The sequence below is a fragment of the Dryas octopetala genome, chromosome 3 (assembly GCF_963921425.1).
Source record: "Dryas octopetala chromosome 3, drDryOcto1.1, whole genome shotgun sequence".
In the NCBI taxonomy this organism is placed as follows: domain Eukaryota; kingdom Viridiplantae; phylum Streptophyta; class Magnoliopsida; order Rosales; family Rosaceae; genus Dryas; species Dryas octopetala.
In genome coordinates, this window is record NC_141368.1 from 10,017,265 (window position 1) to 10,075,656 (window position 58,392).

At 35.5% G+C, this 58,392-nt stretch overlaps 10 protein-coding genes and 1 pseudogene across 16 annotated transcripts; 7 read left to right on the top strand and 4 right to left on the bottom strand.

The window, feature by feature from the left end:
- The first annotated feature begins 314 nt into the window (after nucleotides 1-314).
- Nucleotides 315-7,727, top strand: LOC147290687 (receptor-like protein 7). Its single transcript, XM_086235012.1, has 2 exons — nucleotides 315-1,160; nucleotides 5,299-7,727. Exons 1-2 carry the CDS (start codon nucleotides 341-343, stop codon nucleotides 7,617-7,619), a joined length of 3,141 nt encoding a protein of 1,046 aa, XP_086091138.1. The 5' UTR covers nucleotides 315-340; the 3' UTR covers nucleotides 7,620-7,727.
- Nucleotides 1,247-3,041, top strand: LOC147290688 (glyoxylate/hydroxypyruvate reductase HPR3 pseudogene; annotated as a pseudogene).
- A 1,596-nt stretch (nucleotides 7,728-9,323) lies between the features above and the next one.
- LOC147290689 (serine/arginine-rich splicing factor RS40-like) lies at nucleotides 9,324-13,501 on the bottom strand. Of its 3 annotated transcripts, none has more exons than XM_086235011.1 (6): nucleotides 13,343-13,501; nucleotides 12,863-12,995; nucleotides 11,231-11,343; nucleotides 10,545-10,780; nucleotides 9,830-10,096; nucleotides 9,324-9,595 (listed from the first exon to the last, which is right to left on the bottom strand). In XM_086235011.1, the coding sequence occupies exons 2-6, from the start codon at nucleotides 12,966-12,968 to the stop codon at nucleotides 9,523-9,525; spliced, it is 795 nt and encodes a 264-aa protein (XP_086091137.1). In that variant the 5' UTR covers nucleotides 12,969-12,995; nucleotides 13,343-13,501; the 3' UTR covers nucleotides 9,324-9,522. The 3 variants fall into 3 exon arrangements, with proteins under 3 accessions (XP_086091137.1, XP_086091135.1, XP_086091136.1); XM_086235009.1 differs by having other exon boundaries at nucleotides 12,863-13,041; nucleotides 13,343-13,461; XM_086235010.1 differs by lacking the exons at nucleotides 12,863-12,995; nucleotides 13,343-13,501 and adding an exon at nucleotides 11,546-12,616.
- A 2,058-nt stretch (nucleotides 13,502-15,559) lies between these two features.
- LOC147290690 (putative xyloglucan endotransglucosylase/hydrolase protein 28) lies at nucleotides 15,560-16,663 on the top strand. Its single transcript, XM_086238422.1, has one exon. It carries the CDS (start codon nucleotides 15,611-15,613, stop codon nucleotides 16,256-16,258), a length of 648 nt encoding a protein of 215 aa, XP_086094548.1. The 5' UTR covers nucleotides 15,560-15,610; the 3' UTR covers nucleotides 16,259-16,663.
- Nucleotides 16,664-20,558: 3,895 nt separating this feature from the next.
- On the top strand, nucleotides 20,559-22,603 carry LOC147290691 (E3 ubiquitin-protein ligase ATL59-like). Its single transcript, XM_086237467.1, has 3 exons — nucleotides 20,559-21,010; nucleotides 21,645-21,742; nucleotides 21,907-22,603. Exons 1-3 carry the CDS (start codon nucleotides 20,852-20,854, stop codon nucleotides 22,262-22,264), a joined length of 615 nt encoding a protein of 204 aa, XP_086093593.1. The 5' UTR covers nucleotides 20,559-20,851; the 3' UTR covers nucleotides 22,265-22,603.
- An 855-nt stretch (nucleotides 22,604-23,458) lies between these two features.
- On the top strand, nucleotides 23,459-27,279 carry LOC147290692 (Protein kinase superfamily protein). 3 transcript variants are annotated; one of them, XM_086236975.1, is made up of 9 exons: nucleotides 23,459-23,612; nucleotides 24,222-24,375; nucleotides 24,545-24,635; nucleotides 24,741-24,815; nucleotides 24,898-24,986; nucleotides 25,107-25,225; nucleotides 25,841-25,981; nucleotides 26,426-26,502; nucleotides 26,912-27,279. In XM_086236975.1, exons 1-9 carry the CDS (start codon nucleotides 23,516-23,518, stop codon nucleotides 27,056-27,058), a joined length of 990 nt encoding a protein of 329 aa, XP_086093101.1. In that variant the 5' UTR covers nucleotides 23,459-23,515; the 3' UTR covers nucleotides 27,059-27,279. The 3 variants fall into 3 exon arrangements, with proteins under 3 accessions (XP_086093101.1, XP_086093100.1, XP_086093103.1); XM_086236974.1 differs by having other exon boundaries at nucleotides 23,501-23,616; nucleotides 24,205-24,375; XM_086236977.1 differs by having other exon boundaries at nucleotides 23,610-23,715.
- A 634-nt stretch (nucleotides 27,280-27,913) lies between these two features.
- LOC147290693 (AP2-like ethylene-responsive transcription factor SNZ) lies at nucleotides 27,914-28,871 on the top strand. Its single transcript, XM_086238366.1, has one exon. The coding sequence runs from the start codon at nucleotides 28,154-28,156 to the stop codon at nucleotides 28,709-28,711; it is 558 nt and encodes a 185-aa protein (XP_086094492.1). The 5' UTR covers nucleotides 27,914-28,153; the 3' UTR covers nucleotides 28,712-28,871.
- Nucleotides 28,872-29,091: 220 nt separating this feature from the next.
- PFC1 (Ribosomal RNA adenine dimethylase family protein) lies at nucleotides 29,092-32,674 on the bottom strand. Its single transcript, XM_086236969.1, has 10 exons — nucleotides 32,376-32,674; nucleotides 32,016-32,165; nucleotides 31,748-31,804; nucleotides 31,428-31,526; nucleotides 31,200-31,295; nucleotides 30,821-30,905; nucleotides 30,397-30,449; nucleotides 30,143-30,226; nucleotides 29,665-29,775; nucleotides 29,092-29,544 (listed from the first exon to the last, which is right to left on the bottom strand). Exons 1-10 carry the CDS (start codon nucleotides 32,637-32,639, stop codon nucleotides 29,479-29,481), a joined length of 1,065 nt encoding a protein of 354 aa, XP_086093095.1. The 5' UTR covers nucleotides 32,640-32,674; the 3' UTR covers nucleotides 29,092-29,478.
- A 4,762-nt stretch (nucleotides 32,675-37,436) lies between these two features.
- On the bottom strand, nucleotides 37,437-39,880 carry LOC147290695 (two-component response regulator ORR26-like). The gene is made up of 5 exons (XM_086235823.1): nucleotides 39,739-39,880; nucleotides 39,143-39,295; nucleotides 38,653-39,051; nucleotides 38,486-38,562; nucleotides 37,437-38,306 (listed from the first exon to the last, which is right to left on the bottom strand). The coding sequence occupies exons 1-5, from the start codon at nucleotides 39,878-39,880 to the stop codon at nucleotides 37,437-37,439; spliced, it is 1,641 nt and encodes a 546-aa protein (XP_086091949.1).
- Nucleotides 39,881-40,806: 926 nt separating this feature from the next.
- LOC147290696 (5'-3' exonuclease family protein) lies at nucleotides 40,807-45,609 on the bottom strand. Of its 3 annotated transcripts, none has more exons than XM_086237219.1 (8): nucleotides 45,336-45,609; nucleotides 44,594-44,770; nucleotides 43,746-43,916; nucleotides 43,402-43,583; nucleotides 43,073-43,319; nucleotides 42,757-42,892; nucleotides 41,758-42,233; nucleotides 40,807-41,536 (listed from the first exon to the last, which is right to left on the bottom strand). In XM_086237219.1, the coding sequence occupies exons 1-8, from the start codon at nucleotides 45,528-45,530 to the stop codon at nucleotides 41,291-41,293; spliced, it is 1,830 nt and encodes a 609-aa protein (XP_086093345.1). In that variant the 5' UTR covers nucleotides 45,531-45,609; the 3' UTR covers nucleotides 40,807-41,290. The 3 variants fall into 3 exon arrangements, with proteins under 3 accessions (XP_086093345.1, XP_086093347.1, XP_086093346.1); XM_086237221.1 differs by having other exon boundaries at nucleotides 44,594-44,781; nucleotides 45,336-45,473; XM_086237220.1 differs by lacking the exon at nucleotides 43,746-43,916.
- A 3,354-nt stretch (nucleotides 45,610-48,963) lies between these two features.
- LOC147290697 (DUF4378 domain protein) lies at nucleotides 48,964-52,596 on the top strand. The gene is made up of 3 exons (XM_086238139.1): nucleotides 48,964-50,149; nucleotides 51,085-51,214; nucleotides 51,857-52,596. Exons 1-3 carry the CDS (start codon nucleotides 49,457-49,459, stop codon nucleotides 52,360-52,362), a joined length of 1,329 nt encoding a protein of 442 aa, XP_086094265.1. The 5' UTR covers nucleotides 48,964-49,456; the 3' UTR covers nucleotides 52,363-52,596.
- Nucleotides 52,597-58,392: the final 5,796 nt, after the last annotated feature.

Genomic DNA, 58,392 nt, shown 5'->3' on the forward strand with positions numbered 1-58,392 from the left:
CTTTAGTCTTTCTTTTTTATATCTTCTGGGGAGCATGAAACTCTCATTGGCAAAATATTTTCTATTTCACTTGATTCTTGAATATTGGCATAACAGAATAGAAGAGTGAGGAAAAGAAGATGGAACTGTGCGAAATGGTAGGCCAGTAGGGTTAAAGATTTACAAGTGGGAAGGTATACCAGAAGCTGATAGCAACTTGAATTGAATGTACAATTGGCCCTTTATTGCATGCACATGGAATTTGAGTCCATGCCAGTCTATAAATAGCCCTCTAACTTTCACTTCCATTCTCATCCAAGACTCGTGGAGCAGAATCAGAAGTTTCAAAACACATATTATTATGGGGATCTCCCTGTACTGCGTCTTTAGTGTGTCCATGATTCCAAAACTAGTTCTGTTGTTGTTTCATCTTATGGTTGCCAACTCTTTATACACTCTGCAGCAGCATCAGCAGCCATCTTGCCATGATGAGGAGAGCTCTGCCTTGCTGCAATTCAAGCAAAGCTTTATCATCAAGGCATCTGCTTCGCGCTATGATGGTGCTTATCCAAAGCTTTCATCATGGAAATTACCAGCTGAAGGAGAAGTTAATAACACCTGCTGCTCATGGGATGGCATTGAGTGTGATGAAAAGTCGGGTCATGTGATCAACCTTGATCTTAGTAGCAGTTGGCTCTATGGCTCTATCAACTCCAATAGTAGCCTCTTCCGTCTTGTTCATCTTCAAAGTCTGAACCTCGCTGACAATCACTTCAATTACTCTCAAATTCCTACTGCCATTAGGAATTTTCCGAGGCTCACATATCTCAACCTCTCTGCCTCTGTCTTTTCTGGTCAAATCCCATCCCAAGTTTCACACTTGTCCAAGTTGTCATACCTTGATCTAGCTCTCAATGTTGATCGATTATATGAGGATCAAGGTTTGCTGAAACTTGATGCACCCACTAAGAGAAGCCTTGTTCAAAACTTAACTAGCCTAAAAAAGCTTCATCTCAGTTTCATTGACATATCTTCGACAGTACCCGATTCCATGGCAAATTTATCATCTTTGACATCCCTTGCCCTCAGGAATTGTGGGTTGTTTGGTGAATTTCCGGTAAGAATTTTCAAACTACAAAATTTAGAAATTCTTAGTGTGAGATTCAATAAGGGTCTCACTGGTTATTTGCCTGAATTTAATCGAACTAGTCCACTCACAGTACTGAAAATTGCTGAGACTAGTTTTTACGGAGACCTGCCTTCTTCGATGGAAAATCTCCATTCATTGAAAAAGTTGGATGTGGGAGTTTGCAATTTCTCACAGGGGCCGGTTCCATCTGTACTTGGTAAACTTAGACAGCTCACTTATTTGGACATTTCAGTAAACAAATTTGAAGGTCCGATCCCTAGTTCGTTTGCAAACCTTACCCAACTGGTTGTGCTTAGGATGTTGGCGACCGGATTAATTGGTCCAATCCCATCTTGGCTAGGTAACTTTAGCAGCCTAGTTCACCTAGATCTTGCTTATAGGATTGAATGGTTCAGTTCCTGCATCATTTTCCAATCTCTTGAATCTGGAGATCCTTTATCTGCAAGTTAATTCCTTGAGTGGTATAGTGGAGTTTCACATGTTTCAAAACCTACAAAAGCTCTATCAACTCCAACTATCTATTAACAACTTGGAAGTGCTGTTCGAACCCACAACGACGAATGCAACTCATGTTCAGCAGTTCACGATTCTAGCGTTGGGTTCATGCACCCTAAGAGAGTTCCCATATATCCTAAGATATCAAAATATTCTGGAGCGGCTGGACCTTTCCTATTGCAAAATCCATGGCCCTGTACCCAAATGGATATGGAACATAAGCACACAAACTTTGAAGAGCATCGACTTTACTGGCAACTTCCTTTTTCTCATTGAGGGTGTATTAGTGTACTTTTTCTCATAACCAATTGTTGACCAAATGATATCTTAGTAAATGTTAGTATTTTACTTATTATAAACAAATTTAGTGAGTGCCACAATAGTAATAAAAAGCTAAGGGCCTGTTTGGTATCCTACTCATATTTTTTTTTTTCAGAAATTAAGATTTTTTTTTCTAAATTTGAGTTTTCAAAATCAATTTTTAAAATTTGAAAACTTGTTTGATATGAAATTTGAAAACGATTTGAAAATTTTAAAAATGATGGCAGCTAAGGGAGAAAGAAGTGTTAAAAAAAAAAAAAAAAAAAAAACGATGTTTTATCATTTTTTAAAAAAGGCTTGTTTTTGAATTTTTTTCTAAAAATTGTTTTTGAAAATGGTTTACCAAACATATTTTTTTAACTAAAACATGTTTTTTTGTTTTTGAAAAAAAAAAAAAAAAAAAAAAATTGGTTTTTGAATAAGATACCAAACAGGCCCTAAATGGTTATTTACATTAAGAGATGTCCTAGTACTCTATACTAACTATCTAAAACACTCATTTCCTCACAGAAAATTCCAATTAGTAGTAAATTCAAATGATTGCTTACTTTCTATTGTTATGCAACACTGTGAACTTGGTGATTTCAGTTAGGTGGCAAGCGAGTTGGGATTGTTGGATTAGGAAGCATTGGCTCTGAAGTTGCTAAAAGACTCGAGGCTTTTGGCCGCAGGGTCTCCTACAACTCAAGGACCAAAAAGCCTTCTTTCTCATACCCCTTTTACTCCAATGTGTGTGAACTTGCAGCTAATAGTGATGCCCTCATCATCTGTTGTGCATTGACAGACCAAACCCACCACATGATTAATAAGGAAGTCTTATATATCTGCACGGGGAACAGAGGGAGTGATTGTGAATGTAGGACGTGGGGCTATCATTGATGAGAATGAATTGGTGAGGTGTTTAGTACATAGAGAGATAAGAGGTGCTGGTTTGGATGTGTTTGAGAATGAGCCCCATGTTCCCAAACAGCTCCTTGCATTGGACAATGTTGTTCTATCACCACATAGGGCTGTTTTTACTCCGGAATCTTTCAAGAGTTCGAGTGAAATAATCTTTCAGATTCCAAATGTTGAGAGAGCTCATTCCCCATATTGATCAAAAGAGAGATAAAGCGTCATTTTTGGTTCCCAGGTTATCGAATATATTCAGTTTTTGGAATGAGGGTCCACACCAAGGATGGAACCATGTATAAGCATTTTAATTGTGCTTTTTTTGTCCCTTTTTATACGTTTTCATTTTGTATATGTTTTTTACAATATTGTGCAGGAAAATATTAAAACTTACTTGAAAATGGCTATTCCTGACCCCTCCAACTAAGAGCTAGGTTTTTAAAATATAAACCTTTCCTTTTTTTTTTTTTTGTTTATGTAGTTCTTAAATAGTTCTGGCTGAAGATATCTTCACCAGCCGGCAGAAGTGAATGTGCTTACTTGTTGATTTATGCAATTGAGTGTGGTTGTTGGTTTATGTAGTTTTGTACATCTTTCTGCCTTCCAGCAGGTAACTTGTTTGATGTATTGCTCTTCCTATATACTCATTTTTTTTCCTTCCAGATTGATCTATTATAAAATTAAGTATATTATGATTAAGTGAATTCAATGTTTCCATCCATGTTTGTTTTGGTTGAAATTGCAGGATGTGTTCAATCTAATTCCAAATCTCAATGTGGCTGAGTTAATCTAGGCATTTGCAGGTATACAAGTGAAGCTTGAGTTATATGCATGTTGAGTGGTGTAAATGAATTCTCTGTGCAATATTGATAGTAATTTTCTTGTATGTTTTCATTGGAGTAATGCAAAGAACAAACGAAGCGGTTACACTCAAGCACAAATTGGTGAGGTGCAGGTTGAATGGGGAGAGTTTGTGACCTTGACTTATCTGTAGCCCTGTTGGGAGGTATTAGGCACTTAAGGTTTGTCATTTTTTTTATATTTAGATAAAGTTATGCTGCCATGCCATATTTTTGGTAAAGAAGGCAAGTGCTAGTACACTGGTTCTGATTTTTGTAAATCTGGGCAGATTATTGAACAAGGGTGTAGATGTTCAAATTGTAGGTAAATTGCTGCCATGACAATAATTTGTAAGTCTAGGCAGTCAGGTTTTGGTACACATGCAATTGATTGTTATCTTGAACAAATATTGATTGCTTTAATGAATAGATTTTGAATGAATGGATTTATAGTTGAATGGACTTATATGGTTGAATGGATTTATGATTGAAAATATAAAATTAAAAAAGAAAAAGAAAAAAAGGTATATGGTATTTTTAATTGCAAAATATCAAAAAAAAAATGCAGACTATATTTTTAATTGCAAAATACCATAAAAGCAACGCCCTTTTCCTTGCATATTGTAAAAAGAGGCAAGGAAATGGTTGTTGCTTATGCAAAGGCAACAAGGATTTCCTTGCCTATTGTGAGAATAGGCAAGGAAATGGTTGTTGCCTATGAAAAGGCAATGAGGATTTCCTTGCCCAAATTTCTTGTAGTGATATTAAGCAACAATAGAGTTGTTGTTTATAAATAGAATAGGCAATGACGACACTGCATAATGTAATAGGCAACGAGGCCATTGTTACTCAATCCTTCGAAAAATTATATTTTCAAGTCACAATAGACAACGATAAAGTCATTGCCAATTTCGCAACGACTGCCGAAATCGTTGCCTATAATTATAGGTAAGGGTCCTAGGGCAATGACCCTGGCAACAGTAAAAAATCGTTGCCTATTTGTTTAGGCAAGGAATTTTTAGTTTTAGACAACGACTTTCAATCATTGTCAAATCCCTGTTTTCTTGTAGTGCGTGTCCATGATTCCAAAACTAGTTCTGTTGTTGTTTCATCTTATGGTTGCTAACTCTTTATACACTTTGCAGCAGCATCAGCAGCCATCTTGCCATGATGAGGAGAGCTCTGCCTTGCTGCAATTCAAGCAAAGCTTTATCATCAAGGCATCTGCTTCGGTCTACGATGGTGCTTATCCAAAGACTTCATCATGGAAATTACCAGCTGAAGGAGAAGTTAATTACACCTGCTGCTCATGGGATGGCGTTGAGTGTGATGAAAAGTCCGGTCATGTGATCAACCTTGATCTTAGTAGCAGTTGGCTCTATGGCTCTATCAACTCCAATAGTAGCCTCTTCCGTCTTGTTCATCTTCAAAGTCTGAACCTCGCTGACAATCACTTCAATTACTCTCAAATTCCTACTGCCATTAGGAATTTTCCGAGGCTCACATATCTCAACCTCTCTGCCTCTGTCTTTTCTGGTCAAATCCCATCCCAAGTTTCACACTTGTCCAAGTTGTCATCCCTTGATCTATCTCGCAATTTTGATCGATTATCTGGGGATCAAGGTTTGCTGAAACTTGGTGCATCCAATATGAGAAACCTTGTTCAAAACTTAACTAGCCTCAAAAAGCTTTATCTCAGTTTCATCGACATATCTTCGACAGTACCCGATTCCATGGCAAATTTATCATTTTTAACATCCCTTGTCCTCAGGAATTGTGGGTTGTTTGGTGAATTTCCGGTAAGAATTTTCAAATTACAAAATTTAGAAATTCTTAGTGTGAGATTCAACAAGGGTCTCACTGGTTATTTGCCTGAATTTAATCGAACTAGTCCACTCACAGTACTGAAAATTGCAGAGACTAGTTTTTACGGAGACCTGCCTTCTTCGATGGAAAATCTCAATTCATTGAAAGAGTTGGATGTGGGAGTTTGCAATTTCTCACAGGGGCCGGTTCCATCTGTACTTGGTAAACTTAGACAGCTCACTTATTTGGACATTTCAGATAACAAATTTGAAGGTCCGATCCCTAATTCGTTTGCAAACCTTACCCAACTGGTTGTGCTTAGGATGTTGGGGACCGCATTAATTGGTCCAATCCCATCTTGGCTAGGTAACTTTAGCAGTCTAGTTTACCTAGATCTTGCTTATAATGGATTGAATGGTTCAGTTCCTGCATCATTTTCCAATCTCTTGAATCTCGAGATCCTTTATCTGCATAATAATTCCTTGAGTGGTATTGTGGAGTTTCACATGTTTCAAAACCTACAAAAGCTCTATCAACTCCAACTATCTGCTAACAACTTGGAAGTGCTGTTCGAACCCACAACGACGAATGCAACTCATGTTCAACAGTTCGAGATTTTAACGTTGCGTTCGTGCAATCTAAGAGAGTTCCCATATATCCTAAGATACCAAAATAGTCTGGAGCAGTTGGACCTTGCCTTTTGCAAAATCCATGGCCTTGTACCCAAATGGATGTGGAACATAAGCACACAAACTTTGAACAGCATCGACTTTTCTGGCAACTTCCTTTCAGGCTTTGACCAACCTCCGGTTGTGCTTCCTTGGGTCAACCTCCGACTCTTGAGGCTTGCGTCCAATAGGTTGCATGGGCCACTACCGATACCTCCACCATCCACCATAATTTATGAAATTCAAAACAACAAATTGATCGGAGAAATTTCACCTCTGATTTGCAATATGAGTCGCCTCATGGTCCTTGATTTGTCAAACAACACCTTGAGTGGCATGCTTCCGCAGTGTTTGGGAAACTTCAGTAACGATCTGCTTCTTCTACTTCTTGGAAATAACTTTTTTCATGGCATTCTTCCGCAAACATACACCAACAAAAGCAATTTGAGGGTGATTGATGTTAGTCATAACGAATTGCAGGGGCAATTACCGAGGTCATTGGTAAATTGTGTAACGCTTGAGCTTCTTCTCCTGTCAAACAATAAATTCAGTGATGTTTTCCCTCTTTGGTTAGGGACTCTTCCACAGTTGAAGATTCTGGCAATGCGTTTCAATGGGTTCCACGGTGTGATAGCCAAACCTCAACACAATATTCACAGTTTTACCCAGTTGCGCATTCTTGATCTGTCTCACAATAATTTCACAGGTGAGTTTCTAATTGACTATGTCTTCTCTGAGATTGCCATCATCATGAGATCAAATATCACTGTAAACCAGTCAACATATATGACGACAAACATATTGTATATCGCTGGTGGCATTGTTGTTATATATGATTTTGGTTACGCGATTACAATCGCAAATAAAGGTGTGGATAGATACTATGCAAAGATTCAAGAAGCTTTTGCAGCCATTGATCTCTCAAACAACAAATTTGAGGGGAAGATTGATCACTTTGTTGGGAAACTACAAGGGCTTCGCTCCTTCAATATTTCCAATAATCTTTTCACTGGTTCCATCCCATCATCTTTGGGAAGCTTATCCCTGCTTGAATCATTGGACCTTTCACAAAACAAGCTGTCAGGAAAGATCCCGCAACAACTGGCACAGCTGACATTCCTTTCAGAATTCAATGCTTCTTACAACAATCTCTCAGGTCTTATACCGCAAGGAGCCCAACTCACCACATTCAATAGCACTTTATATGAGGGAAACCCAGGACTGTGTGGATCTCCATTGCAAAAGAAATGTGGAGATCCCGAGGCCCCTCAACCGCCGCCTTCAACTGTAGAAGATCGAAATGGGGACAATGATTCAACTGGGTTTGAACTTGATTGGATATTTGTTTTGGCAGGGTTGGGGAGTGGGTTGGTAGTGGGAGTGGTACTTTCGGATGTTGTGATCGCAAGGAAGCGTGAGTGGTTTATCAAGATTGTTGGAATGATCAGACAAATGGTAGGAAGAGATTGAGTTAGGTTATATCCATTCGTTTGGTTTGGTCTTGCTGCTTGTTTTATCTTATGTTGTTTCTTTCCTTCTCTTCTACGGCTCTGCTCTTTTTCTTCCCTTTGTACTTTGGGTTAGGTTAATAATGGATGCATATTGTGAAGCAACCAGAGTGATTGTATCAGTTATGATGAAGAAGTAATATTAATGCAAGTAAAATTTCAGAATGTTTCATGTAATTAATTCCTTAATTCTGTGAATGTGTGATACCATATGGTAGGACACTTGGTATGTCAGGTCATTGAATTAAACAGTTTTGTATAAAAATTGGGTAGGTACATATGAAATTCACATTTAAGCACACAGGGTTTTAGTCAAATGAAATTGAAACTTTCTATATCTCAAATAAGAATAATATTCCTAGAATAGTTGCTATGGATTTGCAGAACATTTCTTGGGACTCATGGGAGTGAATGAGGACTTTGTTGACCTGCAGGAAGCGTGCTAATGCAAGAAACTTCATAAAGGACCCATTTTAAGGAGGTCTCTATAGTTTTGACTTTGAATACTCCTTGTATTTTTTTAAACTGAATGACCCCTTGTACAAATGTTAGAAATACATCTGCCAGAAGCTTAGAAGGACTGAACGCTCGCGATTTCCAGAAAGCAGCGCTGCATCTCTCTCTCTCTCTCTCTCTCTGGCAGCGGATCTCGGCCATCTTCTCTCATCAGTGACAAGATCGCTGCTTTTTTCTCTCTCACCTGTTTCTCAGTGTAACACCGAAACCGAACCATACCGAACCGAAAACATCGATTAACTGAACTTGTCGGTTGAAGGCATCTCCGATTCAATTTTGGTTGCCGTTCTTCTGTTTGCCGTTCTTCCAATACCGACATCGTCGGTTTCAACCTTTTGATTCGGTTTTCGAACCATGCCCACCTCTACAATTGGGAAGTTTTAAAGTTTAGGGACCCATATTCAAAACCAGTTAAAAGTTGAAGAACATGAGTATATTTAACCTCAAACTTTACTATATTTTACCATCTTAAACGGTGTTGTGAACTTTTGATGGTAAAGCCCTTTGTGCTAATTCAAGGTGTTTGTATATCGATTATACCGAATAATTTTTGGGATCAAGATTGAATCTCTTCCAATGTATTAAAAGAGCGTTCAGTCTCAATGGGTAAACACCCTCTCACAAGCATGTGCCATAAATCTAACAGAAGAATCGCATAAAATACCAAAATATGCAAAACCCAAGAGTGTTGGTTTCATGCTGGATCTAGGAAGCTTAAAAAATGTTGACACTTGCTTGGCATTTGATACCCCAAATCATAGTACAAGTATAAACAACTAGCAAGAGTAAAATAATTAAACAGAAAGATGGTACAAGTTCAAACTTCAAAGACTTTAAACCCATCCAATTCCAGTATAAACTTTATATTTTATCATTAAGCAAAACCCAAGAATGGGGTTGCAACGTGCCAAAAAAGACGGTTCTATCTCACATCTAAAAAGAGAGCCTTCTTTCCAAGAAAGAAAAACAGATACATATTTTTAAACTCATGTGCAACCTCCAACATTCACGCCAAACAAGGTTCGCAAAATTACAGTGGTGCAAATTAACCTACCCTCTGCTAGTGCTATCTGTGGAGGGCCGTACAACTGAGAATTTAAACGTATAGAAAATGAGTTAAGAAAACAATTCAGAAATCAAGCAAAGAAGCTCCATAAACCATGATTGGCTATTTAATAAACTTCGAATTTACCACTTTGAAAGCACATTGAAGTTCAAACTTCAAACTCACCACATATCTGAGTACTAATAACAAGCAAATAATACCCAACTTAGGTATGTCAACTACAAAGTACAGATGAAGGAGAAAACCAGCTAACCACTACAAAGATGCTATATCCTGCTGGTTATCAGGAGCGAGATCTTTCCCTCAGTGGGGGTGAACCGCGCAGTGGGAGTGAACCGCGCAGTGGTGGTGAACGGCTGCAAAACCAGCAATAAAAATGTACTCAAAATGCTAGCATATGAAATGTATTCACATCTAAAAAGTAGAATCTTGACAAATCAGAAGGAAATACAAATGGAAATAAACCATATAAATAGAGATGAATTGCATTGGTGGCCTCTAGCACACTGTTATGCTTTAAGTAAGGCATTGGACAAAGGAAAAAAAAAAAAAAAGGCTTCAGAATATAAAAGTTGATGTCTTTCTCAAACCTGCGGTATCTATCATTGACTGGGCTTGCAGGTCTGTCATAATTGGGACTTCTCCTTGTTTCAGGTCTAGAACTTAGACGGGAACCATGGCCATAATCAGGGCTAGCCCTATCTCTGCGGTATGGACTTGGAGATCGCCCACGGTCATTGCTTCTCCTCCTCTCAGGAGACAAATCACGACCCCTTCTATCAGGACTGTGCCCATTTCTTCTATCATCATCATCACGAACAGCATATTCCACTGAAATAACCCGGTCCATGAACTTGCTGCACCTCAAAAAGAGATTAACTACAGTTAATATAAAAGCAAGTTTCAAACAATCGACAAAGTAGTGTCTTGCAAAATAAAGCCATTGAGAATATATCTAATAGTTGTCTCTTCTTTTAAAGGTTAATTCAGAAAGGGCAAAACATAAAGCTCGAGAACAAAGCTTGATAAGACTTTTTTGGTGACATAATCCAAAACAGGGTATTTAATTTTCCTAATAAGAAAGTATTACCAGCTCTATTTAGTAAAAACTTCGAAAAGAATTTTTAAACTAAGCTGTTGCAATGAAATTTTTTAACAAACTGAATTTCCTACATAAGTTAGAGGCCATTCTCCCTTTGAATTCAATTCCAAACAATCAGGCTGAAATAGTTATCTGAAGGTAAAAATCTCTGAATTTGTAAATCAAGTAAATGGCAGTATAGAATTTGTCAAGGAAAATAGAACCTCATATTTGTTGCATCCAATGCTTTTGTGGCATCCTCCTGTGATTCATATTGAATAAATGCAAAATTCCTTCTAATCCTTATGTTCGCTATTTTCCCATATTGATCAAAGTGCCTCTCCAGATCCCTTGTCCTGGTATGAATTGGATCAAAATTGATGACAAACAACGTTTTTGAGGGCTTCGTGTTGGCTGAAGGTCTTTTGGAATCAACAGGTCTCCTAATCCCTCTTTCCTGCTGCAACACAGAATGAGTGCCAAATTCAGACAAAATAATCAAGTAGATCCTCTGCCTCTACGTTTATCCATTTGATCATATTTAATACAAAAATTATATAATTGAGAGAAGGATAAGTAACAGGAAGCAGGTGCAAACATCATATGTTCAGAAAAGGTAAGGAGGAGGGGATGGTTTCAACTTTCAACCAACACAATCACAATATTAAAATTATATAAATAAACAGATTAAATAAAAGTCGCATGCCAGAACAGAAAGTTCATGAGGTGTGTGGCCAACATATCGCATGCCAGAACAGAAAGTTCATGGGATGTTGCATATCACACTTATACTTGTAGGTATTACAGATCGTGCTCTGTGTGTGGCCAACATACTCATTAAGTGTGATATGCAACATCCCATAAAGTGATAAATAATATTGTCAAAACCCAACCATGTCACCAACTTTACCTTGGTCCACTCAATACGAAGTCGGCGCCCCTTTCTACCAAATTCAGTTCTGTCAAGCCTCCGAATTGCATACTCAGCATCTCGCTCATCGTCCATATAGACAAAAGCAAATCCTATTTAAACCAATATAGATGGAAGAAATCCTATTAAAACCACATTTAAGTAACCAAAGCAAGTACATCAAAAGTCACCAAAACAACTTTTTCCATGGAAATTTATTAGGCATACATTCTAGAATACAAGGAAATGTTGACTTCTCAAACACTAAAAAAATTATTTACATGCATAAACATCTGTTAGGAAGTAACACAAAACCTGCCAGTGGCTGCGATATCATCATGGAATCTATGTTCGAACATGTCGGAAATTGAACACGGAGCAAAAGTCATGAGGAATGAAAAAGCAATGGTGTCTGAGGGAAAGTAGGATGGCAGGACTAGGGCAGATCAGATTAATTCTTCAGGAAAAATACAACAAGTGAGGGCTTGGGCACATGCTACAAAAGAAATGCAGACAAGCAGATCCATCCAAGAAGAGCATGGACATTCCAAGTAATCCTGCGCCAAAGAAATTGTTGAGTGGGGTTTACACTTCCATAAAAAAGTAACCTGCTTCTCTGAAAGGGAAAATAGTGTGTACACCCATTCAAATAAGAATTTAAGGAATAACATATTGACCCTTCTGAATAATCGCAGAAATCTTTTCTTAGAAAATATGCTCTCTTTTGAGTTTACTCCAATCCAACAGCCCACAGAAAGAGCTCAAGTTTCTTAGCATGAAAGAGATATCCTGTGCACGAGCACACTGCATTCCCATCCCAATAATTTTCCTTAAACACACATCTCTCATAGTTTTCAATTGATAGCAGAAAAATGCCAAGGAACATAACCAGACCTCATATTTGCTGTACGTGTTTGCTGATATACAAAAGGGTCAATGAGGCTATATCTTAAAATAATCATTTTTCAATGGTTGTATACTACATCTTTCCTTTCTTCAACATATCCAGAAATCCCACTATGACTCAACATAATAGGAAACTCTCGCCATTCAGACATAAAGTCTGAATAGTTTTTCAGCCACACAGAAGAAAATCATGAATGTAGCAGCTGTCACCTCTGTATGAGGGCAAAAGTCCCCTGTTAAATTACTCTGTTTCTGTAGGACTTGCTGCTAAACCTTACACTACATATGCTATTTATCTACTAGTATCCATATCATGTAATAAGGATAAACAGAAAGTGCTCGAACTTCAATGTGCACCAACTCATACAGAACATATCCCAGCAGGATGATTCAGCCATGATCCACTTCGAATTTCAACACATTAAACATAAATTCACATTTCAACATAATCTTGGAACAAAAAGTAGACATCAAGTAATATAGCTCTAACATATTCACAACAGCTTGACAGAGCTTCAAGGCTCGGCCGCCAAATGCATATCCAACAAACACAAAGAGAAAAACCAAATTAAACTAAACGACTGAGTACTAGAAGTATTCAACCAAACGGCAACGGTCAATGAAACTGGTAGTTTATGTATATATAGATATAAACTATAAAGTACTAAAATAGAGCATGATTAATAATATTAAAAATTGAGTTATTTAATCAGAAAACTTATTTACCAGACTTGACATCCACCCTCTCAACCTTCCCATATCTCTTGAAAAGCCGCTCGACATCAGATTGCCGCGCATCAAAATCCAAGTTGCCGCAAAATATTGGCCTCATTTCTTCAAGCTCCAGTCTTCTTAAGCCCTTTCCAGATGTAACAATACAACAATCAGGTAAATACTTTGTGGCACTGGAATTCATACAAACACTTAGTGAGTTCTTTAACTCTGAAGTTATAGCTAATCACTAGCAAATGCACCCATATGGAAAAATTCAAAAAAGAATACATCTTTACTCTAGCAAGGAGTTCATTGTATGACTATGAAGCTTAATTACACAAACAAGTTAATAAATTTAGTTAAAGTGAGGATCACAATTGTTAAATCCTAAAGCAAACTAGCAAAGACTAAGAAAATTGAAATACGGTTCTCAAATGGAAACAAGCTACATCTGTTTAACATGTACTACGGAGAAGATCTGAGCTTTCGTACCTTCGAATCTTTGCGAGGGAGAACTGAGAGAAACCCTAGAGGAGTAATTGGACAAACAGCTGTGGAAACGCTTTGTAGCTCCAAGCCTCCAAGACAATCCGGACAGCATATGCCTAAAAGAGGAAAAGTAGGTGAAACGGCGGCGTATGATTGTGATGCTAACCCTATTTTTGTTTAGCAAAGGAGAAAAACAACACTAATATCAATTTTTTTTTTTTAAATATAAGGATAGAATAAATTGTTGGTTCGAGACTCGAGTAATGCTAGGAGTAGACCTGTAAACGGATCAAATTTACTTGAATTTAAATATGAATTCATTAATAATTGGATTATTAAATTAAGATTATTTTTAATTATCGGATTCAACATGTCAATCGATATCCCCATCAGCATGGAATTCGCATGAGCTCCTAATTATATTTATTTAGAGATATTTTTGTTTTGGTCGAAAGATTTAATTAAAGCTTTTGAAATGATTAAAATTTTGTCTTTCTAATGGATTAATTTTGTTATTATTAGGTTTAGACTGTTTAGTGTCCTTCTTTTCTTGTATTTTTAATGTATAAAAAACCTCAAATTATTTTTATGCCCATACAATTTTTATTAAAAAATCAAATATTATATTGATTTGGATCGGATTTGAATTGAATTGGATTAAGGCCCAGTTTGGGATTGTTGTGAAGGACCCAAAAGCTGCTGTGGATGACAATTCTCAATCACCCACAGCAGTTTTGGTGTTTGGTAAAAAATAAAAAAGTGCTTTGCCCCACAATTCTTCACTCCCCACAGCAAAAATAGAAAGCAAGTTTGTAGGTGCTTTTGAAAGCTGCAGTGAATCACAGCAACAATGAAAACTTTATTTTACCCATAATACCCTCATTTTAGTAATTATAAATAGCCACAGCAGTTTTACATTACAATTTACCAAACACCTTCATATTGCTTTTTGTACTCACAATACTTTTGAAAATATAATTTACCAAACACTCAACTGCTTTACTTCACAGCTGATTTTACTTCACAGCTGCTGTACTTCACAGCAATCTCAAACTAAGCCTAATTCTAATCCGTATTTGATTTTTTAAGTTAACGAATTATCAAATTCAAATCGTAATCGAACTATTTGATTAAAATCACAAATTCATATTCCAATAATTATATTAGATTTAGATCGAATTCAGATTTAAATTCGATCTATTTACAAGTCTAGCTAGGGGTACCACATTTTTTGTACATGTGCACCACCTCTCCAATAGGAGAGAAACTTCCCTACAAGAGCATCTCGAAGGACTATGGCAAATAGATATGTAAAATTGTGCTTTGTTAATCCATGTGAAAATTTAACATAGTAATTTGCTACTTTAAAAGTTTGTCACTCCAAACTCCAAAGGATATAACAAATTGTTAGAGTAAATATTATTTTATTTATTTTTATCTTTTTTATTAGTTTTGGTCCTTTTTGTAACTTTTTCCGATTATATTAATTAAATATTAAGTGAGTCCCAATTTACTCTAATTTGTTTTTGGATCAAATTTGTCTTGATTTAGTGTTGGATCAAATTTGTCTTGATTTGGTGTTGGGTCAAATTTTGACATAACTATCTATACTTCATCCATTGGAGGCCATAAATCCTACATCCTTAAAGGCTTAAAGCTACACTACTGAGAAATTATATAAATTTTCATGAATCAGTCATGAAGGCGTTATGACATGTCATAAGAATGTAATCGATTGCCATATCATGTCATGGTTAGTCATGAGAACGTCATTGGTAGGTTAAAAGCACTATGCCCAAGTTTAAAGAAAAACAAAAATTATTGTTTAGTGTTGTAACATATTGAGAAATTATATCCATGTGGATGAATTAGTGATTGAGATGTCATGGCATATTGTGCGCATATAATCACAAGTTCATGTATGTCATGGCTGATGATGAGCATGTCATTAGCACGCTAAACGTGCTTTGCCCACACTTTGTCATGCCATGACGTCCACATGAAGTCCCCCAACTCAGTCATGCACATATATATTTTATCAATATTTTAGAGTACTAAACAGCGTCTTTTTACTGTCCATGATGATAAAGATTAGTTTTGTAAATAATTAGAAGAAAAAAAAAAAATTAGACGGGCTCATTTTCAGATCTAACGGCCCATCATCAAATTTCTCTCTCTCTCTCTCTCTCTCTCTCTCTCTCTCTCACTCCCTCACTTATCTTTCTCATTCTCTCTTTGGAAATAATTATTCCTGTCTTTGCATCTTCTTCAATGGCAGACCCAGCACTCCACCCAGAGACACCAACCCACCACCAAACACAACCCCTCAACCAAATCACTATAGACTACACCCCCGAGGCCTGCACACACTGCCCAGACTCCAACACCATCACACTCACCTACGACCACCGTGGCGGCGCACGGTGGCGCACCACCACAAGGTTCCTCTACGGCACCTTCAGCTCCCTCATTCAGTGCCCACGTGGCAACACCAGCGGGCTCAACTTCAACCTCTACCTCTCGTCCCAAGAAGGTGACAAGTCGCAGGACGAGATTGACTTCGAGTTTCTGGGCAAGGACAGGACAATTGTCCAGACTAACTACTATACAGGCGGGACTGGCAACAAAGAGCAGTTTCATGACGTGGGTTTTGATTGCTCTGATGGGTTTCATGAGTATGTGATCAAATGGGGTCGGGATTTGATCGAGTGGCTTATAGATGGGAAGGTGGTGAGGAGGGCAGAGAAGAGAGAAGGTGAGGACTTTCCTCATAAGCCTATGTATTTGTATGCTTCTGTTTGGGATGCTAGTTATATTGATGAGGGGAAGTGGACTGGGAAGTACATTGGGTGTGATGCGCCTTATGTTTGTCTCTATAAGGATATTCATGTGCCTGTTGGGACTGCTGTGGAGGACTAAGAATTTCTTTTGAGTTGGCCCAGTTGGGTGTTTGGAAATCTGAATAAAATGGTGGTGTATGCTGGTTTTGTGGATGGGTGGAATTGGTGGTGTTGTTATGTTTATCTGCCTGATTGGGAATATGGGTCTGTAGTTGATGCTTGATATGTGCAACTGTGTTGGATGTTGTATTTGTTCTGCCTGATCTGGTGGACTGGTGGACTGAGGTCAACTGGTGTTTTCTTTTGTGGCCAAGTGGACCTGGGGATGCCTTTTTTGTACTCAGAACTATTTCTTGATGGTAAAGTCTTTCCTTTAAGTTTGTTGAGGATGCCTTTTATGTATTATTTTTCTTAAAAGTACAATTGTTTACAAGAAGATCAATGAATAGTGATAAATCCGTTGGTTTGATAAATGGTTCAAGTTTTCCTCAAATTGGCAAAGTTGGGTGATTTTCTATTTATCTGAGACACAGAAATAGATGGGAGGGAATTAGTTGCGGTTTGTTGTGTGTCTTGAGTCTCTTGATCCCAATAACAGGAATGCTGATGGCACAAAGTACACGTGCTGAATCCAAGTAGTAAAATGATCACTTGTTATAGTTTGTGATTTGGAAAAATATAAAACATCCAATAAGATTTGGCTGCTTTGACATTAATGTCGTGTGGCTTCACAAAGTAGTGATGTAAAATGAGATTTATGCTTAGTTGACTTCAAAAGTAGTTTGCTTCACATTGATCTTGTACTGTTATACATATGCCTGTATTATAGCCCTGTTGTCTATTCATAGGATCATATTTGATTTGCTTGACAAGAAGGTTTCCTCGTTCCACTTGCACACTGTATAAAGGTGACCACTTGACAAAAAGGTCACCTTTAGAATGTAGGTTCAGAATGATCTGAATTTTTCATATGTGTGTGTGTGTGTGTGGGTTAATAGTGTTATTGTTTGATTTCTATACTGAATGATTGCTTATCTTGCTGTGTCTACCTTTTGATGTCACTTCGTTGATTTTCTTTTCATTTTTGGAACTTTACTCAATAATCTGTGTCATAGACACACAAATTAAGATTGTGACACCGTTATCCTTTTTTTTTTTTTTTTTATATCTTTGTTTGATATGGGGGAGAAGGAGAAGGAGGGGGAGGGGGTAATTTATTATGCTCAGAAATCATCTGTCATACTCAGATGAATAGTGATAAAATCAGGCTCTAATCTGCTCTTGAATACAGCAAATCAGTAAATATATAGTTTTTGAGAACTATGATTGATGCTCTTCATTGTGGATTAAAACTTTCATGTAACGGATGTATATACTCATTATCAGATAATGAGAGAGATAGACACATAGGGCGTATAGATGTATAGGTGAGTCTTTTTCTTTGATTGTGATTTCCTTGTTTGGAAAGTACAATAAATAGATCTATACTGTGAATCCTTAAATTATCCTGAGACCTACGATTAATGCTCTTGTTTCTAACTTCTTTGTTGGAAGTAGTGGTTGGAACTTGGAAGTACAATAAACAGATTTCACTTGCATAGAACATCCAGATATGCCTTGACTCTTAAGGTTTAAGCAGGAATTTTATGTCATGCCTAAATCTTGCCTTCCAATTGTACTTTGAGCTGAATGTCTTATGTAAAAGTTTACTGGTATTTTATGTGTAAAAGAAATGTTGGGTACTCATCCATTCAAGTGTAATATTCTTGTATACAACAATATTGCTATTATGTACATTAGTCATCTAGATGCATTCCAAAGGTCCAAGTCACATTCAAAGTTCATACCTGCTTTACCAATCATCATATTATTAATGTCTTTTCATATAGCTGTGCTTCAACTTAGTTGGAATTTGTCTTCTGCTTCAAAATGCCTCCTCTGATGTTAATAAGTTGCCTCTAAATACTGGCATATGTGCAAAAATGTGTTCTGAATGAATCAACCTTTCAATAACATGCCTATTTCATTTTCTTTCCTTAATTTTATCTGCCAAGAATGTGCCTATTTTACAGGAGCAACTCTTATATAGTGATGACAGGTAGTTTCAATGTTAGAAAGCCTTCTATTTTATTCATTTAATAGCTAATCTACTTCCGTTTGAATTTTAATTAGCTACTGTGACATGAATTTGGGAGCACTTGCATTTTCATTTTATCCTTTTCTTGACTCACAAGAAGCCTTGAATTTTGTATAGGATAAGATGCACAGTGAGGTTGGTGGAAACTGGATTTATTGGTGCTACTTCACAGGGTAGTTTGGCAGTTTCTCTTTGGAAATATGCATTCTTAGTGCAGCATTTAGCTTACAAATGAATATCACTAACAAAGAAGCATGGTTGTTTGAGCACCCCACAAGAATAGAATTGGTATAATTCCAAATAAACTGAAAAACCACATAGAAGAATATCTACCACAGCAGCTCAAGGCATGGAACTGACTGTGCAAAGAGGATATGAGGTGTTCTCTAAGCAAGTATTATTGACGTGGAGAATATGTGTTCCTTGCCCAATTGGAGCAAAACTATACTAAATTAGTAGCACAGTCTTTTTTTTTTTTTAAATCACTTATTTAGGATAAAACTTTTTAAGTGGAGGGACTTTTCTAATGGAGTCTGCTAAGAAAACACATGCTTCTACCTCTAAGAATGGCCATACAATCAGAAATTTACTGCAAATGCCCTTCAACGGTGAGAGTATAAGTCAAGAAACTCCCAAAGTGAGAGGAAGTCAACTTTGGTAGGCAAGACTGGTGGCATTTTATATTTACAGCTTATGAGGATCTTATAACATCCCACTCAAACCAATTGACATTAGGACATTACTTTATAGTCTTTCTTTTTTTATATGTTCTGGGGAGCACGAAACTCTCACGCTCCTTTCTTAGAGTGCAAATAACGTTGTTATCTGATGACTATAAGATCCTTGGGGCCACAATTTGACTGAAATCTGATGACTAGTACTATAATTGGTCCGCAATCATGTGTTCTGAGCCTTAGATGGATTACATTATGAAGATGGCTTTATCTCAAACAATTCTTCTCCTCTTTCTACTTATGGATTTGGGTATGCTGTCCTTGTTTTTGGTGATTTCAATCATAATCGTGTATTATAAATTCATGAATAAGATTTTCGCTATATCAGAAAATTTTTGGGTTATGAATTAATTTCCTCTTTTGCTCACATATCTTTGAATTTATAATATACAACAAAGAGAAGCAAATGATATGTATCTTCCAATTAAAACCAAGATGAAGACAAATAGTTGGTAAAATTGGTAATGGTTTAGAGTGTCAAAGTTTGTTTTTTCAAAACCAAGAAACAATTGTTTAAATAGAAAAGAAAAAGAAGAGACAAAATAAAGGTGGATGCTAATATTAGAATCTAGTCCATAGGACAAGTTACCTTGACAGAGCCCCAAGTCTTCCTTTATCTACTTGTTTTTAACTTTAGTCTTTTAGCCCAAGCAAGTTACCAAGCATACTTCTTCTCAGTCGTTGAACTACAAACATGACAATGACCAAAAGGAAAATATTAATGTTAAGAAACTAAAAGAGAATCCATCTCATTCTTGCCAACTCATGATCACTCACATCTAAGGAAAGTATTCCACTCATTGAAATAAAATAATCTGGATTAGAAATACTAATATTGTTTTGGATTTGAAAAAAAAAAAAAAATCAAGATAGGGTTGGTACTTGTGTCGAAACCTAAGTTTTTTTTTTTTTGAGATTTCCAACACGTCTCAATCTCCAACTCAATTTGGCAGGCCATGGAGCGACCAGTTTTTTAAATTTGTATCATTATGTGTTCGTAATTTTCTTGATTGTACTCTTATTATAATTATTTTATGTGAATCATAGCATTACGTGTGCATATCATTTATCAATGACCAAGTTAATTTTTGAAAATTTTCACCAAAAAAAAAAAAGTTAATTTTTGAAAATATCCTTATATAATTAACCTTTAAATATAAAATTGCCTTACAAAATTGGAGGAATAACTGAATAAGACACAGGAAAAATACTTTTTGGACCCAAGTCTAGGCCTTATCCAGAAATAGTATGGTTGAGAAAGCACTGTTGATGCAAAGGCAAAGCAAGACTGAGTCATCGAGAATCGAGATTCTCTTCTCTTCCTTAAACAAACATAGGAAATTGGGAATCTTACAAAATCAACTTTTTTTTAACTGTCAGATATATATAACCCCCCTACCCTCCCCTGTTAATATTTGTTGGGTCCCTTTGAAATGGACCCCATGAATATGATTCCAAAGAGCAAGAAAACGAACTGTCTCCTTCCTTCCACAACTCCCTTTTCTCACCCTCACCGTCTATTCAAAGCCTCCCTGACTTTGTTTTCATTTTTTATTATTAGCTTTGAGTCCACCCAAAGCGATTCAGATTCCAAATGGATAGCTTAGCTTTGTTTCTGATTGCTATTCCTGAATCTTGCTTTCAAAACTAGCCATTTCTCTGATAGTTCTGATCTGGGTCCTTGTTACTTACTCTTCATTTTTTCCCTTTGTTTTTGAAGTTGTGGGTGTGACTTGTGAGTCTTTGTTTTGGTTTTGGGACTTGTGGGTGTGGAAATTAGGTGAGAAGTAGGAATTTCAAGATGATGGGTTCGGGTATGAACTTGATTACTACTATTATTGGCTTTGGTATGAGTGCAACATTTATCATATTTGTTTGCACTAGAATCATTTGTGGGAGGCTAAGAGGTGTTGAATCAAGGCCTATGTTTGAGATTGAATCAAGGATTGATCATGAGCAGGTATATATGATTCCCTGAGCTATTTTTATTTTCTCAGGTAGGAATATCTGGGTAGTTCTTACAATTTATGAGCATCTCTTATAACTGTGTGTTTGTCGTTTTGAATTTTTGAGTTGGTTATGTATGATTGGTTTTGCAACTAGGATCGATATGTAATTTAGCATCTCAGTAGCTTATTTGGGTAGGCAAGCTTTCATGTGTTTCATGATTTTCATTTGCTCTGATGGCTGGCTATGGCCATCTGCTTGTTTATGTTGTAGTTTTGATGTGAACTTGCTGTAGTTGAGAGAGTCAAGTCTGAAAATGGAAGATATGAAAGCAAAGAAGAAACAATTACTGAAAAGAGAGGATAAGAAGAAAATGGTGGTCTAATTAATTTTCACATCCCCTGTCTTACTTGGACAGCTTGCTTGCTCAATAACAATGATATTGATTGTTCTATATTGCATCGTATAAAGAATTTCCAAATTTTCATGGTTTTTATTTGTGATAACCCAAAGACTAAGTTTGTTTCCATCTTGCCATCTTTCATTTGTGTTCACTGCCATTTCACTTAAGCTTGAGAGTTCTTCATTTTGTTAGTAGCAACTTAAGTTGTGAGCATGGGTTCTAAGTTTTCGCTATTTACTGGCAGCCAGAGCATCAGGCTAGCGGCCTTGAACAAGTTGTGGTTGCTGCAATCCCCACCATGAAGTTCAATCAAGAGACCTTCAGTTCTTTAGGAGATACACAGTAAGTTTGGTAATTTCTTTTCTGGTAGTGCCTAAGTACTCTGGTTTGCTTTCCACCTTAATTTTGACATCTTACCGCTCTTTTTATGGGGTTTCGTTGAGCTTTAGTACTTGTTCATTTCGGACACTGGTGAGGTTGAAAATTTAATCCTTATGCTCCTGCAGGTGCTCAATATGTTTGGGGGACTACCAGGAGAAAGAAGTACTACGAATCATGCCCAAATGTGGCCACAGTTTTCATCTCTCTTGCATTGATGTATGGCTGAGGAAACAATCTACATGTCCAGTTTGCCGTCTACCACTTAGAGAATCTTTAGGAACAAAACATGTCAGATCAGCAACCTTTAGCATTTCTCAATCTTTTGATGATCCTGAGATTTCAACTGAACATTCTCGTCAGTGGCTACTGCCCGTCTCCGAGCATTCAGGGGGCAACATTAGTAACCAAGGGCAGTTACACTCTCCTCCGGGAAACCCCTCGGAACCTACTCCCTCCAGAGTACCAGAAACAAGGCCATTATAAAATCAAAAAGATTGATCCAGAGAGCCAGGCTATGACTTTGCTTTTGGCAAACAGTGCTTTGATATGGACATGCAATAGGTGACTTCCCTTTCTTTTGGGTGGGAGGTTGTTGCTTTCAAGTTCAGTGAAAATCACATGTAGCATGGTACGAACTGAGGTTATCTCACTGTGACAAAACTTTCAAATTTTGAGTAAGTTTGGAAATGGAGCAAGCTTACACATACGATCTGATTTCTGTATATAAATTGTATCACAAAGCTAGAGCGTTTTAACACTATTCATACATTGTGTTTTGAGCCATTCATTCTACTCAATATCAGTGCATCTTTTCTTTTTTAAGTTTTAACAACAAGTGAAGCCATCGTCTTTGGTGAATTGCACAGTTACTTTCACATACCAACTTCCTGAATTCGATTTTTTTTTTTTTTGTTCTGACGACTATTCCAGCTAAATCATAGATTTGGTGCTGCTATAGAGAAGATTGGTTTCAAGTAACTGATGTTGTCGCAGGATCTTTGAGATTGCAACTACAGATGGTTGGCTAACTTTAAATAAGATCTCATATATCAACACGAAGACAACACGGTTCGAGTATACATATACATGTTAGGCCAATATATGGTTTGTTAAGAGTCTTAAAGACCGACATGAGCACAAAACAAGTCGTACAAAGCACAAATATGAAATGTTTGTGCTAGATACAGATACAAATTTGCCTGTCCCAACATGGAGCACGAAATGATGAAAGAGAATGGGATAATGGATTATGATTATTGTAGATTAATGGTTTGACTCTCTCGAATATAGCAAAAGAAAAAAAGAACAATACAAGCATATATGAATATATAGTACAAGGAAGATATCATTTGCCTTAACTTTTTCTCCCAACTTATATGACATTTATACACCAGCCTAAATTTGGTTAAATAAAAATTTATATGGCACATGACACGATTGAACATTATCTTGAACCTAATCTAAATGCAGAAAGAAAATGAATTTAAATGGACCTCATATAATTTTCCTTAATAAAAATGACAATCTGGCATGTTCATCAGAACATACACGCGGAGCACATACAATAAGGTTGTACAAAATTTCATGAATCCTCAGTCACCATGTCGACCACGCATAACAAGGTGAGGCACTCAATACTCAGAAACCAATAGAAGCTAGGGATCCACATGGGCAAGGCCCACCGAACCATTTGTAGTAAAAGCATGTAGAATTGTACACAGAGGGTGAGTAATAATGGCACACGTGGGACTCATATCGCTCTCTTATTCTTGCTTACCTTCTCTGCCTCGTCTTCCTCGACTGTCCTCCACCAAGCGCACACATTCTGCCAGTGAGTAAGAAGTAAACTGTATACAAAAACCCAGAGTGCATTTTAGCTTAATTTTAGCTTTTCTTAGCTAATTCGAGCTCTAATGGGTCATTATTTGAGTTTTGTAAGAATACCCATGACTTATTTGATGCATTTATGAGCCTTTTTGTGCCTATTAATAATTTCCCGGCTATTGTTTCTATAAGAATACAGTTCTGCAACTTTGTTTTCTGAATGTGTTGAACTTGTAATGAAGAAAATTCATGTTTATGGGAGATAACCCATCTTTGAATGTGCATTGACCTGAACAGTTTTACCGTTTTTTCTACTGTCAGGTCACTTTTAAAAACAGTTGTTATTCGTCTTTCCAGTTAATTCATATGCGATGAAGTCTCACTGTTAAAACTAAATATTTTGAACAAGAAATCATTAGGAAACTTTAGGTTGTCTGATTTGTTTTCAGTCTAATAAGTAGTCTTTTGAGTTTGAGGCTTTTGTTGATTGCAACTTTTATGAAGCTGATGTTCCTTGAAATGATGGCTGTTAAGCTGTGTTTCCATGCCACCATATATTAGCCGGTCCTCTATTGAGTTTTGTTGATAAAATTTACCAGTCTTTGTTATTTGGCAGGGGCGGCAATGAGTGATGATCCGGTTCGTGAATGGATTTTCTCAGAAGGAAACGCAACACAGATAACAAGAATTAGTCCTGTAGGCGGTGGTTGCATCAATCGTGGAAGTCGTTATGACACTGATGCTGGTTCTTTCTTTGTTAAAACAAACAGGTTTGGCCGCATGGTACTTTTGATGCTTAGATGCTTCTACTTTATATTTACCATCAAAATGATCATGAAAACTTGCTTCTAATTTTTGGAAATTTTGGTTGCATAAGCTTTTTGAATCGTTATTTCCATTTCAAAGTCATAAATATGTTTAGTTGAAGCACTGAATCAGGAGTATTGGACCATCAATGTTTGAGGGAGAGGCTCTTGGTTTAGGTGCCATGTTTGAAACCGGATCAATTCGTGTCCCTAGGCCATTTAAGGTGTGGATGTTTTAAATTTGTTATTTATCAAGTCATAGTTTATTGCGAACTTTAAGTCCATGACAAGGCTTGAAAGCTCAGATAACCTGTTCTTAAGTATTGTAGGTTGGCCCCCTACCTACTGGTGGTTCTTACATCATTATGGAGTTTATTGAATTTGGTTCATCTAGAGGTGATCAGGTGAGGATGTGGAAATTTTTCATGAATTTGATATAGGCGGTAACAACTTGTGATTGAATTTTAACGGTGTTTTGGTACTCAGTCTGTTCTAGGCAGGAAGCTTGCTGAAATGCATAAAGCTGGAAAATCTGAGAAAGGTTTTGGTTTTGAAGTTAACAACACTATAGGCAGGTAGTCTTTCTGGATCATGTGCATCACCTTGTGCGCATGATCGCACACACATTATTGAAATTCAAGGATAATCACTGATGATAATCAAGGTATATGGAACCGATGCATTTTTCCTTGCAGCACTCCGCAGATAAACACTTGGTCATCAGATTGGATTCGGTTTTATGGGGAGCATAGACTGGGTTATCAGTTGCAGCTGGCATTAGACCAGTATGGTGATTCTAGCATTTATGAAAAAGGTAAATATTATCTTTGATATGGTATTTCTTGATGCAGATGATTGATCCCATATCATGGCTAGTTCTACTTACCTTTGAGAAAGATGGTTTAATTGTAGAGATTGGCTGAAAAGAAATCACTAGTTTGCACCATTCCATCAAATTGCAATCCAACCTCTAGTAGGATTCTGAAGTTCCCTTCCAATCTTTTTGACCTACTTCTTAGTAGTCTAACTGCTCACAAGTCTCCTTGGGGAGTTCAGTTTCCAGCCTCTCAAGTAATTTCTATGGAAAATGAGGAAATATAAGAATTTTAAGATGAAGAGGTGCTACCTAAGTCATTGATGATGTGATACTTTAATATGTGAACCTTAAGTATAATTTAGGATCTAGCATTAACAAAAAAAAAAAATAGTATGAATTAGCGGGGACGTATTTTTGCACATCAGTTGGAAATTTGTTTCTCTTTTCTACTCAAAACCTTTAAGTTTAATGAGTCAAATTTTTAAAATTTGAAAAGCCGATTCTTAAAACATTTTTATGTGGCAATACTTTTCCAGATATTCACTTGTAGCTGACACTCAGATCATTATAAAAACAATTAAATGTTTGTTACTGGATCAACATGTTTAACAGGACAAAGATTGGTGAAGAGTATGGGACCTCTCTTTGAGAATGTAGTGATTGAGCCATGCTTGCTACATGGGGACTTATGGAGCGGAAATGTCAGCTCTGACAAGAATGGCGAGCCTGTAATACTTGACCCAGCATGTTACTGTAAGTTAAATTTAGTTCAGTTATTAGATTGTGTCAGCATAGATCATCTTCAAATTGAACTGTTTTGCTTTTAACTGTTGAAGACACCTATGCTTGTATTCTACAATAAAATATTGCACAACATAAATTGTTTCCATCCTTGATCTCTGGTATCTTCTGGGAGAGGATGAGTTGAGAGTCTGAGGCTCTGAAATCTCTCCAAAGATAGCGACATGATTTGATATACTAACTTATACGACAGGATTTGCATATCTGATGATAGAAGTAGATACCAATTGACTTTGATTTTTGTAAACCGACAAAAACACATACACACTTTCTTGGTTATGACTGTGATTATAAAATGATTCACCAATGTGTTTCATAACTCTTGATTTTGGAATTACATAATAACCATTGTTTAAACACTAAGTGCACTGTTGTTGTCAATTGCATTTCCTATAGATGGACATAATGAGGCAGAATTTGGAATGTCGTGGTGTGCTGGCTTTGGAGGATCTTTCTACAGATCCTATTTCGAGGTATTATCTTTCTTTTTTTTTCTTAAAAAAAAAAAAAAGAAACCAATTCAAAGAAAATTAGTATCATACATCTGTTCTGAAGTACCAATTCAAAGTAATGAGGCAGTTAATCTGTGCTCTGATTACATAATCCTGCCTGTGCTTCCAATATTCATGCATAGGTGTTTGAGTGGCAGTTACTTTGGAAGAGGATGATCACAAATAGATTTTTTGTTAGGATGAGTCATTGATGAATGCACTTGGTGTAGAACGAGTACAAATCCAATCAAACCAACCAAAATTGTTCCTAGTATCCACTCACAAATCTAAAATAAAGTTCTTCTTTATATTCCATTTAATCCTTCTCATCCTTTTCAATAGTTGCTTTAATCTTTCACTTCTTCATTAATGGTTTTCTATGTGTCTCCAGGTGATGCCAAAGCAACCAGGGTTTGAGAAGAGGAAAGATCTTTATATGTTGTATCATTACTTGAATCATTATAACCTCTTTGGTTCTGGTTATCATTCATCTGCAATGTCTATAATAGATGACTATCTAAGGATGTTAAAGGCTTAGGCATTGTTCATAAATTTTCTTTTACTCTTCATTCTGGAAGAGCTCAAGTTCATCTGTATATGTCACTGCTTGTTGGTGCTTTGTCATTACTGTTGCCATCTGTGTTGTCATAGCTGGAAAAGCTGAAGTTCATCTGAATGTCTATAATGTATAAAAGTTTTTTAAAGCATTTGATTATGTAAAGCAATAAAGTTCCTTTGCGGTATCCCGGGAAGTTGTTCCTTCATTTCTTGCATTCTTTTCTCACATGGGTTACTCCCACGGTTTAGTACATTAAAGTGCAATTTCACATTCTTCCTTTTTCTATTTCATTTTCTTATATTTTGCATGAAGATTTTATAAAGCCCAATTAATTTTAAAATTTTTGTCACGACATTATCTTATGGGACCTATAATATTATGAGATGCAAGTAGGACCAATTACATGTGTGGAGGATGGTAAAAGAAAAAAGGAAATGAGTTGGGTTGGATAAAAGCTTCCTGTTTTATTCTTGGGTAAACTACTCTTTGGTCTCTGTGTTTTGGCCATAAATCATATTTGGTTATCGTGGTTTTAACTTTTAAGTTTTCTAATTTGGTCAGTGTGTTTTATGTTGTTTGCAATCTTTTGAGTGGATATGAATATATGATAAGCAAAAATTTTTAAGTTTTCTAAGTTTTCTTTTAAGTTTGCAATCTTTTAAGTTTTCTAATCATTTTCAGTGGATATGAATATATGATAAGCAAAAATTTGGTTGCAAATAGAAGCAATTATGTATTAAAAAAAAAAAAATTGTCTCAAATTAAAACAGGATAAAAACAAAAAATCTTAAAAACTCTGGACATTAGACCAAAAAAAAAAACTCTGGACAAAAACGCCTGAGAAGTGAAAACTGAAAAGTAAGAACAAAGGTCTAAGAAACAGAAGCAACGAAACTAGTTATGGAGAAGCAAAAGAAAACCAAACCAAAACGCAGTCACTGATCCTCAGAATCTCCCAAGTCTCCACACAACTTCTGAGAGAAACTGAAACAGCTTCTTGCTTTCATTTCCAGCAAAACAGATTGATTACTGATAGACTTGATAGTGATTATTGAAGAGATTGAGACTTGTTCAATGGAATCCATGGCAGAGGCAGAGGCAGAGCCACAACCACCACTACCATTAGCACCACCATTTCCACCACTACCAGACCTTATACTCTCCCTGGAACAAGCAACCCTCATGGCCAAACAGCTCCCCACCACCTCCGACCCCACTCACCTCCTCCACATCTACTCCTCCCTCCACCAAGCCCACCACCACCTCTCCACCTTTCTCTCCACAACCCAATTCCCCAAACCTCAACCGCTTCCCGCCGCCGCCGAGAACTCCCTCTCCTCCGCTACCGACGCCAACGGCAGCGAGCCGATGGAAGTTGGCGACGACGGCGGTGGCGATGATGGCATTGAAGAGGAGAATTCCAAGGGCATAATTGACAGGGTTGAGGAGCAGATGAGGGATTGCTTTATTAAGAATAAGCGGCGGAAGAAGCGGCAGCTGTCGCCTTCCGCGGCGGCTTTGGCGGAGGAGAGACGGCAGAATAATGATGGGTTTGTGGAGAGTGTGAAGGGTTTTGATCCTCATGCCACTAGGTTGAGAGCTTTGGAACTTGTGTACCAGTTTCATGGGTGAGTTAGGTGAAACAGAGCAAAAACAGAGGAAAGCAAAAACAGAGGAAAACAAAGGAGTTCTCTTGCACTGTGATGATGGGTTTACAAGAAATGGCTAGAGTGATTTTTGGATGATATTTTTAGCGTCATATGATTTAGCTCAAGTTTTTGTTTATGTTGTGGTATGTCCGTATGTGTCATGGAATGATGGAAAGGAATAGAAATGCATAACATTGTGGATTTAATAATCATGGATTTTTGTTGATTATAGGATAATATTAGTACCATTTTGAATGAGAAAATTGATCTACCTATTAATCTGTGTGCATAAACTTTAATTGGTACAACTCTCTTACTGGGCCTTACAACTAACACAGACATAACTGATAACATGTTTATTTATTTCCAGTACAATATACAATTTGGTAATCTTAAGGTGATACAAATGCATGACTCTGCTTAATAATATTACAACATTATACAATGCACAAATCATAATCACTGATTGAACTTTGAGCACTGTTTATAAGCCAAAACTGCTGCTACTGCTTGAATAATACTGCTAGTCTGCTAGGGCCCCTAAAACCATTTTGGTTGAACAAATCTGCCAATGATTCATTTCTTCTCCAATTTGCTCTTGTAATTTACAGTGCAATGGAAAATGTTGTCTAGCTTCCTCTAGATATTGTTGTGATCACTGGTAGAGCGAAATGTGCTGCGACTCATGTGGTGGAAGAACACGCTTGCATGTGTGCAAAAACTACAGGCCTTCCAGGGAAATCACAAATGTTATACTCTCACAATCAAATTATGCAACTTCACAAAATCATCCATTGTTAGCTCTTCTGGTCTTGACTACAAAAACAAAATCAGAAGAATAAAGTTAGCATAACAGATTCCAGGAGGCAAGAGTTTATAAAACCCTCTTCCACATAATTGGTAAGCAGAAAAAAGAAAAAAAAAAAAAATCAATACCGTGGTAGGACGACCAACATTTCCCAAAGCATTTTCAATCTCCATGGGCGTGCATATGTGCTGAAGTGATCTCCGTAACATCTTACGTTTCCCGTTGAAAGCAGAATTTACCTGTGTCAATATATAACCAAGGCATGCTATTAAGAGTAAAGGAGAAAATAAAAAGAAAATAAAAAGAAAATAATGATAAGGCAGTGTCCTAATTAATCTTTCTGGCAACAAAATCATCTACACACGGGAAAGAACTCAAATCATAAATTAATGTATTGTTGAGAGATGAAATATGGTGTTCTGACTAGAATGACTATTCAAACCCTAATCCTGACTACTGTATCAGATATTAGTAAGGTTGAAAATTCCATGACAGGAACAATATTTTTGTTTGCAATGAAATTCTGTACTATATTCTAAAAAGCATGAAATTGCATATATTGACAAAAAAAGAGAGCATAACATTGCATATGGAAATTGAAGCAACCATTGAGAAGAAGCTTTTAGTTGAGGAAACTGGGGGGTACTGTGCAGGTTGCTTCAGCTTGAATTTAACAACAGCAGCATCAACCTGCAGCACAAGAAAAATCAGGTCAATCACCATTTTCAGTACTCCAGTTGCAGACTTGTAGTCAATTAGTCTTTGGTCAAAGTTTCACTAAATTGTTCTGTTATGTTCTCAATTACAATTAACAGTGTTAGAAGCATATGTTCTCGTTTATGGGATTGCATATTACTTACATTAGGCTGAGGAAAAAAGTATGTCCTTGGGACCTTAAATTTGAATTCAGGATCTGGAAAGAGAATGACAAACAAAACCCAAGTCAGAAAGAAATCCAAACAAAATTTTGGGAAAATAACCCAAGTTATGGGGAGGTGCATAGCTCCCTAGCAACAAATATTGATAACTTGTTATTGTTATCTTGAATGAGCGCTCCTAGAAGTAATAATGCTCATTACTGGTTAAAGTAAAGATCAGTATACACTTGCATCTCACTGGCATGAAATTTATCAGAATGTAAAGTCATCTTAGTCTTTCACTGTATGAAAGTTATCACCTTTGTCTCACAGGGTCAGGTTTTCTATACCATCAAGAGCTTCAAATAATTAACTTAGATGATCCATGGCCTATTATGTCCAATTTAAACAGAAAACATACAGATACCTGAATAAAAATTGACAAAAATATTGATGGGCCGGTATTCAGATGTCCGCAAAGATGATTCCACTAAGCGCAAAGCTGTCTCCTCCTGAAATTATTTTACCATTATAGTGACAAAAGGAATCATACTATGATCCACCATATCAATCGAGACAGTCTACGGATCTAGTTTGATTTGTCTGCTATATAAAAGATCCAAATTTCTACTCTCTAGTCCCTACTATCCCTTTCCCTATCCTATTAGGCTTGTTAGCTTCACGCCATGCTTGAATATATATAATACAGCTAACATGACCGAACAGTGAAAGGATATTAAAATACAGGGCTGAAAAACTTTTAAATCAAGACAATTGAAATCATAGATTTGTAGCATAATGCCAACCTGGAGTAAGAGAACTACTTCAGAAAAGATGTCCCCCATTGGAAGAAGTTGTTTGACTACATCTGTGCTTATATTAAAGGGTATATTAGCGACTACCTGCAATCAAGGAGCTCAAATAGGCTATTTTAGAATATTTACATGAGGAAAAGACTAACTCTTTTTATTGAAGCATGGATTGTTGAGAAATTAGCATCAAATCCATTTTAAGCAATCAAGTAGGGTTCTCACTTTTGCATATCTTGATTTTGCACCAGATGGATCTATACTTCCCAATAATGATGACATCTGTGAGTGAATGTGACATTTGACAAAGTCCTCTTTCAGAACCTACAGGTTTCAGTTAAAGAACTTGTGAGATTATTCACAGTGGTACCAATGAACATTTCAAATCCATCGTCAGTTCAGAAATTAAAGGATGTTGCTCCAAATCCAAATCACTTAGAAATATATTATTACCAAGTTTGTCCAAAATACTAGAGAAGTTGAAATTTTCTGAGTTCATTTCTTAGTAGCATAAGACAGCAAATTATCACCAAAATATGATTTACCTTCAATTGGTCAGTCTCTGCAAATCTTTCACCCACAAGTGTAGCCATGTGTGGATCCTAAAGCTCACAAAACATTACAGAAAATAAGTGTACAATGCTAAACGCAATTTGTCTAATTTGCAATGAATACCACTTCTTGCAGGCTTCAAATTTAAACACCCATGATTTTAATTTCATACCAAAGAAGAAAAACATTTTCGAAGTTACATGAATTTATAGATTTTCACAACCAAAACAAAATCATAAGCTATGCAAAACAAGTAGCAACCTTTTCGATTGCGAGCACAATTGCACCAGCATTAATAAGAACATTAGTCAAAGAACCTGTTCCCGGCCCAATTTCTAACACCACATCACCTTCCCCAACATCGGCTACAGCCGCCAGCTGCTGATTGATCTCGGAGTCCAACATATAATGCTGCAAATTCACACAAAAGACAAAACCCAATAAATAAATTCATAGTTTACAAGTTACAACACAACAAATTTTGGCAAAGATTAATGAAATCATAAATGGTACCAAACCCACATCACATCTTCCTTACATTGTCTAAAGCAACCAAAAAGAAAAGAAAGAAAACTCGGTTTCCGGGAAAATTTGATTTTCTGGGAAAACAAAGTGCAAAACCTGGCCAAGGGATTTTCTGGGGAAGCGGCCTTTGGATTTGAGAGCAGTGAGAGTGGCGTGGTAGTCATCTGGGTTTTTTCGTCTTCTTCCTCCTGTTCTTGTTGTTTTAGCACAAGCTGTAATATAAGGTGGTGTGGCTTTTGGTGCGCCGAGGGTGCTATTGTGCGCCGGTAATGGAGGTTTGATCTTCAGCTGCAGGTTCAGGTTTTCTGTTGGGAATATTGGCGGGAGAGATTGCAGAAGAAGGAGAGGTGCTGAGTTCATGTCTGTTGCTGTGAACTGTGAACTAAAGACCGACTCAAAAGTCGACCCACCTTAAACGACAAGTAGTGTTTTTTTTTTTTTTTTGTAAATAAAATTTTATTAGAGACCAATAACAAACCCAAGCCCAGAGCCCAACGACAATCTAACAAACTAACAAACTATAGGCCCAAGAGGCAGCAGAGAACGACAAGTCGTGGTGTTGCTTCTCAAGCGACAAGCCAATGAAGCCGTTTTACTGATTTGTTAATTGTTTTGCATGCAAATTAAGGAGTTCAAAACAGAAAAAAAAAAAAAAAAAAAAAAATTATTATTGTCATAAAATTATTGGAGAAATGCTAGCTACCTTCTTTTTGAATATTCTCTTTTAATGTTTTTATTTTGTAGTGTAGTCTTGTGATCTGAGTTGTGTAATATAGTCTCATAATCTGAACTGTTCTATTTTAAAATCACCCTTTAAGATTATCTTTACAAAAAATTAACCAAATCAAAAATCATTTGATCATATAACCGTCTATGTATATGATAACAATTATATAATCATACGAATTTAAATACGGTTGACTTTCTGTGTAGAGATTGCCTTTAAATGTTGATATGAAAAATGAATGATTTTGATTTGGTAGTTAGGATACAGTTCTCAAATGAATGATCATGCATGCACAAGATCAAACTTAAAATTAATCTTATAATGTTAGAGCACAAAAAATCTTATCCATCCCAAAATTACTTTATGAGAGTTGATAAATAAATCAATCATTCCCCCCCCCCCCCCCTGCATACAATTAGCAATTTATAGTATATATATAAGCGTTATATAATTAACCAATTAGTAGAATAATAAGAAGTTAACCACTCTGTAAACTATTAGATGGTTTATTCAACCTTCTATCCCACTTAAACTACTTGACCAAACTCAATAAAAAATAAAAATAAAAATTTCTCATTCAGAAATCAAACCAAGAAAACTCCATAAAACTAATCAATAACTCGATTTGCAAATCAAATGTCTATTTAAAAAGCTTGAAAACCCTAATTATTTACAAAACAAACAAAAAACTTGAAGCATACTCTTTGGAGCCCTTCGTTGGCATAAAAAATTATTATATGCACGTGACAGTCACATGTTAAAAAAATGTTATATATGAAAATTACATATGTAGGACTCACATGAATATTGTTAAAAAAATGTCACATATGAACCTCGCCTAAAAAAAACCCCTCGTACTTGCACCCTATTCCCTTAATATGCTACCATCCAATGTTGTTGTTGTTGATCCTTAACGCCACCACATTCACCCCCACCATTAGCACTATCATGATCCTTCTCAGTAGTCTCATCAGCTTCTTTTGCACCATTACTCTCCTTCTTCTTCCTCTCAGCTCTCTCAGCTATAACAAGAGCCAAGTGAATCTTTTCCTTGTCATTCCTGAACCACCAAACTTGGATCACATCATGTTCAACCAGTTTGTTCTCCTGAACAATCTCACTCCATGTAGTTTTCAACACATAGTTATACTTTTTGTCTGACAGGTTCCATCGTCCCAGTGATACCTTTTTTATTTCGAGCCTCGGATCGATCAATGTAAGCTCTGTCAGGGTGTCATTTCTCTTGAGATCTGCTATCTCTTTAGCTTTCAGGAAATTTTCCGAACTGATTTGGGCTGGAGGCATTGTCAACCTGTTTTGGCTCTTCAATATGTCACTGTTGTACAACTTCTTGTCAAACACCATTTCCAAGGTTTCTAGCCTTATCCCACCTAAACTTCTGATCTTGTCCATGTGTTCTTTAGGCAACGTTGTTGGCAAATTAAGATTAATCATAGTCCTATTTCTTCTGGGTAAGTTCTTGGTCTTGTTCTTGATCTGTTTCTTGGGAGCCCCATCTTTATGATCACGATCATAGTCCAGTTTTCTTTTCAATTTCAAACCATTAATACTAGCACTACTCCTTGTATGTGCTTCACCATGACCATCAGTAGTTGCAGCAGAGTTGAATTTTGTTGACTTTTGTTCACTAGATGATGATGAAGACCTTGTTGGTTCCATACCAATCTGGTGGTACTTGATCTGTTGCTTATAACTGAGTACTGGGTATGCCTCATGATGATGATGAGCAGCCACACAGAAACACATTCCTAATTTCACAAAGTCTGCAGGGGCTGAATTCGAATTAGCAGCACCACCTTTTGATGTTGATGAGGGTCCATGCATATGATCCTTCATGCTCATCAACTCCTCCTCCCTAGCTTTCTTGGTGAACATGATCATCTTCTTCTTCTCGAGATCATCTACCCCATCATCATATTTTCTTTCGAAACCATTATGTGCTTCGAATTCATCATGATCAGCAGCAGAACAGTCATGAGGGGCTGAATTAGCAGGACTTTTTTCAGTGGCCTTGTTGTTGTTGTTGTTGTTGTTGATCATGATCTTATTCTTGGCCTCTTTGATCAGCTTCTCTTGCTCGAATTTTCGGCTAGCAACATCACAAACCTCTACCAAAATATCAAGACGCGACAACCCATCAAAATTTCTCCCCTTGAAATCTTCCACATTCAGAAACTCCATCCCCACCTCCTCTTTTTCTTCAATTTTGTTCTTGCTCATCATCTCTGCTCCTCTACTAGTCCTACTCCTTCTTCGACTCCAATGACTGAAGCAACCCAATGAAGTACTCATTAACATAACAATATAACTGAGAAGGCTAGGGCTGCTAATATATAGTGATATATTACAAGTACCATTCCTTGTCTGATCAGAAATAGGAAAGGTTTTGTACCAAAATGAAATAGGAAAGTTTGGGCTAGATTTGAAGCTAGTGTCAGCCCTTGGATCAACAACTAAGATTTGTTTTTTATTAATCCGTTGGAACCATGTGAACCAAAAAAACCAAAAATAAATTATGGAAAGCCTGAGTTAACCATATTGTAACAAATTAAGAAAAAGGAAACTTTAATTAATTGTTCCTCAAGTAATCTTTATATGTAATTTGAAATAAAGGCACTCTTAAATTGAGTACCCCCAAAGTCCCTAAATTTCGGTGATGCTTTCAAGCCAGATTTTACAATATCTTTAAAGATATCTATATAGTATCTATATACAGGGGAAATAGAAAGTTAAACATCAGACCATAAACAAAAAATAAAGTTAAACCTAAATATTAATGTCTCCGAGTTCAGGTGATTTGTTGGAATTTAAGACATTAATTGGGCCAACCCACAAAGAACCGGCCTTATGTTGGTACCAACCCGGGCTTGGTTTGTCTCTGAACTCAACTCGCAACTCCCAAGCAATAAATTGGGTTTGATAATTTCATACAACTATACAAGTAATCCGATCCCCTTCATACATACATATATATTATATAAAAGAAATTTAATTAATAACTATATACAAAAAATCAGATAAAACAAAAAATTACAAAGAAAAAAAAAAGTAAATTAGCAAAAGCCACAAAAAATTGTAAGTTTCACTTATGAACCCATATAAAAAATCTATTTATTCTTAAAAATAAATAGATTAGAAGTTTGAGTTTATGACTAAAAAAAAGTTGTATGTTGTGGCTTATTAATAAAGAACTAAAAAAAAAAAATCACACAAACATAAGCCCCCACAAAGGCTGATACAATTTCCTAAATTAACTGTTAAAATTTGCTTACATAAATTAAAACTCTCTGCAGACTTCACAATGATTAAAAAAAAGTCACTATTGAAATATGTTTTCTATCCAGTTCTTAGTCAAGTGTTCAAACACTCGCATGATGTTATTAAAGTACTGATTGACAATTACTATTATATTTTTTGAATTTCAAAATTGTTTTTTCTTTGAATTTATGTATATTAATTTCTTGATTAGTGTATTAGCATTTTACAAGTAATATATAATAAAAATTTATTTACATACTATTATTTTGAGAACACTGACATTGAGCGTCTAAATGCTAGATGCTTAAAATAGACCAAGTTGAACTTTTATTAAAGAGCTGGATTGTTTTGTGCATGGTTTCTCTCATTTGGACTTGTCTATCATTGTCCATACAGTTAGTATTATTTCTATGTTGGAGAAAGTGACTTTGAACTAGAGCCAAGTTTTTTTTTTTTTTTTCTTTAAATAGATTATTGCTAAGTTAGTAATCTCACATAAACTTTGTAAGGAGTCATCGATTGGTATAGAAAGAATTTGACACCACATACTAATGTCAAAGCCTTTTGATAAAACTTGGTATAAATTGATATTGTCAGTGGCCACATTGAGGAGAATACCGACATATGGTATTTGTATGAGTCTTGAAGGTGCATGAGAGAACCGACATGATTGGATTGAATCAGGACCCTATTTGACAGTTAAAATTTAGGGACCGGCCAGTCCTTGGCCTACTCAAAACGCCAGCCAGGAGGCTGGTGACCATGTCTATGGGCAGCTCAAAGTTTCTTAAATATTTATTCTTTTTGGTAATTTTGTAAAAGCCTAAATTTGTGATTATAACTTTCATTAAAAGGAAGATGGGTGAATAAGAGGGGAAGAGATTTTCTAAAAAAATAAAAATAAAAATAAAATTTAGGACATTTATTGACTAAATATGTTATCAAAGTTTCTTTACTAAATGACATCCTTGTTGCTTGGCTTTCAAGGTTTCAGTCTCCAAGTTGAAACCCTCTTCATAATGCTATCACTTTTATCATTGAGAAAACCAGCTTAGAATTGACTATAGTATCTAATAATGTATGGAGAAAAAGCCTTTCAAGAAGCTTACTTTCCAGTAGCATTAACATAACCCAGATGCAGGACTCGTTGACTACCAGAAATCATCAAAATCCTCATCATGGAACAGTTGAATCGAACCTTTTCCAATGTCAAATAATTCCTCATTCTCTCCTCTTTCAAACCTAATAGTGTCATGTTCTTCTTGCTCCACTGGTTGTGCTGGTGGAATTTGCAATGGGGGTGACAGCTGAATGTTTGGTTGAAATTGGTCTTCAACCCCAAAAATGGCATGCTCTTCTTGCTCATATGCTGCTGCTGCTGGTGGTGGTGAAGGCATTTGCAATGGTGGTGACAGCAGACCATGTGGTTGAAGTTGGTCTTCAGCCCCAAAAGTGTCATGTTCCTCTTGCCCATGTGATGGTGGTGACAGCACAACATGTGGTTGAAATTGCTGCTGCTCTTCTTGTAGCTGCTCCTCTCCATGTGGTTGAAATTGCTGCTGCTGTTCTTCTTGTTGTATAGAATCATTCAGCAATATTGGGCAATCTCTTACATCTTTATGACCGTAATCATCCACACCAGAGAAGTTGTTCTCATCAAACATTCCTTCCCCATTAAAGCTTTCCATCTGTCCCAAGCCACCCAATTCCATGTTGCTGGTGATCCCACTTCCAATGTGATTAGACTTATGGTAAGTGTAATCTAGCTTGTTGCTTATAGTTTGTTGCCCATATTCAAAATTTGATGCATCATTAAAAACAGAACCAAAGTTTTGAAAATGGTTTCTGAATTCTGGTTGATATGCCGTGGATGTGGAGTACAAGTTAGGGAATTGGGAAAACCCTCCTTCAAAATTAAATGTTGGTGAAGAATCGTATGATGGAAAACTTGATTCATTGGGATATCTGATCATGGCCCTCTGGATTGCTTCTTGTTCCTTCTTCAAGGAGAGGCGATATTTCTGCAAGAATAAACATTTATGATCTAAGTCTCCACACCAAGTTGCAGAAATCACTGCATTTATGTAATACATTTTGCTTAAAGATTTAAATATTGCTGTTTCTTGTTATATAGAGTTGCAAATCCTGCATTAAAGGGTTCTTAAAGATTCCCTAGTGGTATCTATCCAACAAAACAAACCTGTAAATGGCTTGAAATATTTTCTTTCCTCAGTCCAGGGACATTCATGTGCTGAAGTATTTTCTTTGGATGAGCACCTAAAGCAAGAAAGAAATTAGCTACAATAGTTCCAATGGCACCAAGTAAAATAAAAATTCATCCTCAAACACAAATCAAGAGATTCTTACTTTCAACCCCTAGCATTCTGACAGCTTGCAAGAATCTTTTATGTAACTCATTAGTCCAAATTAGCTTTGGCCTCTTTAGGGATGTTGAACCAGTGTAAGATCTCTCCTCATCTTTGTCTGCCCCTTCTGGATTTTTTCTTTTCGCCATTTCGTGACTCTTCTGCTCTTTCTGCATAAATGATTCAATTTCTAACCCTTCATTTAATGTATTCTCCTGCTGTGATTCACCATGAACACTGCTTTCCTCTTCAATGTCTATCACTACATCTCTGTTGTTTGTGAATGCAAATTGCCATAGGTTTTTCAGACCATCCATTGTCACTGGTTTAAGAATATAATACACAGCCCCTTTAAACAGCCCACCTAGCATGGCCTTCTCATCATCCTCATCAGACATAACTGCATAAAATCAAGTCCAGAAAACATATGCCAACAGAGAGGTAAATGCAAAGTAATAGCAACAGTGGTGTCCTTGAGAGTGAGGACTTACTAACAACGGGTAATTTGGAAATTGCTTTCATTTTCTCTAGGAGCTCATATTTGTCCATGTCAGGTAAGTAAACCTCTGTCAGCACAAGCTGAAGCTCGTCTTCCTTCTCCCGGGCGATGGATAATGCATCAGAGGCTCTTTTAGCTGTCAAAACTGCTTGTACGAGTAACGTAGGAAATTGTTAGGAAGGGATTCTAGTGGCATGTAGATAACAAACAGTTGGAGAGGAAAATAAATTTTTGTGAGTCATAGCATATGTGGTAAATGATTGTGATTTCCTTGGCAACCAAAGTAAGCATATTAGTCCTGAAGGAAATTAGAACTACATGGTTAACCGCTCAATTGAAATATGTGATCTTTACTGAAAGAGTGTGTTGTTATGCATCACAGTCACTCTGATATGTTTCTAAGAGAATGTAGAAATGGCCATGGACCAACCAAAAACAAACAATACCAGAAAATGTTATCCAAAAAAGAAATGATGGGTTTTGACTGCATTTGCAGGAAAAACAATGAAGATTCTATAATGTATGCTAAAAACCAACAAAAAGAAAATGGAAAATGTTTGATTCCTATGTAGTATCTCTGTTAGTTACCTTTATACCCCAAGTTCCTGAGCATTCTTGATAGTATTGATAGGCATGCTGAATCACCATCAACAACCAAAACACTGACACCTTCAGGTATTGGACTATAATTCTTCACAGATTCAACTGAGGTGGCCTCTTCATCATACATGGCTTCATGCAGTGGCTATATATTCTTTAAAAAGGAGAAGCAAAAGAGAAAGAAAAAGAAAGTATTGTTCTGCACTTGTTTTACAATTTGGATTTTGATCACAGAGAAAATGTATTAGAGCTATTCAAATATTTTTCTCAGATAAGTAGCTTTGCACACCAACAAATTAGGTAAATTAGCAATAGATTTGAGCATCCATAGCTTTTCAAATATTTTGAAGAAGTTGGGGGACCACTTTATTTAGAGAATGTAGCCCCAACTATTACTATAAAAGGTCAAAAACATATTTAGCATGACAATTATCCTCAGGAACAACTGCCATTTATAGGATAAGGTCAAAGTTGCAAACGAATTTCCATGTGCAGAATGTTGTAAAATGTATTACATACAATGTGTGCTTCAATGCCTTGGGTTAATTTCCTTTTAAGGATTTGTTTGACTTCGACCAATATACCCAATCAGTCAAACAAAAAATTATTGAATATAACCGATATACCGCCACGTGATATAACCAATCCAACGTATAAGGGTATTATTGAAGCAATTCTAGCGAAATATATCGGGCTCTCACATGCAATTCAAAAAAATTATGCCGAAGAGGAATTCTCTTATAAACATGAGACTTGTGAACATACACAAGTATGAGAGATGTGAGCATACATAAACATAAAAAATGTGAATCATTAAATTGCAAAATTTTAATAAAGATAAATAAGTGTTTTATAATTCAATAACTCACTTTTTTCTCGTTTACGTCTATTACACCACGTGTGAGATCTACAATTTATCAAATGTGGCGGAATCCGCAAGTCATAAGTGCAGGATCCGCACCAAAATTGCATGCGGATCCTACAACTGAAGTTTAGCCATCAAACTACATGTCGTTTTTTTGGCAATGAAACTATATGTCATTTGATATTTAAATAAGGACCAAACTCATTGTTTCCTTCTATAAAAAATGGGCTACATTAGATGCCAATAGGATCTTGGAATTTAGTTCGATAATAAACCATTAAGTGTTTGGCAACGCAATAAGTCAATAACAAAGAGATAGACTTTACAAAATTCAAAAGAAACACAACCAGAAATCTTGCTTCACTCAAGGAAAATGCAAAACCCCAACCTATGTAAACCTAACATTTAATTACAAAAAATACACATCGGGCTAAGGTCAGTGTACGGAAAAATTATTGTATGTGACGGTCTTATATGACTTCCTTCTCACAACAAGTATGTGAGACCTATTTTTTATATGATGAGACCCACATGCAAATCAGAAGGTCATATGTGACCGTCACATACAAAAATTCTTCTAGTATTAAGGGGTAGAAAGAGACTAACTTTACATCTTGAATTAATTTCCCTAAAAAGCAGCAGCAAGGGGCCCCAACCCTGAACACGCCTTAGGTCTTAGCCAAACAAAAGTTTGCGTCTTGCAGACTTGGAGAAATTTGAACTTGATGGTTTTCTCTTTTCTTCTTTAGTTTCAGCGCTCTGACCATCAGTATTCTGGGTTAGATCTTCTCCAGGTTCTGTCTGGTGTTGTTTTTTGGAAGAACGGTAGAATTCTGTGATACTTAGCTGGACACCTCTTGATCCTGGTGGTGTTTCTGGCTTTTCAGAGGTAGTTTTTCTTCTTTTCAATTCTTTTAGTTCCTGCAAGTTTTAAGCACAAAAGCTTCTAAGATTGTCCTTCATTTATAGGTACACAATCATCATGTAATGTCCTTCATTTTAACTACAGAATAACTTAAAAGTCCACATTTATATCATACAAGATAAATTTACCATATAAGCAAGACAAAACCTGGATAAGCGAGACAGAAGAGGAAACAAAAACAAAAGGCGCATTGAAAAAGAAGGGAAAGAAACTACACCTTCTCCTGCAAAAATCTGTCAACTTCCTCTGGAAAAGCAGCCTGGACAAGGTCCATATTTTCATCGGTCAACAAAAAGCAGGACCCATTCTTGGTATGAATCTTAGGAACATCAGACTCATCGAATTGATTAACGGACTCATCAACTTCTATAACATCATCTTGTTGCATATCTGACTCCTCCGGAGGGATTGTGTAAGTGACACAACTCATCGTAGATACAGCTTTTCTCCACTTGACCACATAAAACTGATGCCCATATCGTATTTTCAAGCGGTCTATGGAAATGAACTCATACTGCCCATATAGCAAACTTTTTACAGGATTTTTAGCCATTTCCCTCAAAAAAATGGTTGACAGCATAGGTAGCATCCTCTGGCGAATATAAGATGGCTGCCACAGCTGGTGAAAACCCAAGAAATCAACCAGCATTTCAGTTTTTGGACTTACCCATGATATGCAAGGGCCATCGTTTGCTGTGCAAAAATTTTAAAGCATGATTATACACAGAGATTGGCCAGATATATTCACATAAATGCATATCTAACCTATAAGAAAGGCTAAATGAACATAGGATGGGCAAGGGATAGCCCAACCGTCACTCATTTTCCCCCAAACACCGAAATAATAGATAAAGAAAGAGACAACCTTATATAAAAATACGTAAATAAATGGTCCAACAACAGAAGAAAAATAAATTATGAAATTTTTGCAAATAACCCTTATCCTTATCCTTATCCTTATCCAGACAACAACAACGAAAATAAAAGAAAAAATAAATAAAAGAACCAAACATTAGCCAAAGCATAAGTTTAAAATTGCAGCACAAAGCTTTAGTAATGCCCTAAACTCTAAAGGAGGTAACAAAGTCACACTTAAAGGCTTAAAGCAAAGTTAGAGAGGGAGAGAGAGAAAGAGATGATTTTCTTAAGTCATATTCAGTCCATGCTAATGGAAAAAGTTTTACCAATTATTAGTTATAGAAAGATTGTCACATACCAGTGAAGTAACCATGGTTGTTGCACAGATACATTTTAATAATCTCATCATTAGGAAAATTTGGCTCCAGTGCAATCTTGTTGATAACTTTCAATCGCCAATTCTCTTGCTTCCTCTGCTCCTTTTCTTTACGATCCTACCATTACCATTAAAATGCTTCTACTTAAAGATGGGATAAAGAGCGCATTGCTGAAAATGTAAGTAACAGACACTATTTGAATTTGACTTATGGCAATATGTTGATAAGACATAACATACTATAAAGGATAATATATTCATGGTATTGCCCAAGTATCAGTAGGGAAAAAAAATGTACCATATCACAGGAAGAACAACTGCATTTGAACCCCTCTGACTTTTTCATGCAACCCTCACCTGTGGTGGTACTACAATATTCACAGGAAGAATTAAAATGAGCTCTTTTGCTGCCAGGATGCCCACAGAAGGAACAATGAGAAGTTTTTGTCTTTATTGAGCTCTCATCTGAACTGGGTACAATATCATCCACAGATTTGATACCACCTTGAAACAGAGAAGAATCACCATTGCCTATCTCGTGTAACCTGCATTAGATTATCAATAAAATCAACTTTTACAAGAACAGAAAACAAAAAACAACATATTTGAAATCATTTAGAATAGTACCTATTCAAGATCTCATCTTCACTAAAAGTTTGAACAAAATGAAGAGCTGTATCAAGCCCAATGCCTTGCACCCCATTTAAATCATAATCATTTCCAACCAAAAGAGAGATGGCAATCAAGTGTTTCCTCTTCAAACCAAGACCAGCTTCGATATCTGACATATGGTAACATTCAAATGGTTCCTGCACAGAATGAGATTCTCAGAGTGGCCCCAAAAGATGGTAAGGCAACAGAACTGTCAAGAGAAGAGATATGAATTCAAAAGAATAAAAAGTCAATATGAAAAAGCAGAATCAATTGCTCAAGCAGGGCATAATTAAGCTTACTAAAACGCTAATACTTACTTTGGAATTAGATCGGAAGCTTTTTATCACACATTTAGCCCCAAAGAGGAACGCATCACTGTCAGATGTGATGCAAGCATCTACATGACCTTCGCTATCTAACTGGGCACATAGTGCTTCAGCCTCTCCTTTTGCTTTTACAACAGGCATCCCAAGTAGTTCAAGTAGTTCCTATTAAAACAACTTTAGTAATTAACTGATAAGCATTCCAAATGCATCACCGACAAACCAAAACTATCTATTTTTCACAAAGAAATAATACAGATCCTAAAAGAGTCAAAACTGACAATAAATTTCAGCCAGATGAAACTATGTTGCAAAAAAAAAAATTACGAAAGCGTGGATACTTGGTCTGCTATTAAATCATGGTTGAAAGAAAGGACCGAAATTTGGTACAAACAATCTCATTTTTACAGGGCTAGTCTAGCCCACAAGTGCAGAAAAAAATGACAAATGGCATTCGCTATTCTCTACACGTACATGACTTGAACTCTAACAGAAAACTGAAGAAACATTTTATCACAAAGTATTTTCCTCGCTTCCAAGTTACAATTCATAAAATGATAATGCTACTCCATATAATCATCATGAGAGAAGACTATTTGAAAATTGAAGAACTAAAATCTTAAATATTGAATGATTCAAGCCGGGGAATTAAGAAAACAATAAAATTCAAACTTTATGGTAAATCTAGAGGTTTTTCTTGACATTAACAAGAACTTTCAACGCAACCAAAAGAAGAGTTTGCACCAAAAGTTCCAAAACAGTACTGCTCAATGCAAAAATTCAAACCACATAAATTAAATTGATAACAAAACCTGAAAACCATAATATCAGATACAACTCACCACACATTCTCGTATATACTTTGTAAATGTTCTGTTCCTCTCAGCTGAAACACCATCTTCAGCCACAGGTAAACCTGATGAATCAATACCAGAATTACGAAAGAACCTTGCAACCCTCGCCTGCGACTTTAGAGGCGATGGACTCCCATCAACTACAAAGACTGGAAATGCTCCAAACTGCATAAACACTGAACAATTATAAAACTCACTCTCAATTCAAAGCCTGTAATTTATCTAAGCTAAGAAAAGAAAACAGCATTATTTAAAGCGAAAGAAAAAAATAGTGATCTTAAGACAAAAATATGGCCAAGATAAACTTTAAAGTTAAAAGACTGTAATCCTAAGATTGATTGGCCATATTACATAAGAATCTACATGCAATTTATGCATTCAACATAGACTTCTCACTCATATAGCAATATAGCATGCACTCAACTGCAACTCAGAGTCTCAGAACACCATTCAGTTTCAGTTGATAAATGGTTCCATAAATCATTAAACCATCACAAAAACTCGATCCATTCCCATTAGTTTTCCTTTCCTTCCACTCAGACATACCCTTATATATATAAAAATAAAAACAAAATAAAATAAAATCCCAATGTCAAACCCATTAATATTTACAAAAACCCAAAATGTGTGACTGATAAGCCACAATACCAAACTTTGTTTCTCTTCGATTTTCTCATCTTTACTCGGAAAGCAAGCAGAAAACACTTACACACACACACAAAGACTGTACCTTGGAGAAGAGACTAATGGTACGGAAGAAGGTGAGCCTGAGGTGGGGGCCTCGTGCACGGGTCTTGATAGCAGTTTCGTGCTGTACGATCCAAAAGGAGAGGTCCACAGCGACCCGTTTGTTCCTCAAGAAATCAAAACCCTCGAGTCGGGCATAGGGTTTAAGCAAGTCCCAGAATTTACCTGCCACCCCCATTGCGTTTGGGATTTGCGGATATGGGTCTGAGAGAAGTAGAGCGTAGAGAAGGCTTAGGCATTCATCATGGTACTGAGTAACTGAGAAGAAGAAGAAGAAGAAGAAGATTAAAGAAGAAGGAGAATAAGAAGAGGTTGTACGGATCGGCGTCGTTCCGTTGGGACGCGGGGATACTCTCCTCAATCTTCGGTGTTGTCGTTTGATTGTGAACGACGTTTCTTTTGATGTCACTGATTTCTTGAGGAACAAACGGGTGTGTAAAGTGAAAATTAACCCTAATATAATTTTAAACCAAAAAAAAAAAAGGAAAGAAAATAAACATATTGTCCTTACACAGTTACACACTTACACCATCTCCAAATTCCAAAAGTGTTTCAAAATATCCTCATGTAAAGTCTGCTTCTTCTGGCTTAAATCAACTTAAGTTAAATGGAGCATCTCCAAAATATACTTTTTAAAATTACTTAAATAAAATTAATTTTAAATGTTTAAATGTAAAATAAAATAAAAAATCAACATCTCACTTTGGATTCTTCCAAAAATGGAAAACTAACAGAGAGAATAATAAACTTTTAAGAGTATGGATCAAGTTTTAAAAATTATTTAAGAAACAAAAAAGAAAATGGCAAGGATGCATTAATTGGAGGGCTGGCATTTTGTGCCGAATTATCGATTCCGACCGACGCCAAACCAATCGGTTTGGTCATGCTATGTGTTTTTTCAGTATCGACAGCCTTATCGAATCGCACCGTTACAATCAGGGTCGGAAATGATCTGGGAACCACCCTTCGCGAAACACCAAAAAGCTGAACAAATCTGCGACCAAAGCCCAACCGAGCCTAATCAAACCCGAAAAGTCAAAAATTGTCTAAAGTCAGTTCGACAGCGGTTCATTTTGTGCTTTCCACTTATGTCGATAAGGGTTGTTTGGTTCGATTACCAACACCGACTCACCTCTAATTAATTGCATTGGACTTGTGTTTTGGTAGTTGGTACTAGACATTAGACACCAAGACAAACTCATGAGTTAAACCGAACTCATCATATGTCATGGACAATTCATTATGACACTCAAAAGGACTGCAAATAACACTGTTGATTAAATGGATAACATTATTAATTTATGCAAATTATAATAACCCTCTTATCTTATTATCTATTCATATATTTATAATCCTTCCAAAGGGTTACTGCCCTTGCACCTGCCGACCTTTTGTTTGCAGTAAAATTCCTAGCGTGTATTTCAGGAGAAAATTTAAGAGGATGTTAAACTTTTTTTCTTAACATCTTTTCACATGTTAATTACGTAATTACTTATTCTTAGAAAAATAATGTATACAACAATTACAAGTAAGTTTTTCTTAAGATTGACATAATAAGTTATATAGCTCAAATCATGAAATATGTAAGAGTATAGAAGAAACTTGTGCAAAATGAGTAACATTTTGACATAATATTTTTTTACTATATAAGGTGGCTGTTGACATAACATGTTTTGACTACATGAGGTGGTAGTTGATGTATAATTATTAGAGATAGTTTGGCTTAGGTCATTTTGAAAAACAGTTTTTAAATGGAGACCATAAGTATTTTAAAATTTATAAAAAAATCATTTTAATTCATAATAAAGTTCTTTAAATTATAAAAAATCATTTTAATTCATAATAAAGTCCTTTTAATTTATAAGAAAATCTTTTTAATTCATAATAAAGTCCTCCTCTAATTTAAAGGGTATTTCTCCTCCTAGGATATAGAGTGAACTTTGTAGTTAATTTGATGCCGCAACTGATATTAACTATTAATTAAATGGCAAATTTGCATGTTAGATTTTAACTCCGAGATTTTGGGAAACATAAAGCCGTCAAAGAAGAAAAATAAAAGGACTTGATTAAAAACTTTAAATCACGACCGGTCTTAATTTAAGAAAAACTCATAAAATGGACTACACTCTAAATCTCTCTAATTATTACATCAATTCTTATAATCAACTATTAATTAACGCGATCAACTGCTATGTCATACGGTCTTTTGACATTACTCATTTTTCATCTATTTGAATATTTGTTGAAGACCTCAAAACCATTGGTGAGCATTCTAATATATTGGGAAAAGACCTCAAAAACGCATGGAGTGGTGCATTAGCAACTGTGAGTGGGCCTTGTGGGCCTTTTAAATACTGAGTATGAAAGCCCAAACTGGCCCAAGGATGAGGGACTGTGGACTCCACCACTTGCATTCAGAAACAGCATCGGATCCTCCTACGGTTGGGGCCCACAGCCATTTGCATGTGTACATATAAATATAGGCTTATAAGAATTGGCCACATGTGATTGCCTAAATGATCTGGCAGTGAGCTAGAGGACAAGTTTTATATTTTTAAAGATCTTGTGTATGTCTGGCCAAAAAAAAAAAAAGTACTATTGCAATACAGTGTATCATAAATCATACTCAAAACACTAAATGTCAATGGTGACATGGCTAATGGGCCTGCTTGCAACCCATCATGCTTGTACTTATATGAGATGGTACAAAGTAAAATAGTTTCATGAGAAATGAGAGTTGGATGGCCCCCTTCAAGGACATGCCCTCCTAAGAACATCTTTTGATCCAACAAACTATCCTATTTTACTCCATCAAAGAGCTTCAGGTTTGGATCGGTCGACAAAAACCTTTTATCATATTTTTATTTCTATTTTTTATCGCATCTTCAAAATAATATATTATCTTAAGATATAAAATATATCATCATTTAGAACTTAAAATTTATTATCGATTGATCTATGCTACAAAGATTTGCATGGCTGATCAATCATTCTTTGAGAATCGATTGGTGACAATATTTGCACTTGAAGCGACTTGTTACTCCATATATCATCCAACGAATAGTTTTGGTTTTTTTTAATATATAATAGTTTGACATATTATGTTATAATATTATACATCAAATTCAGTAATTATATAAGAAGATTATATCTACATTTAAAGTTGTAATTCACATCTAGCAATATAACTTACCATATATATCATATATATGAATATCAATCACTAGCTTATAGCCTTATACTACAATTTTGTTTTGATTAAAATTTCCACCAAAAAACTTTGAGCAATATAATTAAATTGTACCTTTATATCTCACCACTTTCATGTGGATATATGGCTTTTGGAACCCATGCAATCCCCTATTGCAATTATTATTGGTAGTAGGATCAATCTTAAGGACACTAAGGGAACCATACAATCAATGAGTCAGTACAATCCAATATTCTGCATGTGAATAAAAATGTGATCAAACTCATCACAAGGTACAGATATTAACTATGACAAAAATTGATTAGAAGGGGGTCAACCTACTTTCCCTCAAAAACATGCTTCTAAATCCAAAGACCAAGAGATCTCACTAAATCTCACACACTCTTCCCTCTTAAAATAACTGCAAAATAGAAGCATCCACCCTTCTACACTTGTTTGTCATTTTCTCAAATTCTTATTATATTAATCTCTGCAATAGCTAGCATCATCCACACAGCTTCTTAAATTTCTTTTGATCACTTGCATTTGCATGATCAACTACCTGGAGATCTCAACCCAGAAGCTTCCTCTCCCTTTCTTCTTTTACTTCTTCACCAACCCTTTTAAATATAAACCCTAATTTTCTGTCCTCTCACTCTCCCACTTCGCTCTTCTCAGCCCACTACATCTATACCATTAACCCACCACCCTATTTGCTTCAATTTCTCACCCACTCCACTCTTTTGATCAACCCACCACATCTATAGCATTAACCCCCACCCCATTTGCTTCAATCTCTCATTTTCTATGATCTCTAGCTAGCATCATTTGGCACTTGGGATCATCCAATTTGAAGGCTTCAAGATTTGTGTTTTGGGCATCAAACACTTTGCCAAACCACATAAACTTCATCAATGGCACACAAGAATGTCGTGCATCAAAGAAACCCATTTGCAATAGAGCGCAGGCCAACAATGCTCAAAGATTTTCTCGATGAAAATTCCAATTCTTGCTCTTCAAGTGGGTTCAAATCATTTCCTAGACAACAACCAATCAACCAAGCAACAAACTCATCATCAAACTCCAACAATCCCAACATTACCAGCAAATTATTACCCAGAAGCCGATCAAAAGCAGCATCCATCACAATCTCATCAGCACTCCACACCCTCATGAAAGCAGTCAAAAACATCCCATTTACCGCAGTCAAGTCCCCCTCATTTTTACCGCGAAGTCTTTCATGGGGGTCAAAAAAGCCCTCCTCAAGGAAGGAGAGTCAAAACCAAGTCCAAATTATCGTGAGAGTCAAAGACATCATGCGGTGGACATCATTCCGCGAACCTCAGCCGTTGGATTTTGCTTCCTCACTTCACCATTGTACCACAGCCACCACCATAACAGGGTCCACTAGCACTACTTGTAGTAGCAGCAGCAATGGGTCAAGTTCAAGTTGGTGTGACAGTGATTTTACCTCGGAGTTTTTACTGTCTGATGAGTGTGGTGAAAATGAGGTTGAAGTGGGTAAAAAACATTTACCATGTGTCGGCAAGGATTATTCCACGGAGGCTACAACAGATACAGCAAGTTACACTGCATTGGGCCCCCAGGTAGCAATTATTTATTTATTTTTGGTCTGAGGTTGCAATTATTTAGTGCACCGCATCTTTATATATATGTTGTATGTCTGCTGTTGAGGGTCCTTGGATGGTAATATAATTTGGTTGACCTAGCCAGCTGGGCTGTACTTTATGGTACTTGCTGGCTCCAATGGTCTTTATATTAAGTAAGAGAATAATTTTACTCACTGATCTTTAATTATGGTGTAATTTTACTACTTCACTCATCCATGCCACATATTGTCTGTATGATAAGAAAATTATAGTTAAGTGTGATTATGCTTATCATAAAAACTTAACCCTACATTAAGTTAAAGGTGGTGAGTAAATTAAATTATTACTCAGTGGTAACTCGATTTGATCAATATTAAATACAAACAAAATTCAAAGTGAACCTTAATTTGAATAAATAAATAACTACCACATCATCATCATGAACAAACTAGAGTACAATGACACTTATTAGATAGTTTTGATCTCTCACTTTTGGCAAAGCAATAGACCAGAGTTTATCATCCATATCAGACAAAATAGAAGTTACAAGTAACTTAAAAGAATTATAAGTTTGGTTTCCCAAAGTACTTTTAAATATTTATTTAATATTTTTTAATATCTACTTGTGAGGAGGGTGTAGTAAATTAAATACAAAGAATTCATTTCAAAGCAACAGTTAGTGTCACTTTTTTTTGGTAACAACAATTAGTCACTCTGGCAATGGTGCATGACCAAATGAAATATTTAATTTGCATCAAGAGTATTCTTTTTTCTCTAAAGATATTCAATATTGCACATAATCTAAGATGTTGACCATCAAATTTCAATCAAGTACATCCAAATCTCTGCTCTCTGCTGTAGTTGCATATATGACTTGTCATTGTTCAATTCTGAATTTGATTTATACTTAATTACTACTTACATATTTGCAGGTTGAGGTGCTACTGTGTGATGAGGCTGAGCAGCACAGCCCAGTTTCAGTGCTTGATTTTCAGTTTGGAGAAGATGATAAAGAGGCGTTTTCGAGTACTAATTTTGATCAAAGCATTGCCAATGTGGAGAGTATGTTCTTGTTCTCATTGTCTCTCATCATTTCTAGGGTTCTACCACATAGCATGCATGTATCATTGCTCATTAAGCACTAGAAATGGCTAGACATGCATGGAAGGTTTCGCCCACAAGCAAGTACAAAAGAGGAGAAAAAACACTCATGATCACTTCAGTATGGCCATTCTCCAGCTATTGATACATTTTTCAATAAAGTTGTGTATACCACATTTCCTTATCACATTTCTCATAGAGGTATGACCCGCTTTCTCTGTAATTAAGCAGATTTCGATCACCTTTATGAGAGATGTGATCAACAATGTGGTCAGTAAATGTGGTACATTTAACATTATTCTGTATATTTATACGTGATCAAGCAAAATAGTGGAACCTAACTAAACACTATTTGCTTGTGGTGCATCAAAATTCGGGTGTTGCATACTTAAAAGTGCCACAAATATAATTTGTTGTTGTAATTAGTCTTATTTATAATTAAAGCCTTAAGAATCTGCTATAATTGGTGCAGAACCAATGTCCACAATTATTAAACTGGTCTAGTGTTCTAACCCAATTTTCTTTTTGCTTGCATTATTTTTAGTTCTTTTGGACTATGAATCTATGATCCTAAGTTCCTAACATTACCTCATTTTGTAACAGAAACGAAAGAAACGCTTATGCAGAAGATCAAGCACTTTGAGAGTCTGGACTCTGTCAACTTGGACTCATGGATGTTATTGGAAGAAAGAACCAACTTTGAAGAACAAGAAGAAGAAGAGGTGCATGGAATAGAAGAAAGGGCGATGGAGCTGTTGAATTATATAAAAGCAACTAGCTCAACACCAGAGAGCTGTGAGGCTAATATGGAAGATAAACTATTGTTGGATTTCTTTAAAGAAGAAATGAGTGCACAAAGAAATCAAACTGATTCTATTGGGTTTAATTGGGAGATGGTTAGCAAAGCAAAAGCTTGGATGAGTGGGGAACATAATACATTTGAGTGGGGACTAGAGCACAAGAAAGAAGCCTATGTTACAGATATGCATAAAGGAGGGAGGTGGATTAACAAGTTTGAGGATGACCAAGAGGAGCTGGCTTTAGAAATTGAGACTGCCATGTCTGAGTACTTGGTGGATGAGCTTTTGGTTGATCTCTTATTAAGATAAGATCAGATAGAAGCCTTCTCATTCAATTGGTCCCGCTGGCATGATGGGTTTTGGGTCTGTGAACATTGCTTTGGTGAAGTGCCAAAGTGGGACTGTGAAATGGCCAAAACTAAAGCCATGAATGAGACATTTGGTATGATAGCTAGGAGCAGTATTGTATCTCTGAGAATTTCATCTTTTGGCTTGTAAAGATAGGAGGATGAACAAGAATTTTGAGAGGCATAACTTATGCCCATTTTTGTAGGGTCTGATATTGCTGAACATTTGTGAAAAAAAAAAAAAAAATAAGAAGAAGAGAATCATGAACAAAAAACAGCAAAAACTAATACTTAAAAAATGGGTTACAAGGATTAATTTTTTGGGCTTATTTGGGCTGTTTTTTTATTTATTTATTTTCCTGTGGACTTTTGACTTGGTTATAGGCTTCCTTTGGGAAATCTTAATATGAAATATATAACTAATACTTAAAAATGGGTTACAAGGAATTTTCTTTGGGCTTCAGTCTTCATGATGAAGTAGCTAGTTGTAGCCCAATAATAAGCCCATGATAGAGATTTCTTTCTAGAGTCATTGACCCTGTATGCAAGTCATTTTTCATAGGCACGTGTTTAGACTGTAATCACTTTATAGTCCAGACATCAATTCTATTTTCTCATCATATTTCCCTTTTTAATTCTGGGTTATTCAATGCATATTATGCATCATCACATTTAAATTTCGATAGAACCCAAACCCATCACCACAAGTCAATATCTATAATCAAGCTAGCCTCGTGTGCTTTTTGTCCATCCGATTAATTCAAAGGCATGCTTGGCACATAGGCAACCCAAATTGACATGTGAGAGAGAGGTACTTTGCTTACTTGGGCTCCATATGACTCCATCCTTCCAACGTTCAAAAACTCATTAAACGTTCATCCATGCTGGAAAAAAAAAAAAAAAACAAGTTATTCTAATACAAATTTTTTTTGCAGTAGTGTTACATATACCACATTTTTATACCATAATTTCATACTACCTTATGTGGCAACTTACATGTCATTCATACATTAGATACTAAAAAATAAAAATAAAAATCCAAAAAGGAAAAGAAAAACTTTGTCTAATAAAGTAAAGACACGTCAGATGGTATAAGAATGTGGTATAGCATTATTCTTTTTTTTTTGTCATATCATTTGGCATATTATATGTTATGCAACTGTCAATTATAAATATACATCCAGACAAAATTTTACTAATTGTTGAACGTACCCTCATAATTCATGATCTTATTATATATTATGAGAAAAAATGACTTTCTATTTATGTATACATTTATAAGTTTCATACAAAAAGTTTAAATATATTTATATCCCTTATTTCCCACCCTAGCTATTATGAAACGGAAGAGCCGGCCATGGAACAACTTATTACAAGCAATCAAACATGCAGCAAAGTATAATATTGGCTCTATATATAAGATTTAATGCTTACAATAGCTGCATCATCAAGCATGGTAAAGGACATATTTAAGGATACAATATTGTTACGACTTACGAGCATAAGAAATAATACTTGAAATAGAAGAATTGTTTTACCTTTTGCCTTGTACTAAATAGAGAGAGTGAAAGGCAGACCAATAATGCTAGTTGTCCCACTTTTTTTTTTTTTCACATTTGTATCTCATCTAATGTGTCATTACTTTACTGGAAGGGTATTTCCTTCTTCTTTTTTAGGTTTTATTTTTTAATTTTTAGTGTCCAATGTATGAATGTCATATAAGATGGTATGAAATTGTGGTATAAAAATATGATAAATGTAGCATTATTGAAGGCAGACTAATGTGAAATTTTGAATACATGGGACCCTTAATTGGTGTGATAAAAGACTAGAGAAAGAATTGGATATAGCAAAAAGATATGCCCGACATGTTGCATGTAACCATAGACATAGAGATAGAGAACCTCATGCAAGATAGAAATTAAATATTGCTTATGTGTGAAGTCTAGTACTTCACCTTTATGTACAACTAAAGGATCCATAAGCCATCATCACCAAATCTCAAGTCCTTGACTCCATGTATGGCTGAAAAGTATATATGTATGTATGCACGCTTGATATATACATACATAGTCCCTTCCGTTGAGGTAAACCTCATTTTGAACATAATGAGGTATAATTTGTGGGACTCATTCCACATTATAATATGATGATTGAAGCAATCTATTTTCTAAGTCTTTATAAAGGATCATTTTGCATAAAATTAGATAAATCGGAAATTGTGTAACTATTTGATTAAATGGCCATCATTTCAAGTGTTAATGGAATTCATATATTCGTCTATTTATTCAATCACAATTAAATATTTTAATAATTTTTTATTTACCTAATTTTTTGTAAAGATAATCCTTATATAGAGACTTAGAGAAAATAGATGGATTCGATTATCAAATTACAATATGGAGTTGGTCTCACAAGTCATACTTTATCATGTTTAAGATGAGATATACCTCAATAGAAAGGACCTCTATACACACACACACACACACACATATATATATGAAAAAATAAAAATAATTTTCATAAATCAAAATCTCAATTAAGAACTTAGAACCCCAAAACTGAAAAAATTGATAAGTACACCACAATCCGAATTCTCCTATAATTCTCATTCATTTCCGAGGTTGTTTAGGTCACAAGAAGAAGGTAATTGAATGAGAATTCGGGTTGTGGTATACTTATCAATTTTTCAATATTGAAATTTTAATTTATAGATCGGTTTGAGGTTGTATGATGGATTGGAAGACTTTAAATATGTTTCTAGTAGCCTAAGAAATTGATTTGATGTGTTGAATTCGAAGGAAATTAAAGTATGAAGAAATTTCAAAAATCTGAAAATTTTCTTTAAAAATGGGGCAATTTCAGGTAGCCTACTTTGTGATAATTTATCTTGATTTTTATAGTTCCGTTTTGAATGATTTTTATATAGTTGTAAAAAAGAGATTCATAACTTCAAAACTAGTATAAGATTGTTGAATTCGGTAGAGATTTCATAAGTTAAATTGAGAAGAAAAATTGAAAAACATGAGACTACATGGACAATTTTGTCCCTTTATTTAACGTATATTTATGAAATTTTGACGGAATTGACCAAAATGTCAAACTTTAAAAAGTTCGTGGATCAAAATGGCGGGAAAAAAAGTTTGTGGACTAAACCGAGACAAAGTGAACAATAAGTTGACCAAATTGGTAATTTCCTTAGACTTATATTATTATATTGTAAATATAAATTGTTGATTATTGCCTAAATATATAGTTCTGATTCAGTCTGATAATATTAATAACTTATGTTATCACAATTTTTAGCAAAAAAAAAAAAACATTACTTTGCATGTATATATAAAAATGCTAATAAGAAACTAACATGTTTGTATATCAATGAGGCATTTACCATGTTCTAAATCACTTGAAGCGTTTTATTAAAGGTCATTAATTCGTTAGTATCTGAATATTACTATATTATTGTCAACCTGTGTACTAAAATCGGATTTACTAACAAGTACGTTACACTCTTTAATTTTAATTTCTCAATGCACGAGATGATATTTTGAAAAAAATGAAAACTAAAATAAAATAATAAAAAATTAGGATTAAATACCAAATATCAATAGTTTTTCAATAAAGCAGCAAGCCACTAATTTTTTTTAGTTTAGGTACTAACCTAGAGTAAGACATTTTGGATTAGGTCACAAATCAGTTTGTTATATAGTTGTGACTGTCGAATAATCACAGTTGTGATTAAACTGTGACTGTTTCAAATTTATAAAAATTTAAAATTTTTAAGAGTTTAATATTTTTTATTTAAGCTTGGGGGATGAAGTCATATAACTCAAAGCCTAAACAGTAAAGTTTAAGCCTTACAAATATTGAAAAAACAAAAAATCAATAAAAAAGTTATGACTGTTAGACAGTCACAGCTCGATATAACTATGTTTTTTAAAATTGGTACCTAAACTGAAATTTAGTACCTAAAGTAAAATGACATAAATTTTTTGGTAGTTAAAATGAAAAAACATTATAATTTGGTACCCAAAATCAACGGACCTATAAAATAATGTGGGTCTCCCTCGTGCGAGAAGCAACGAGTTTGAAGAGGACATGAATTCCACACGTGTGTGTGGGAAATGTGCCATTGAATGCACCCAAGAACGTAAGGAGCAAGGAGAGCCCATTAGGCATTCAACCAACATCTTGTAGTCAACTCAGAGATTTGTGATATTTTGTTCAGACTCGAGGGGCAGAGTCTTGGGTACCAATTGTACTTGTTAATCTCACTATAGTACGAATCAACTACCATAGTTATTTTATACATCAATTTTAATTGGAAACACTAATTAAGTATTAATTTAATTAAAATTAATTAAAACATATCATAGAAGAAAATATTTACCTTAGTTTTAAATTTATGTTGTTCATTAGAAATTCAAGGTAATGGTTATAATGTATTTTTTGAATTTTATTATTAAATTCCAACTGAGATAAAAAAAAACTTTTTTATTCTTTAATAAACGAAATTAAAGATTACTAAATAAGATGGAATGCGAATTCATGGAGTTACAAATCCTCACAAGGTATAATGATTACCCATTATTGTCATTCATGAACATGACATCCAAACTTAGATATTTTTTTTATGATTTTAGCGCTCCAAAAATATCAACTTAATTTTCACACTCCTCCAACCAACACTCTCTCTCACACATAACTACATATGGAGTGTCAAAATCATCTTTTTTTCTTTCCAATAAAAAGACAAAGCAAGAAAATTGGGTCACACAATAAGGATAAATAGCTAGCTCTTGTTTCCCTCAGAAAGATTAGTGATTACAAGGAGAGGAGGGGCTCACATGCACACCTCACCGAGACTTTTTCTAATTTTGGCAGTCCAATTTGGCCTAATCAAGGTCAAGGTTTTTTTTTTGTCATAATATATAATTAAAATGGACTACTTTTGGCTCTTGCTAGGCTGCTGTGGCGAATCTGATTTTCTCTTATGGTTGGAGAGGAATGTGCAGTGCAGGACCCATTTCATTACGTGTGACCTTGGCATATTTGCTAATGGATTGTTAGGGCTAATTTTAATATTGGCTTAATTATTAATTTACTATCTAAAATTGTAACTCATTCTCATTTGAAAAAATTTGTATCTCAAATTATCATATGTAACTTACATCTATGTCTCATTTTACTTTATTTCGTCAAAAATTTCGTTAAAAATGCTGACGTGGCGTGCTGGATGTGTGCCATATGTCACATCTTTGCTTTTATTTTCAGATTTTTTTATTTTTCTATTTTTATAAACTTTGAAAATTAATTAAAAATAGATCCAAACTCAAAAAAATATACAGAAAATTCTTTCGGACTTATCTTGACTAGTACTAATTTACTATGGGGTTAAAATACCAATTTTTCCTCTACAATTTTCTAAAAATTTGGGAAGTCCAAATTTATTTCTTGAAAATTAAAATACTCTAGATTCTTTGAAAATTCATAGGATAATCTCCATAACTCCAAAAAATATGAGGTCTGCACCGTTAGTCTTCTAAAAACTAACAATACATTTCTCATGAACATTTACTACCCAAAAGACCTCTCGGTCTTAGAGGAAAACAAATTATAGAAAAATTCTAAAATTTATGTAAAATCTCGAAATAATTCTCTAAAACAGGCTTTTGGTTATTTCCAAAATATTTTTGAAAATTTGTCATAGAGTTTATGAAAATTCTAGAATTTATTTAATAGAGGAAAATTTATTTTAATTTTCTAGAAATAAATTTGAACTTCCTAAATTTTTTGGAAATTTTTAGAGGGAAAATTGGTATTTTAACCCAATAGTAAATTAGTACTAGTTAAGACGAGTCCGTAGGAATTTTCTGTGTATTTTTCTGAGTTCGGATATATTTTTAATTAATTTTCAAAGTTTATAAACATAAAAAAAATCCGAAAATAAAAGCGAAGATGTGACACGTGGTGCACATCCAACACACCACGT

Bases quoted from the DNA above. Each gene is read 5' to 3' on its own strand.
- LOC147290696 (XM_086237219.1), bottom strand. From the start codon at position 45,530: ATGGGGGTGGCAGGTAAATTCTGGGACTTGCTTAAACCCTATGCCCGA. The intron at 43,584-43,745 runs GTAAGTATTAGC...CATTCTGTGCAG, and splicing joins GCTTCCGATCTAATTCCAAA to GAACCATTTGAATGTTACCA. The intron at 43,320-43,401 runs GTACTATTCTAA...AATCTAATGCAG, and splicing joins GAAGATGAGATCTTGAATAG to GTTACACGAGATAGGCAATG.
- LOC147290697 (XM_086238139.1), top strand. From the start codon at position 49,457: ATGGCACACAAGAATGTCGTGCATCAAAGAAACCCATTTGCAATAGAG. The intron at 50,150-51,084 runs GTAGCAATTATT...ACATATTTGCAG, and splicing joins ACACTGCATTGGGCCCCCAG to GTTGAGGTGCTACTGTGTGA. The intron at 51,215-51,856 runs GTATGTTCTTGT...ATTTTGTAACAG, and splicing joins AAGCATTGCCAATGTGGAGA to AAACGAAAGAAACGCTTATG.
- PFC1 (XM_086236969.1), bottom strand. From the start codon at position 32,639: ATGAACTCAGCACCTCTCCTTCTTCTGCAATCTCTCCCGCCAATATTC. The intron at 31,296-31,427 runs GTGAGAACCCTA...CCTTGATTGCAG, and splicing joins CAAAATCAAGATATGCAAAA to GTAGTCGCTAATATACCCTT. The intron at 30,227-30,396 runs GTAAGTAATATG...CTTGTGCTGCAG, and splicing joins ACTTTTTTCCTCAGCCTAAT to GTTGATGCTGCTGTTGTTAA.
- LOC147290695 (XM_086235823.1), bottom strand. From the start codon at position 39,880: ATGTATGATGAAGAGGCCACCTCAGTTGAATCTGTGAAGAATTATAGT. The intron at 39,296-39,738 runs GTAACTAACAGA...TCGTACAAGCAG, and splicing joins CAGGAACTTGGGGTATAAAG to TTTTGACAGCTAAAAGAGCC. The intron at 38,563-38,652 runs GTAAGAATCTCT...TTCTTGCTTTAG, and splicing joins CAGAATGCTAGGGGTTGAAA to GTGCTCATCCAAAGAAAATA.
- LOC147290692 (XM_086236974.1), top strand. From the start codon at position 23,516: ATGGCACACGTGGGACTCATATCGCTCTCTTATTCTTGCTTACCTTCT. The intron at 23,617-24,204 runs GTAAGAAGTAAA...AAAATTTACCAG, and splicing joins CGCACACATTCTGCCAGTGA to TCTTTGTTATTTGGCAGGGG. The intron at 25,226-25,840 runs GTAAATATTATC...CATGTTTAACAG, and splicing joins TTCTAGCATTTATGAAAAAG to GACAAAGATTGGTGAAGAGT.
- LOC147290691 (XM_086237467.1), top strand. From the start codon at position 20,852: ATGATGGGTTCGGGTATGAACTTGATTACTACTATTATTGGCTTTGGT. The intron at 21,011-21,644 runs GTATATATGATT...ATTTACTGGCAG, and splicing joins CAAGGATTGATCATGAGCAG to CCAGAGCATCAGGCTAGCGG. The intron at 21,743-21,906 runs GTAAGTTTGGTA...ATGCTCCTGCAG, and splicing joins AGTTCTTTAGGAGATACACA to GTGCTCAATATGTTTGGGGG.
- LOC147290693 (XM_086238366.1), top strand. From the start codon at position 28,154: ATGGAATCCATGGCAGAGGCAGAGGCAGAGCCACAACCACCACTACCA.
- LOC147290687 (XM_086235012.1), top strand. From the start codon at position 341: ATGGGGATCTCCCTGTACTGCGTCTTTAGTGTGTCCATGATTCCAAAA. The intron at 1,161-5,298 runs GTTATTTGCCTG...CTGGGGATCAAG, and splicing joins ATTCAATAAGGGTCTCACTG to GTTTGCTGAAACTTGGTGCA.
- LOC147290690 (XM_086238422.1), top strand. From the start codon at position 15,611: ATGGCAGACCCAGCACTCCACCCAGAGACACCAACCCACCACCAAACA.
- LOC147290689 (XM_086235011.1), bottom strand. From the start codon at position 12,968: ATGAGGCCAATATTTTGCGGCAACTTGGATTTTGATGCGCGGCAATCT. The intron at 10,781-11,230 runs GTAAAGTTGGTG...TCTGTGTTGCAG, and splicing joins TTCGTATTGAGTGGACCAAG to CAGGAAAGAGGGATTAGGAG. The intron at 10,097-10,544 runs GTTCTATTTTCC...TTTGAGGTGCAG, and splicing joins TTGGATGCAACAAATATGAG to CAAGTTCATGGACCGGGTTA.